The 72,089-nt window shown below is 44.8% G+C and overlaps 1 protein-coding gene across 1 annotated transcript; it reads right to left on the minus strand.

The window, feature by feature from the left end:
- Window positions 1-8,039: 8,039 nt before the first annotated feature.
- Window positions 8,040-38,557, minus strand: LOC143986825 (vomeronasal type-2 receptor 26-like). The gene is made up of 5 exons (XM_077485233.1): window positions 38,428-38,557; window positions 36,714-36,724; window positions 35,934-36,152; window positions 13,612-13,735; window positions 8,040-9,926 (listed from the first exon to the last, which is right to left on the minus strand). Exons 1-5 carry the CDS (start codon window positions 38,555-38,557, stop codon window positions 9,016-9,018), a joined length of 1,395 nt encoding a protein of 464 aa, XP_077341359.1. The 3' UTR covers window positions 8,040-9,015.
- Between the last annotated feature and the right edge of the window lie 33,532 nt (window positions 38,558-72,089).

Below are 72,089 nucleotides of genomic sequence, written 5' to 3' on the forward strand. Positions count from 1 at the left end.
CAATATGGTTAAAAATCATTGAGAAAAATGGCATGGGTAGCCCTCCCTGCCCATTACCAGCCCCTTTGGGTCTTGTATGGACGCACCTGCAGGCATCATCCCGGTACCGTTTTTTTCAGCGGGCGATTGGCTATCCAGCCATAACAACCGAAGCGGCTAAAAGCCCCCCTCCCGTCGCCTCCCACCGCTGTTACCGGTGCTCCCGCTCGATCGGGAGCACCGATTCAAGATCCGGCGCCTCCGGCTGCCGGGGAGGAACTGGAACGAAGCCGTAATCGGCTTTGTTCCAGTATCCTAATCGTAAACACGAAAGCGACGTCATGACATCACTTCCCGTTTACTCGGCTGCCAATGGCGCTGGTTTTAAAAATATATACGGTATTCAGAATCGCCGTTTTCGGCGATCTGAATACATTAAAGTGTAAAGGAGGGATGGGGGGTCTTTTAGACCCCCCATCCCTCCATAAAGAGTACCTGTCACCACCTATTACTGTCACAAGGGATGTTTACATTCCTCGTGACAGCAATAAAAGTGATCAAATTGTATTTATTTTTTAAAAAACTATTTATTCATTTTCAAAAAAATAAAAAAATAAAATAAATACATTTTTTTTTTTAAAGCGCCCGCCGTCCCCGCGAGCTCGCAAAGCAAAGAAAACGCATATGGAAGTCGCGCCGCATATGTAAACGGTGTTCAAATCACACATGTGAGGTATCGCCGCGATCATCAGAGTGAGAGCAATAATACTAGCACTAGACCTCCTCTGCAACGCTAACCTGGTAACCGTAAAAAAAATTAAAGCGTCGCCTATTGAGATTTTTAGGTACCGTACTTTGTCGTCAATCCACGAGTGTGTGCAATTATAAAGTGTGACATGTTTGGTATCTATTTTTCGTTTCTAGTTTAGTTTTTTTTAAATTCATGAAAGTGTCCCTTTTCCCTAAAAGTTGCGTTTAAAACACCTCTGTGCAAATACCGTGTGACATAAAATATTGCAACAATTGCCGTTTTATTCTCTAGAGTCTCTGCTAAAATATATATATAATGTTTGGGGGGTCCAAGTAATTTTCTAGCAAAAAATATGGATTTTAACTTGTAAACACCAAATTCCAAAAATAGGCTTAGTCATGAAAGGGTTAAGAGGAACCCTGTACCCATATTAAAAAAAGGAAATACGTGTGGCCCCCAGGCCCTATATACTCAGAACAGCAGTATACAGGCGGTGCAAACAAGACAGGGACTATGTAGGTTTGTTGTGTTAAGTAGAATCTGTTTGTAATTTTCAACGGGTACATTTTTAAAGTGTAGCTCCAGTCAAAAAATCTATTTTTAAGCTTTTTGGAAAACATAGGGAAGGGTTATCACCCCTGTATAATTTGTTTTGCCGTCCGTCTTTTTTCATCTCACTTCCTGTTGTCTCCTTCTGTTTGCAAGTAGGAGACGTTTGTAAGTTGGATGTTTGAAAGTAGGGGCCTGCCCTATATGCTCTGCAGAAATGGCGGAACAAGGTGTTGGTGTTGCCACAACATTGTAAGCTCTCAAAGTGACTCTTGGTGGGCGCTGGAGCGCCCTGCTGTGAACGATTATATCAAGAATTGTAATTAAATGCCATTGTTGAACAGTGGTAGAAAAATTGGGCCTTTGGTGGTTGTGGTTCTGGTGCCACAACACTATAAGTCCTCACAGTTACTCTCGGTGGGCACAGGAACGGGCCCTGCTGTGAAATATTATGTCAAGAATTGTAATTACATGCCCCTGTTAAACAGGGGCTGAAAAATTGGGCCTTAGGCACTGGTGCTGGTGCCACGACACTGCAACCTCTCCCATATACTCTAGTTGTAGTGCAGGAATGAGCCCGGCTGCAAAGCATTGCATCAAAAATTGTAATTAAACGCCCCTGTTAAACAGGGGCTGAAAAATTGGGCCTTAGGCACTGGTGCTGGTGCCACGACACTACAACCTCTCCCATATACTCTAGTTGTGGTGCAGAAATGAGCCCTGCTACAAAGCATTGCATCAAAAACTGTAATTAAACGCCCCTGTTAAACAAGGGCTGAAAAATATGGCCTTAGGCACTGGTGCTGGTTCCATGATACTACAACCTCTCCCATATACTCTAGTTGTGGTGCACGAATGAGCCCTGCTACAAAGCATTGCATCAAAAATTGTAATTAAACGCTCCTGTTAAACAAGGGCTGAAAAATTGGGCCTTAGGCACTGGTGCTGGTGCCAAGACACTGCAACCTCTCCCATATACTCTAGTTGTGGTGCAGGAATGAGCCCTGATGCAAAGCATTGCATCAAAAATTGTAATTAAACGCCCCTGTTAAACAGGGGCTGAAAAACTGGGCTGGTGGCATCACCCAGAACCAAAAATGTTCTTTCAACATATCAGCGGAGGAGGAAGAGGATAGACAATCAACATAACAGGACAGTCACTCAGCATCAGCATAGGCAGTCTTGAAGGGATGTGATATTTCAAAAAAAATTATTCTCTTACATCAGCTTCAGGTGCTTGGTATCTGTGGGTGATCCAAGACTGATTCATCTTGATGAAGGTCAGTCGATCAACTGAGTCGGTGGACAGGCGCACCCTGTGATCGATAACAAAGCCACCAGCAGCACTGATGATGCGTTCCGAAAGAACGCTGGATGCAGGACAGGCCAGTAGCTCAATTGCATACTCTGCAAGCTCTGGCCAGTGATCCATCCTCAAGACCCAGTAAGCCAGGGGATTTTCGGTGGGGAAGGTGTGGAAGTCTGACCTTGCCCCTAGGTATTCCTGCACCATGTAAATCAGACGCTGGCGATGGTTGCTGGAACCGATCATACCTTGGGACGGCGGACTAAAAAATTGTCTGAACGCATTGGTCAGACGGCCACCTTCTCCACCGCTCCTTCTGACCGATGCCTCAGCAACACGTTGTCCAGGACCAGGAGATTGTTACCCCCCTGTCTCTGGGAACGCGTTGCACAGACCTTTCTGCAAGGCCTCCCACAGATGTCTCATCCTATGCTCCCTCTGCAACGGCAAGATAAGGTCGGCAACCTTACCCTTGTACCTTGGATCAAGGAGAGTGGCCAGCCAGTAATGGTCCCTCTCCTTGATCCGAAGAATACGAGGATCCTTCCGCAGGCTTTGCAGGATCAGGGAGGCCATGCAGCGTAGGTTAGCTGAGGCATTCGGTCTGGAGTCCTCTGGGTCACTAAGAAAAACATGATCCGCAGCTACCTCCTCCCAGCCACGTACAAGTCCACGGGTTTCTTGGGACTGTAAATGATCCCTACAAGACTGCTGCTGATGCTGAGTGCCAGCCTCCACCTCCATGCTGACACAATCATCCTCCTCCTCCTCCTTCTCCTCCTCTTCCTGTGTGATGGGTGGCACAGCAGGAACACTGTCTGGATAAAGGGGGCCTTGAGAGGCAAGGAAGTCCTCCTCTTCCTGACTCTGTTCTGCCTCAAGTGCCCTGTCCATTATTCCATGCAGCATATGCTCCAAGAGGTGGACAAGAGGTACAGTGTCACTGATGCATGCACTGTCACTGCTCACCATCCTTGTGGCCTCCTCAAACGGTGACAGGACAGTGCATGCATCCCTGATCATGCCCCACTGGCGTGGTGAGAAAAAACCAAGCTCCCCTGACCCTGTCCTGGTGCCGTAGTCACACAGGTACTCATTGATGGCCCTCTTCTGCGTGTGCAGCCACTGCAGCATGGCCAATGTTGAGTTCCACCTGGTGGGCTTGTCACATATAAGGCGGTTCTTGGGAAGGTTCAACTCCTTTTGGAGCTCAGCCAGCCGAGCACAGGCATTAAATGATCAGCGGAAATGCACACAGACTTTCCTGGCCTGCTTCAGGACATCCTATAAGCCCGGGTACCTGCCCAAGAACCGCTGCACCACCAGGTTAAGGATGTGAGCCACAGAGGGCACATGGGTCAGTTGTCACTGTCAGTGGGCGGAGAGGAGGTTGGTGCCATTGTCGCAAACCACTATTCCTGGCTTAAGCTGGCTTGGCGTCAACCACCTCTCGGCCTGCCCCTGCAGAGCTGACAAAACATCTGCTCCAGTGTGGCTCCTGTCCCCCAAACAAACCAGCACAAGCACGGCATGGCATCGTTTTGCCTGCGTATTAGCGTAGCCCCTGGAACGCCTACGGAGCACCGCTGGTTCTGAGGACAGAGCACTGGAAGAGGCCATGGAGGAAGAAGAGGAGGGGGTGGAGGAGAGAAGTGTGTCACAACCAATAGTAGCATTTTGGAGGTGTGGTGGCGGAACAACCTCCAACACTACTGCACCCTGTCCTGCATCCTTCCCAGCTGCCAGAAGAGTGACCCAATGGGCCGTGAAAGACAGGTAACATCCCTGTCCATGCCTGCTGGACCATGAGTCAGCGGTGATATGCACCTTACCGCTGACCGCCCTGTCCAGCGAGGCAAGGACATTGCCTTCCACATGCCAGTAGAGAGCCGGAATCGCTTTCAGTGAGAAAAAGTGGCGCTTGAGGACCTGCCACTGAGGAACCGCACATTGTACAAACTCACGGAAGGGGGCTGAGTCTACCAACTGAAAAGGCAGCAGTTGAAGTGCTAGTAATTTAGCCAAGCTAGCATTCAACTGCTGGGCATGTGGATGGCTGGGAGTGAGCTTCTTTCGGCGGTCCAGCAGCTGGGGCAGGGACATTTGCCTGCTATAATTGGACGTGGGTGTACTGCTAGCAGAGTGCCAGGAAGCACTTGGCTGTGACACACCTAATTCTACACCTTCATTCCTCTCAGAGCAGGTTTCAGAGAGGACTGAAGGTCTAGTGGGGTTGGAGATCCCAGCTGATGAGGAGCAAGGAGAGGTCCGCTTTGTTCTTTGGTGTGGGTCTTTGAGGTACAGGTACGCTTGGCAACGAGCTGCATGGCAGGTCAACATATGTCTGGTCAAGCATGTGGTGCCCAAGCAGCTGATGTTTTGGCCACATGAGATACGCTTGAGACATATGTTGCAAATAGCAGCGGTGCGATCTGATGCACTCGTCTCAAAAAACGCCCACACCGAAGAACTTTTAGAATAACGCACAGAGGCAGCGCCCTGCACAGGCGGAGCTCTGCGGTGTGATTCAGTTGGTGTGCTGCCCCTAAGTTGGCCCCCGGAGGGCATCCTGCCTGATAGGACATGTGCCTCCTCCTCCTCCTCTCTCCTATCAGGCACCCACGTGGAGTCAGTGCCCTCATCATCCCCTCCCTCTTCATCGCTGTAGCAAACCTGGCAGTATGCTGCAGCTTGTGGAACATGACTGCCAGATTGCTGTCCTTCTTGAGCATCCCCTCTCTCTGCGCTCACGCTACTGCCTTCCTCTAGCTGAGTATCATCATCAGAGCCTGCAAAACACTTGGCATCCTCCTGGAGCATGTACCCAACACTGTGCTCAAAGAGTTCAGGAGACTCTTCAGGAGGACGTGGTGGGTCTAGGGAAGGAGTCACTGATGATGACATTGAGAGGAGGGAAGACGATGCGCTGGCAGCTGCTTTGCTAGTACCCTGAGCCTGGGTGAGAGAGGATGAGGAGGATGAAGAGGGCTTGGTCATCCACTCTACCAAGTCTTCGGCATGTTGCGGCTCAACATGTCCAGCTGCCGAAAAGAAGGACAAGCGTGTCCCATGGCCACATGCTGATGATGACGATGCACCGCGTCCACGACAAGCACTGTTGTCTCTAGACACAGAGCCTGCTTGCCATCTTTTATCGGCTCGCGCCTGTCTGCCTCTCCTTGCTGGCCTTCCAGACATGGTAATGGCCTGAAGGGAGATGGGAAAACCAGCAATTGGGTAGTGTATATTGTGCTGGAGGCACACACAACACCCACTCCTGCAGATGGCAGATGGCTCAATTAGAGAAGAGCTATGTAGGTGGATATAACGGTGTATTCTGCGGTCAGGGCACACAGCACGCACAATCTCCTACAGTTGACTGCAAGCTCTATTTAAAAAGAGCAAGATAGCTAGCTATATAGGTGGATATAATGGTGTATTCTGCGGTCAGGGCATGCAGACAGCACGTACAATCTCCTACAACTGACTGGAAGCTCTATTTAAAAAGAGCAAGATAGCTTGCAATATAGGTGGATATAATGGTGTATACTGCACTACAGAAGAGCAAGAACGCAAAATCGGCCGATAACGAACGGTGTATACTGTGTTGAAGGTACACAGAACACCCGCTAACTCCTACAGACGCCAACACACTAGACAAGGCCGCCGCGCTGGCGGCCTTATATAGTGTGGGGCGTGTACTACACAGCCTGAGCTATGATTGGCCACAGGCATCCAGAACAGTTTAAAAGGATTGCATAAACTAAAGCCAGATGACTGGGTGGTTATTCAAAGATATACAAGGAACATAGGTGTCTGCAACCTATTGCATTAGGGTGTGCCCAAACACATGGTACCAATCATTGTGTTCATCCAGTAAGGTAAGAGGCCGGTAAATGACATTATCACTTCCTCCACTCATTCTGAATCATCTGTGATTGCCCACAGCAACAGCAGCTGGCGGGAGAGGAGGGAAGCCAGCAGCGTTGTGGGAGGGGGCCCCAGGCAGTATGGGGTGACTGGGGTGCATGCCAGTGGTGTATTAAGGTTTTGTGCTGCCCTAGGCCTGACTAAACTCATGCACCTCCTAATTTAAAGATGACCACTCCTTGATGATAAGACCTGTCCTGTCATATGTAAACCACACCCCTTCATCTTTAGGCTCCACCCCTTTCTTCTTAGAGCTCCACCTCTTTCTCAACAGTGCCCTCAATAGAGCCACAACAGTTCAGATAACAGGGGATAGGAGAAACAAAGCTGGAAATCTGCAGCATAGATAAGCCACGGCATGAGGTTTGCAAGGAGAGACAGTGAGGAGGATCGATATCTTACTCTCACCCCCTTCAAGTCAGATATACAGAATGTACACTCAGATACAGTCAGGTGCGCTGCTGAAGCCACAATCCAATGTGCACCCGGGGTCACAACACAGGAAGAAAAACTGACCAACTGTCTCTCTGCTCTCCCATCTGTGTGGAGGGGAAGGGGGGAGAACTATCACCACACGCTCTATGAGAGAGAGACGCTCTCCGGACACTGCAGCCAGAAACCCCGGCAGTGAATGAGCTGACTCGGGAGTGGGGGGGGGGGCTTTATTCAGACAATGCAATATGTTTCTAAATTAAAGTAATGCAGTGTTTGATTTGTTTTTCTTTAGGAAGCAAAACCTGGGATACTAATCCATGTATTCAAGTGCTCTAATTGTAGGCAATGAAAAAATGTACTTTATAACCTATGCATATATGCGACTTAAACAGTGGTTCAGCCAAGATGAAGTCAATTTGTCTTTTATCTGTCCTTCACTTTATGTGGACTTGTCTGTTTTACCTATACTATGTAAATTCTAAATACTTGTTAGTTGTTGTACAGATGAGTCTACAAGGCCATTCTGACCACAACATATTGGCATATAGCTAATCACTCTGTAAATATTTTTATCTCTCTTTTGTTTTAATGTAAATTACAACAAAAAGTATTTGGGAAAAATAGTCTATCCTTTCAAATGTAGGTAGGGGTTGCCTCCATCCCTAATAAATCTGAATACAAATTGTTTAAAGCCTTTCATGGCAATCAAACATAGAATAAATAAAACCACATATTAAAAAATACACAAATATTTTCCTTTATTGATAACACATCATATTATTCACCACTATGATAGGTGTTTTTTTTTTGTTCAAAAAAGTATGTACATTCACAGAAAAAATTGAGGATCAATGTTACAAAAATATACTTGACAGTGGTACAACCAGTTGTTATCCATTAACTGGGTTCCCACTTCCACAGTGCACTTCAACTGGAACTTATCCAACAGGTTTTGAATATACATCAAAACATGTTCTTCATCAGGGAAGTACCACACTACAACACTACCACACTACAAAGTAATAACATTGCCATCAATGCATGAATATTCAATTGTGTTAAATACATTTCTAAGATGTATCACCTATACCAACTTACATCATGCAAAGCTGCAGCTCCACCTGTGATCTTTATAAGAGTCCACTGGAAAGCCCATCATGTGATAGGGAGAGAGAGAAACCCCAAATGCAACAGTCAGATGGACATCCCTCCAACGAAACATGTTAGGGCGGAGAAAAGCTTTGTATGTGTATTGACTGGTGGAATTCAGTGGTGCATCAGGCAGTGCCTCTTCTCACAGCACAGCCGGCGGTGTTTGAGAAACAGGTGGCAGCGGTCTCTACTCACTTCGGTGGTCCACTGGGGATATACTGGATGCTTTGTTGCCGATTTGAAATGTGAGTGTAATGGCTATTTGATAATAAAACACTTTTTAACCCTACAGTTTCATGCTATGTATAGATTTATTTCCTGTATGCTCCTTGCTGGAGAGATCACATGCACACATCTAAAGATAGCTCACTGACTGAAGAGGTGGATTTATCTTTTGGGATCTCATGAGCCAAATCCCATATCTGTGAAAGCGTGGCAATACCCTTTGGGGAGTGCAGATCCATGTGTGGGGTGGAAGACAGCACGTGGTGTTTTGGTATGGAATTTTAAGGGTGGATATTTTGATCACTATCACACAGAAATGAAGAAAGAAATTTTGCTACAATTGTTTACATTTTTGGACACTTTATTACGTTGTGATCAGTTTCAGCTCATCTTTGGACACTGTTGAGTTTATTGGTGTTAATGCCCACTTTTATAATTATGTATTATTATTTTTGAAGCCACATTATTACACAATTTTGGGTCATACAATATTTTTTTTCTATGGCACATTAATAAGGAGACAATTATTCACTTAGTGCTATATTGAACTAGATTTTGTTTTTTTTGTGTGTGTTTTAAGACAAATCTATAGTCTAAATGTAAACATGCATAATAAATGACCCTAAAAATGCAATAGACAAAATCTTAAAACAATATCATACTATGTATTAATGAATCATTTTTCAATTTATTGTAAAACTTTTCTCTCCATAAAATATGTTTTAGCGTTACGTTCTGGTCTCCATAAGATAATGTAACATTTGGGGAGAAATATACAACCTAAAACCCCGGCACTGGAGCTCAGTATGGTGAATATCTCTACAGCCACCATGTACTTTCCTCTGGTGCTCAGATAGGCCGGGATCATGGCAATCCACACACTGCAGAACACCAGCATGCTGAAGGTGATGTATTTGGCCTCATTAAAACTGTCCGGTAAAGTCCTCACCGTGAAAGCCATAACAAAACTTACAGCTGCCAGAAACCCCATGTAACCAAGAATAGAATAAAACCCAATAACCGACCCTTCATTACACTGAACGATGATCTTGTCCTGATAAGAAGAGGTGTCCAGTTCTTGGAAGGGAGGAGAGACTGACAGCCAGATGATACAAATTATAACTTGAATTGATGAACATGAGATGACTATGGCATTAGAAAGTTTGGTTCCTAGCCAGTGTTGCCACAAACTGCCAGGTTTGGTGACTTTAAATGCTACACAAACTATGATGGTTTTTGCAAGAACACAAGAGATGGAAATCGTGAAGAGGATTCCAAATGAAATTTGGCGTAACAAGCAGGTTATATCATTGGGGCATCCAAGGAATAAGTAAACACAGAGGAAACTCAGCATGATGGAGACCAGAAGGGTGAAGCTCAGGTTCCTGTTGTTGGCTTTCACAATGGCTGTGTCCTGGTGTAAAATAAAGACCAGTAATATCAGTCCAGTCATAGCACAAAGAATGGAGGAGAACAAGGCAAAGACCATTCCTAGAAGGTCATTAGAGTAAGACAGGAAATTCAGCAGTTTTGGGACACACCGATCCTTCTTCTCATTGGGCCATTCATCATATCTGCATTGTTGGCAATTTTCACTGTCTGGAAGATAAAAAAAAGGACACATCAATAATGTTCCATACCATTCAGTGATGTATAGTTGATATTACTCATTTGTCTAGAAGGTTGGTTTCTTTAACAGTTTTGTATGGCTTAGCACTTTTCTAAATAAATAACATCAATGGGTCTTCAGTCCAAATGTGTTTATGTGTATTGAATGTTTGTAAGAACAAGTGTCTGGGAAAAAGTATTTGTCTTGTTGTAGGCTTTTCCTCTGTGTCATCTTGGACTGGGGGAACATACATCAGATGGTACAGGTTGACTGAACCAGGCTTGGGGTCTGCGGTCTAGTGAGCCAGTAGTTTCCAGGGCTTCAAGCCATCGGCTTGAAGAAGGAGTGCATGATGCGCAAATGCGCCATCGACCTCCTTGCGTCAGATCCGGGAAGTGACATCACACCAGTCCTGCTGTGCATTCCATGAGATCCAGAAGCACCGGAAACCACCGACTCACCAGACCACACACCCAGAGCCTGGTTCGGTCAACCTGTACCGTCGCCGTATGTTCCCCCAGTCCAAGATGACGCAGATGTGCAGTGTCACTACCTATGTGCCTGTGATTTTATCTCTTTTGTGAGTAACAGTGCTTTTCAACCTATTAAAGTTTTCCAAAGCTACACTTAGCAGGTGCTTGTGTTATCTTCCAGTGTTTTCTGGGGTCTCTGCCTCCTGCTACTGTCAATCACAGCCAGTGAGCCAATGAGGAGAGAGTGGGCTGAGCCATGCTCTGTGTCTGAGTGGGCAGAAAGTGCATTGCTCGGTTCCCCCAATAGCAAGCTGCATGCTATGGAAGGATTTGGCAAGAGGGAGGGGCCAGGAGTGCCTAGATACTTCCCTGAGGGACATGTGTCAATTGAAATAATATATTTTTTATTCTGTTTGATTCAGAGCATAAATTTTAGTCATTCTTAATGTGAATCATTATAAATGCAAAACTCCAATAAATAACATGTTTGGGCCTACTGTGCAACACTTAAAAGACAAAAGTGTGTTTAAATTGCCAACAAAATGACAACACTCAGCTGCTTCATTCTGTTTGTAAACAAACAGTCGGAGGTTCCATCCATCTATTCCAGACCCCTTATCCCTTCAGGTATGATATGGATTTCCGGGTACAAACAAATGGCAACTGCCCCAGCCTATAGCTGGCTTAACAGCAAGGAGCACATGGAAGGGCGATGCATTTCAAACAAAACAAAAGACAAATTCCCAGCTCACTTACCAGTCAGCCTGCAACAAACCAAAGTGTTCTGTCTAACAGTTCATGTTAAAAACAGGGGTTTAGTTTGCACATATTTGTAAGCTGCAGAGGCTGTGACAAGACCCCAATATTATCTGCAGGAGCATATAAATAATAATGGATAGATTGAAGGCAAGTAAGCCTGGAATGAGCCCAGTCCTCCTTAAAGGCACATGGGTGTACTGGACACCCAGCAAATAGCACAATGGCAGCAAAGTTGTCCAGTGCACTCTCTCACCAAATAACCAATGGTACAAACAAACAGCAACTGCCCCAACCTATAACTGGCCTTAACAGCAAGGAGTACATGGATTGGCGATGCATGTCAAGCAAAAACAATGAAAAATTCCCAGCTCTGCATACCATATTAAGGGAGAACCCCATGCAAAAAATAAGATTTTTTTATTATTATTATTACTATCAAGCAATAGAAATCTTTAAATCACACAAGGTTTAAAACCACAAGCTGATTTACTGTGGACAATTTATAGTTGTATTTACATATCGTATTCATGAACAATTGTATTAAGTTTCCATACAAATGGCAGAAGAATATGAAAATAAAGCACATTATAAATCTTTACATGTTTCGTGAATACCCATTTATTTCCTCAAGATTGGATTCTACTGACATGGCTCCTATAAGCTAAACAAACTAAATTTCAAAATGTGAACATAACAATAATATTGGAACATGCTATACTTGAGAGACATTGAATGCTATTCCAACCCCTGTAATTTGGCCATGAAAGCACTACTTACAATTTAAAGCATAACTCCACTTTTGTTGAGAAAAAAACATTCCCCTCTGGGTGATCTATGTAGATTGCAAAGATTTTAACAAACTTTGTTGCAGATTGCTAACTTTTGTTATTCTGAAGAAACTCCTGTTTGCTCCTCTGTGGCCTTGTTCTAAGTGGGTCTAATGGGAGATGTTTCATAATTATCAATCAGCTGTCCACCTGCAGAGCACTAATGAGAAAATCTGCTGGGCCTGCATCCCTTTAGATGTGTTCCTTTCGGGAGTATCTCACCAAAAATGTTTTTTTTTTGTTGTAGGGATGCCTAAAACCTGACTTGTATCTTAGGCAGACTTCTGAGAAATTTTATGAGCCAATCACACAACCAGGAAATGATGTTTTGGGGGATGTTCAGTACAAATTCTGTGTACAGAACACTTCCAGGCAGATAAAATGACAGAGCTGCAAATTGAAAGGAAAGGTATTTTTAAATAACATTCAACCACAATATGATTTGTGTCACAATTGTATATGCTGTATTATTATTTCTTTATTTGCATTTTCCCCCCACGGAAACAGAGTTTCTCTTTAAGTAGTACAACTTAACATTAATTGCCATTTTTCTTTCTTTCGGAGAGTCAGTAGGAATCATGATTGATGTGGATATACATGACTGGATGACAATGGATGTAGGCCATAGGATTTTATTTATTTATTTTTTAAACTAAAGGACTTGTTAACTGAGCTTGTGTTTTAATTTAAACTTTATATTTTTTTGTGAATGAGTAGGGATACTATGTACCTCTTACTCATTCACATGAGAGGATGGTATATGGATGCCCCTTGTTGTTAAATATTTCCATAAACCCCCTACTTAGAGACTCCCACAACCACTGGGCCAGACTTATGGCAAAGAGTTCCTTGTCCTTCTCAACATGGGAACAAGGTGCTTTGCCAGGAAGGTCAGCCCCTGACATGGTACCCCTCACCTTTTGAGGACATGTGGCCTGGTATGGTTCAGGAAAGGGGGACAGTACATTCACCCCCACCTTTTCTCCTCCCTCCCCAAAAAATTACACCAAATGTGGCATGTCAGGGGGTCACCTTCCCTTAAAGCGGAAGTTCAATTTTTGGGTGGAATTCCGCTTTAACTATTCCCAGCTCATTTCTTTAAGTGCGCGGGGTTTTTTCATCTATACTAGACCCTTATTCTAGATGAGGGACTGAGATAGATGATAAAGGGGGTACCCACATAAAAAAATAAAAATAAATCAGCATGGGGTTTCCCCATAGTTTATACAGGCCCTTTAGATGAACTTCTGAGCAGCAAGCATATGTTTTGAACTGATGTTTGGACTGATTGTCCCTGCTAACAAACAATGCCTAAAAGCTCATGAACAAATGCATGGGGGCTATTTAAGTTGTGAAATTACCTCTGGGATTGTGACCTCATCAACTATCAAAGTTATCTAACAAAAAAATACTAATAATTCTGTCAAACAAAGTTTTTTCATGCTGTAAATAAAAGTAGTCCTCTCTGTACAGACAGCACTTCAACAGTAGACATAGAGACATGATCAACTGCATCAATTGCATTTTGAATGGTGTTTCCCATTTAATATTGAGTGAATATTCATGATAGACATGTGGAAGAAACAACATCTGTGATAGTATTCATGTTCATTTACCATTGACATTGGATACCTCTCCCTCCGAGCACTGGACACAGTCATAGCAGCAGGAGTGGATCCCTGGTCCTGGGACTTTTCTGGTTCCTGGCAAACAGTTTTTTGAACACTGAGACTTTGGGATCTGCAAAAAGGAAATAAGCTACAGAGGTTTAGATGCTGTGCTTAATTTTCTCTATGCTTTGAATCAAAGAATGTTGGGAATCAACAAAGAGTGGTGCAAGCACAATCTTCTAAACCACACCACACTTCTAAACATAAAAAATACATCAAATGTAAACATTTCAAAATCAGCACTCTTATGCCCCGTACACACGAGCGGACTTTTCGACATCCAAACTCCGACGGACTGAGTCCGGCGGACTATCCGATCGTGTGTGGGCTGCAACGGACTTTAGCGAAGCTAAAGTCTGACGGACTTTAGAAATGAAGCATGCTTTAAATTTTCCCGACGGAACTCCGCCGGACCCGGTCCCCTTTGAAAAATCCGCTCGTGTGTGTGCTACTCCGACGGACTAAAACCGACGCTAGGGCAGCTATTGGCTACTGTCTAGGAACTTCCTACGTCGAATCCAGTCGTACGTCATCACGTTCGACTCCGTCGGAGTTTGGTGTGATGGTGTGTGGTCAAGTCCGTTCGGTCGAAAAGTCCGCCAGAACTCCGTCGGAACTCCGGCGGAACTCCGGCGGAACTCCTTTGGAGGTCTGTCAGACTTAATCCCTCTCGTGTGTACGGGGCATTAGATTTTGGATTAAAAACCTCAACAATAAATACCCTTAAGTCCCATCTCCCATTTCCATGGAGTAAGGAAGGAGTACATTACCTGGGCATTACCCTTACAGCCAATACATCCCAATTAATCTCCTCTAATATCACACCTCCGAATTTCCCAATTTGAACTCTCTTGGGGGGGGGGGGGGGGGGTGGTTAGCAGCCTTTAAGATGAACATGCTACCCCAACTTCCATATCTTTTTCAAACTCTCCCGATACCACTCCCAATTAAACAATTAACAACCTTGTCAAGTTCCTCTATAAGTTCATATGGAAGGAGAAGAGAGCACGCTGCACAGGTCCCATTCTTATCAAAACATAGATCCATGGGGGCTGCAGGTATGCCTGGTTTACTAGATTATTACTGTGCTACGCACTTCAAATCAAACATTGGTTCCTTAAAGGATAAACTCCCTCATGGGTGGAAATAGAAGCAAATCTAACTCCATCTAGAGATCTCTGCACGATGCTCCTGAGTGACTTGTGGAAAACCTGGAATCTCACATCGCTCCCTCTTCCCACAGAAGGTGTGGAGGCATCTGTGCAAGTACCATGACTCTTATGATCTACTACCCAAAACTCTTCTCCCCTGAATGATCTAGAGGCCATGATCCCTCTGTTAAAAACCAACTTATCTTATCAAGCACGGAATATATGATGTCCTTCAATTTTATGACAATAACAAGCTTAAAACCAGAGAGTTTTTGATAGGAGAATTTTGCCTACCCCAAACATACACGTTTAAACTCACTCATATACTAAACGTCTTTAAAAAATACCCCCAGAGAGATTATTCACAAACCCAAAAGCATGGAACGTCTATACGTCCACAGGACACAAAGCTAAGGGAACTTTTCTTTTCTACGGCATTTTACAAGTTTTGCAATCCCATGCAGAAATGGGAAAAGGAGTTGGAATGCACATTTACCCAAGAACAATGGAGGGATGCCCTCCAGTCTATTTACAAGTCATCCCACTGAACCAGTCACTGGGAAATGATCCTAAAAATCACTAACAGATGGTATTATACACCCTTTCGGTTGGCAAAATTCTCCTCCTCGTACTCTCCTTTATGCTTGCATAATTCTGGTCAAGTAGGGAAACTACTACACGTCTTCTGGAAGTGCCCGGCATTAACAGGCTTCGGAAACCAAATTTTTAAATGCATTTTCTCATGTACAGGTGTGCTTGTGTCCCCCTGCCCTGAACTAGCCCTTCTCAATAAAGGTATAGATAACTACCCTAAGAACTACAGACAGTTTGTCACACACATACTCTTAGCTGCCCGGTTTCTAATTCTAAGGCGGTGGAAGTCAACATTAGCTCCCATCAGAAGTAATTGATATTGTCCACATGAACAGAATTTATGAGAAACTCTCATTTTCATCCACTAAAGTCCAAGAAGCATGGAACATTTGGCCAAACTACTAAAAATGTTTTATTGATTATGTACTTTACACCTGTAACACATCTGAATACTGTACTTTCTGTACCCACCTCTCTTCTGTTGATCTGTAAATGTTGACCTTGTACTAATTTGTTGTTAAAACCAAATAAAAAACATAATGGTTTTAAAAAAAATGGAGCAAATGAATTGCTGCTGCTAATTACAAAAGGGGTGCAAGCCCCTTTGCTAATTAGTAGACATGTGCAGAGTAAAATATTTCGTTTCGGAATTTCGTTTTCGTCTGAAAACTTAATTTATTTAGTTACTCCCGAAATTCGTTTTTATTTATTTCGTTTTTCGTTCAAAAATTGCATTCGTCCGAAAATCCACATGAATTACGGTCGAATCTGTCTTTGAAGGCTTATGGTGTCTGTCGAATGTATAAAGAAGATTCGACGGAGCTAGTATACAGCATACTTTAGAACCCTATTAAAGTCTATGGGACTCCAACGTTCAAAATCTAAAATGCTAATTTTAAAGGCTAATTTGCAAGTTACTGTCCTAAAAAGTGTTTGGGGACCCGGGTCCTGCCCCAGGGGACATGTATCAATGCAAAAAAAAAGTTTTAAAACGGCCGTTTTTTCGGGAGCAGTGATTTTAATAATGATTAAAGTGAAACAATAAAAGTGTAATATTCCTTTAAATTTCGTGGGGGGGGGGGGGTTGTCTATAGTATGCCTGTGAAGGGGCGCATGTTTCCCGTGCTTAGAACTGTCCCTGCACAAAGTGTCATTTATGCAGGAAAAAAAGTCCTTTAAAATCACTCGCAGCTATTATGAATTGTCGGCTCCCGTAATACAGAGAACACTCATTGAAAGTCATTGATAAAAAAATAAATAAATAAATAAAAAAGCGTGGGGGTCCCCCAAATTCAATTACCAGGTCCTTCAGGTCTGGTATGGATATTAAGGGGAACCCTGCCTCAAATTTAAGAAAAAATTTGACGTGGGGTTCCCCCTAAATATCCTTAACCAGACCCTTCAGGTCTGGTATGGATATTAAGGGGAACCCCGCGTCAAATTTAAAAAAAAATTGACGTGGGGTTCCCCCTAAAAATCCATACCAGACCCTTTATCCGAGCACGCAACCTGGCAGGCCGCAGGAAAAGAGGGGGGGGGGGGGCGAGAGAGCACCCCCCCTCCCTCCTGAACCGTACCAGGCCACATGCCCTCAACATTGGGAGGATGCTTTGGGGGTCTGTGACCCCTCAAAGCACCTTGTCCCCATGTTGATGAGGACAAGGGCCTCATCCCCACAACCCTGGCCGGTGGTTGTGGAGGTCTGCGGGCAGGGGGCTTATCAGAATCTGGAAGCCCCCTTTAACAAGGGGACCCCCAGATCCCGCCCCCCCCTGTTTGAAATGGTAAGGGGGTACAAAAGTACCCCTACCATTTCACAAAGAAAGTGTAAAAAATGGTTAAATAAAACAAACACACTTTTGAAAAATTCCTTTATTAAAAATAAAAAAATAAAAAAAGATTCTAGCGGCGGTAATCCACTCTTGCTATCCAGCGACGGACGGTCATCTCTCCAGCGATGGCTCATCTCATCCAGCGCAGCGATCCATCCTTCTTCTGTCTCCGTGTAGGAGACACTGCAGGCATTCCGGCGGCTGACGTTTCTTATATACGGAGGGCGGGGCCACCCGTCACCTGACCCCGCCCCCCTCTGACGCAAGGGGAAACCCGGGGTTCCTTGTGACGTATGGGTGACCCTGCACCCCTCTGATGTAACACAGGCAGGTTTCCTTCACAGGCATACTATAGACAACCCCCCCCTACGAAATTTAAAGGAATATTATACTTTTATTGTTTCACTTTAATCATTATTAAAATCACTGCTCCCGAAAAAACGGCCGTTTTTAAAACTTTTTTTTGCATTGATACATGTCCCCTGGGGCAGGACCCGGGTCCCCAAACACTTTTTAGGACAGTAACTTGCAGAATCTTTTCTCTCTGTCAAATCTTTTTTCTCTGTCGAATATTTTCTCTATATAATCTTGGACTAATAGAGGTAAGGTTAGGCACATTCGACCACAGGTTCTATAGACACATTCTGGTCAGAGTCATGTCGAATCTCCTATTCTATATCGAACTGTTGTAACAATGAAAACGAAAATAAAGCATTTATTTATGTCGGATCTTTCGTTTTTTCGGATTTTGTGCTTTCGTTATCGTTTGTCAAAACTAAAACGAAAATAGCTGAAATTCGGACGAAAATGCATTCGGACGAAAACGAATGCACATGTCTACTAATTAGGGGCGATCAGTTCTCTGTTCTGCTGTGCGTGTGACAGGTAGGGATGAGCTTGATGTTCGGGTCGAACATCGGGTGTTCGCCTGTTCGGAGAATATCAAACATTATGGGGCATTCGCCGGAATTTCGAGCGCCTGCTGAATGCCCCATAATGAACTGCGAGACCGCAGTGTATTGCTCTATGATGATTGGCCAAAGCATGCACTTGTTGGGTGCCTTTGGCCAATCATGGCTCAGGGGGACTAAGTCCATGCCCCACACTATATAAGGCTTCCTGCACATCAGCCCTGTGTAGTGTTGTTGTCGTGGATGCTTGATTTAGATTAAGCAGGCAGTAGTGCAGTTACTACTTTTCTGGTGGTGTACACAGCAGACAATACAGTGCAACTGTAGTGCAGTTGCTACTACTTTTCTGGTGGTGTACACAGCACACAATACAGTGCAACCATAGTGCAGTTGCTACTACTTTTCTGTTGGTGAACACATTACACAGTACAGTGCAACCGTAGTGCAGTTGCTACTACTTTTCTGGTGGTGCACACATTACACAATACAGTGCAGTGTGGTACAGTTGCTACTACTTTTCTGGTGGTGTACACAGCACACAATACAGTGCAACCATAGTGCAGTTGCTACTACTTTTCTGGCGGTGTACACAGCACACAATACAAAAAAAAAAAAAACCTTATAAAAATGGCTTGAAGATTAAAGTGTCATTCAACCCTGGGGAATTGAGAGCAGACAAGTCAGAAATCCATTTAGCTTCATGCTGGAGTAAAACCCTATCGTAATAACCTCTTTCAGTAGGAGGAATATATTCAATTACGAAAAAATGCATTTTTATGTCGTCAAATTGATGGCACGAACCCAAGTGCCGACTAATGGGCGTTTGCATCTTTTTCTTGGACACTAAGGAGACATGGTCGCGTATCCAATGAAAAAAGGGGCGCTTTGTTTTCCCCACATAGAATGCTTCGCATTCACACATCATCAAGTACACTATGCCAATGGATTGGCATAAGGCCAAATACTTAGGGGAAAATATACGTCCATTGGGAAGAACCACACTTCTTGATGTATAAATGTACCTACAATAATCAAATTTTGGCAAGGTCTAGTGCCCTTGATTTTAGTAGTATAAGAAGATGGAGGAGTGTAGTGACTGTGTACAATCTTATCTTTGATCGAATGTGACCTTCTGTAGGTAATTTTAGGACGATCTTTTAGATGTTTGGAAACCAAAGGATCCCCCATCAAGAGGTACCAATGTCTCTGCATGAGATCTCAAATTTGTTTGTGTTTTCCGCAAAAAGTGGTGATCATTCTTAATTCACTTCCCGACTCTTGAAGTTTTCGGCCATGAATCAGGATAGATCGATCCTCCTTTTTGGCTCTGGCATAAGCTTTCTTCAAGCATTTATGACTATACCCGCGTGCTTGTAGGTGGGTCCGTAGAGCCTGAGCTTCCTGTTCAAAATGTCTAATTTCACTACAATTCCTCCAATATATTCATAGAGCACCAATTAGTACCAGCCCTTAAAAAGGCAGAAATAAAAACAATTACTTTATCAGACCATGCCCCAGTGAAAATCCGATTGGAGATAAAGGGAGATTCTGGACCTGGGATAAATTGGAAGTTGAAGGACTCATTGATCCAGGATCAAGAATCAATTAGCAGGATTGAACAGGAATTGGCAACTTTCTTTAGGCTAAATGATAGGCCAGGAATCTCCAGCCGAATACTATGGGGAACTCATAAAGCAGTAATAAGGGGGACCTTGATAGGGTTTGGAGCAGGGAAAAAAAAGGAAAGGGAAAGAAGGAAAACTCAGCTATATAAGGAAATATATCAGCTAGAGCAAAGAATAAGGCCTAAAGGGATATGGGAAAGACAAGAGCTGATAGTAAAAAAGAGAGAACTAGAAGAATGTTTAGAACAAGAGAGGAAATCAGCGTTCTATATCATAAATAAGGAAACATATCAGTGGGGAAATAGATCAGGTAAATCGATGGCAAGAAGGGCGAAGGACGAGAAAGAAGAAATGGAGGCATTATAAGCTCCCATATCGGAAGTGGAGAGAGCAATTAATAACACCGCCCTAGGAGGAAGCCCCAGACCCCGATGGATACCCCATCTTGTATTACAAGAAGTTCTGTAAGCAGCTAGTGCCCAAACTATGTGACTATTTTAATGCAGTAGGAGAAGGGGAGAAATTCCGCGAAGAGACACTTTTGGCACATATCACGCTGATCTTGAAAGAGGGGAAGGATCCTGCGGCAGTAGAAAGCCACAGGCCAATCTCATTATTAAACTCGGATATAAAACTTTTTGCAAAAATAATAGCAGAGAGATTGAAGCCATATCTGCCAAAATGGATCCATAGCGACCAGGTGGGGTTTATTCAGGGGAGGGAAGTGAGAGATAACTCATTGAAATCCACAATTAGGGATGAGCTTCGTGTTCGCCTCGAACATTGCCTGTTCAGCGAACAGTGAACAATTTGGGGTGTTTGTGGCAAATTCGAAAAGCCGGAACACCCTGTACAAGTCTATGGGAGAAATCTAAAGTGCTAATTTTAAAGGCTAATATGCAAGTTACTGTCCTAAAAAGTGTTTGGGGACCTGGGTCCTGCTCCAGGGGACATGTATCAATGCAAAAAAAAGTTTTAAAAACAGCAGTTTTTTCAGGAGCAGTGATTTTAATAATGATTAAAGTGAAACAATAAAAGTGTAATATTCCTTAAAATTTCGTACCTGGGGGGTGTTTATAGTATGCCTGTGAATGGGGCGCATGTTTCCCGTGATTAGAACTGTCCCTGCACAAAGTGTCATTTCTTCAGGAAAAAAAGTCTTTTAAAATCACTTGCGGCTATAATGAATTGTCGGCTCCCGTAATACAGAGAACACTCAATTGATAAAAAAAAAAGCGTTGGGTTCCCCTAAATTCAATTACCAGGCCCTTCAGGTCTGGTATGGATATTAAGGGGAACCCCGCGTCAAATTAAAAAAAAATTGACTTGGGGCTCCCCCTAAAAATCCATACCAGACTCTTTATCCGAGCATGCAACCTGGCAGGCCACAGGAAAAGAGGGGGGACGAGAGAGCGCCCCCCTCCTGAACCATACTAGGCCACATGCCCTCAACATTGGGAGGATGCTTTGGGGGTCTGTGACCCTTAAAGCACCATGTTCCGATGTTGATGGGGACAAGGGCCTCATCCCCGCAACCCGGGCCGGTGGTTGTGGGGGTCTGCGGGCGGGGGGCTTATCAGAATCTGGAAGCCCCCTTTAACAAGAGGACCCCCATATCCCACCCCCTGTTTGAAATGGTAAGGGGGTACAAAAGTACCCCTACCATTTCACAAAGAAAGTGTAAAAAATGGTTAAATTAGACAAACACACTTTTGAAAAATTCCTTTATTAAAAATAAAAAAAATTAAAAAAAAGATTCCAGCGGTGGTAATCCACTCTTGCTACAGATGATCATCTCTCCGGGGTCCAGCGATGGCTGATCTGATCCAGCGACGAGTGATTTTCAGTCCAGCGCAGTCCATCCATGCATCCATCTTCTGTCTCCATTGAGGAGACACTGCAGGGATCCCAACGCCTGACGTTTCTTATGTTAGGAGGGCGGGGCCACCCGTCACCTGACCCCTCTGACGCTGGTGAGGGAAGCCAGGGGTTCCCCAATGACATATGGGTGACCCCACCTTACTCTGATATAACGCAGGTTTCAGTTACAGAGCGCCCCCCTCCTGAACCATACCAGGCCACATGCCCTCAACATTGGGAGGGTGCTTTGGGGTAGTGGCCCACCTCAAAGCCCCTTGTCCCCATCTTGATGGGGAGAAGGGCCTCATCCCCATAACCCTTGCCCGGTGGTTGTGGGGGTCTGTGGGCGAGGGGCTTATCTGGAAATCTGGAATCCCCGTTTAACAAGGGGACCCCCAGATCCTGCCCCCCCGTGTGAATTGTGAATTTACATGTACCCCTACCATTTCACAAAAAAGTGTCAAAAGGGTTAAAAAACACAAGAGACAGTTTTTGACAAGTCCTTTATTAATTTCTTCTTCTTTCCGCTTCTTCTTCCATCTTCTTTCCTCAGGGTCTTCCTTCCATGTTCTTCTTCTTCCTCCATCTTTTTCTTCTCCATCTTCTTCTTCATCTTCTTCTTCCTCCGCTCTTCTCATCCCGGTGACCCCACCCCCCCTCTGACACACGGGGACTTCCCTATGGCTTTCCCAGTGTTGTCAGAGGGGGGCACGGATACCCGTTTATGTAAACAGGGTGATCCTGCCTCTGTCACCCCCCTAGTCAGTCCCCTCCCCCCTTCAGTTATAACGCACACTACACAATTAACCCCTTAATTGCCCCCTAATGTTAACCCCTACCATCTTTGTAATATTTCTAAACTTCATCCTATTCTTTCCCTTTCAGATGCTGAAAGGTTGGTTCATGCTTTTGTCTCCTCCAGACCGGATTACTGTATCACACTTCTCATTGGGATTCCAAGAAAGAGTCTGCAGAGGCTTCAGTACATCCAAAACTCTGCAGTTAGGATCCTGATGAGAGTGAGGAAACATGAGCATATTACCCCCATTCTTCAATCACTTCATTGGCTCCCTGTTTCTGCTAGGATTGAGTATAAGGTTTCTCTCCTTACACACCAATGCATACATGGACATGCCCCACCTTATCTCAAGGAACTTTTTAAATTAAAAAATATATCTCGTTCCCTCCACTCAACTCATCTAAATCTTTTTCAAATTCCAAGAACTAGATTGAAGACAATGGGAAATAGGGCTTTTGTGTTGCTGCTCCACATTTGTGGAATGCCCTACCTGACAGTCTGAGGGCCCCTCAATCTACTGATTGTTTAAAAAAAGGACTTAAGGCTTTTCTTTTTAGCAAAGTTTTTTGTTCAAGTTAGATGTTTGCTTTTGTTGTATTGTTTTTGTAATGTGTAGCACTGTGGGATCTTTTGATGAAAAGGGCATTATAAATAAAATGTATTATTATTATTATTCATGCCAGTGACATTTTTACAGTAATCAATGCATTTTTATAGCACTGATCACTGTATTAATGCCAATGATCCCAAAAATGTGTCAAAATTTTGATTGAATTTTAATTCTGATGTGTCCACTACAATGTCACAGTCATGATAAAAATCGCAGATCGCCGCCATTAAAAAATGCCATATCCCTTATTTTGTAGACGCAAACCAATCAATATACGCTTTTCTGAAATTGTTTACCAAAATATGTCAAAAAATACATATCGTCCTAAACTGAAGAAAAAAAACATTTTTTTTATATATTTTTGGGGGATATTTATTATAGCAAAAAAAAATGAGTTTTTTTTTCAAAATTGTCACTTTTTTTGTTTATAGTGCAAAAAATAAAAAACGCAAAGTTGATCAAATACCACCAAAAGAAAGTTCTAATTGTGGAGAAAAAAAAGGACATCAATTTTGTTTGGGTGCAATGTCGCACGACCGCGTAATTGTCAGTTAAAGCAAATTGCCAAAAGTGCTTTGGTCAGGAAGGGGGTAAGCAGTTAAAGGAAGTCAAAGCAATCCAGAAGAACCTGAAAACATGCTTCATTAGACTTGCTTCTTAAGCCGCGTACACACGGGCGGACTGTCTGCCCAACTTAGTCCGCCGAAACACATTTCAGCGGACAGTCCGCTCGTGTGTGGGCTTCAGTGGACTTTTTCAGCGGACAGTCTGGCGGACTAAGTCTTTCGGAATTTCCGTAAGATTGTCCGTCCAAACTTGGTTTCAGCGGACAGTCCGCCCGTGTGTGTGCCAGTCCGCCGTACTTTCAAAATGAGCGGACTTTTCCCGCCCGCCATTCAAAAGTTGGACGGACTGTCTGTCGGATTGTCTGACGAACTTAGTTGGGCAGACAATCCGCCCGTGTGTACGCGGCCTTAGTCTGTATCCCCTGTGCATGAGGCATATAGGCTGTTAGCTATGTGTATGTTTGCTGCCCCTATTGCAGCACTCATGTTATGTTATATTGTTGATGGGATGAATTTCTAATCTGTTATGAAACTCAATATCCACTGTGCACATCTAGGGATGAGCTGAGCAATTTTGTCAAAACTGCTAATACCATAAAATTGATTTAATTATAGCTGAAGCTGAAATTGACAATTTTGTTTATTGACCGTTTCAGTGAAATTAAATTTAAAAAAAGGGCTGTTTTTAATAAGCTAATGATTACACTCTTTGCTTTACTCAAGGAGAGGTCCTGGATAGTCATAAGTAGCTTATGTATCCCTCAGGAGCAATTGAAAACCTAGAGTACCCTTAAATGCACCAAAAAACACTTTAGATTTTCGTACTGGCTGCAATGTACTTGGTTAGAGTGATTCACTAAAATCTCTAATTTTCACCAACATTTTTGAGGAAATACCCAGTAGTGATGGACAAACTTCCGACGGGACGTTTCGCGAACGCGGCCGATAGTTCGCGAACCGGAACGTTCGCGGTAGGCCCCATTGACTTTAATGGGAGGCGAACTTCGCAAACCTACAGGTCAAATTTGCAGCCACAAAATAATTAATAGCTGTGCAAACATAGTCCCACCACATGGCCAATGACATAACACATGTATGAGGTGAATTTGGGATCGACAACTACAAGCATTCTTTTATATATGGGAAATTGTTGTGACAATTCAGGACTGTGGAGCGCATGAAGACAATAGAGGAGAGGGAAGGTCAGGGTAGGCAAAGAAGAGGGTGCAGGAGATGATCACCAGCAGCGTGACATACAGCAATGACACCTGCACCGTGATAGAGTCATCTGACAACAGCACCGTGATAGAGAGCACTGACATCAGCAGCGTGACATAAAGCACTAACACCAGCACCATGATATACAGCACTGACAGCAGCACCGTGATAGAGAGCACTGACATCAGCAGCGTGACATACAGCTATGACACCTGCACCGTGATAGAGTCATCTGACAACAACACCGTGATAGAGAGCACTGACATCAGCAGCGTGACATACAGCAATGACACCTGCACCGTGATAGAGTCATCTGACAACAGCACCGTGATAGAGAGCACTGACATCAGCAGCGTGACATAAAGCAATAACACCAGCACCGTGATATATAGCACTGACAGCAGCACTGTGATAGAGAGTACTGACATCAGCACTGTGATATACAGCACTGACACCTGCACCGTAAGCAGCCCCAGGAGGAAGTCAGCATAGCACAGATATGGTGGGAGCCCCTCATAATGAGCATAGCACAGGGATGGTGGGAACCTCTCATAATGAGCATAGCACAGGGATGGTGGGAGCCCCTCATAATAAGCAGCCCCAGGAGGATGTCAGCATAGCACAGGGATGGTGGGAGCCCCTCATAATAAGCAGCCCCAGTAGAAATATGACACCGCTCAACCTCTTCAAATAGGAGGGTATGGGCATATAGCACGGTGTGCTTTTTTTGGACAAGGAAGTGAGCCAAATGAAGAAAGAAGGTCTCTGTGCTCGATTAAAAAAATTGTTTATAGACATATACATGGTCTACTGGTCACATGTGTTGAATTCCTCCGAGATCCATGCCTCATTCATTTTTAGAAATGTGAGGTAGTTAACACTGTCGTGAGCTAGGCGAGTACGCTTATCGGTCACGATCCCCCCTGCTGCGCTGAACGTCCTTTCGGACAGGACACTGGATGAGGGGCAAGCCAACAGTTCGATTGCAAATTGGGCAAGCTCTGGCCAGAGGTCAAGCCTGCCCACCCAGTGGTCCAGGGGTTCATCACTCCTCAGAGCGTCCACATCGGCCATTAACCCGATGTAGTCGGACACCTGACGGTCTAGGCGTTCCCTGATGCTGGATCCGGATGACACCTGTCGATGGGTCGGCTGAAAGAATGACCTCATATCCAAAGTCACCAACACATCTTCAAACCGGCCTCTTCTTGCAGGCGCTGTTGGAAAGGTACCCGCAACTCCTTCTCTGGGAGTGGGAATTGCTCCTCTGGCAGCGCACGCAAAGGCATAATGCAGCATTTCTCGAAGCAAGGCCTGGAAGTGCTCCATTCTGCCAGCCCTCTGTGAAGGCTGTAACATTTCCGCCATTTTGTGTTTGTACCGGGGGTCTAAGTACGTTGCCACCCAGTACTGGTCCTTGACCCTTATGCTTTTTATACGGGGGTCCCTATTAAAACACTGGAGCATGAAGGCCCCCATTTGCACTAAAGTGGAAGCGGTGTGGTGGCCTGGCTCCTGCTCATCGTCCAGGATAATGTCGTCCTCTTCATTCTCCTCTCCCCATCCACGCACAACAGGGATCCCAGAAAGGTTTAAAGCATGCTCTTCTTGATCCTCCTCATCCGCCCCGGCACCATCCTCCTCTGACTCCTCTTCAGACTCCTGTTGTTGACTTGTCTCAGATAGAGTAGCCCCCCTGGGAATTCATCCAGCATTGCGACTTCCTCATCTTCCCGCTCCTGCTCCTCCACAGCTTGATCAATGACACAACGCAATGCATCCTCCATAAAGAAGGCATAAGGTACCATGTCACTGATGGCGCCATGGCTGCGACTGACCAGTTTGTTGATCTCCTCAAATGGGCGCAGAAGTCTGCATGCGTCGCGCCTGAGCAGCCACTGGCACGGTGAAAAAAAACCTAGCTCCCCAGAACCTGTTCTGCCGAAGAGTTCATACAGGTAGACGTTAACTGCACGTTTCTGCTGGAGCAACCTATCAAGCATATAGAAGGTTGAGTTCCATCGTGTCAGGCAATCGCGTCTGACCGGCAGATTGTGTCACCGCTGAATGTCAGCAAGGCGAGCCATGGCCGTGTAAGATCTTCTGAAATGGGCCGAGATTTTCCTTGCCTGCCGCAAGATGTCCTGGACCCCAGGGTATTTGACAAGGAATCGCTGCACGACCAAGTTTAAGACGTGTGCCATGCATGGCACGTGCGTGATTTTGCCCTGTTTCAATGCGCTAAGCAGATTGGCACCGTTGTCACACACCAACTGTCAAATTGAGCGGTGTTAGCCACTGATCTGCCTGTGAACGCAAAGCTGAAAGGAGTGCCGGGCCAGTGTGGCTTTTGGCTTCCAGGCACAACAGACGCAGCACAACATGGCAATGCCTCACCTGGCATGTCGAATAGGTTCTGGGGAGCTTGGGCGGCACAGCGGAAGAGACGCTAGCAGCGGAAAAGGAGGAGTCAGCCGAGGAGGAGAGGGAGGAGGATGGAGTAGGAGGAGGAGGAGGAGAAGAAGAGCCAGGCCTGCATGCAATCCGTGGCGGTAAAACCAAATCTACACGGGTGCCACGGGTTACATGCTTGACGGCCGTCAGAAGGTTCACCCAGTGGGCAGTAAAAGTGATATACCTTCCCTGCCCGTGTTTGCTAGACCACATGTCTGTGGTCAGATGTATCTTGGCACCGACACTGTGTGCCAGAGATACATTCACTTGCCGCTGAACATGGCCCTATAGCTCTGGGATGCCCTTCTATGAGAAATACTTCCTTCCTGGGACCTTCCATTGTGATGTTCCAATGGCCACCATTTTGCGAAAGGCCTCCGAGTCCACCAGTTTATATGGCAGTAGTTGGCGGGCTATAAGTTCTGACAAGCCAGCCGTCAACCGTTGGGCAAGAGGGTTATCCGGCGTCATCATTTTTTTACGCTCGAACATTAGGCCCACGGAAGCCTGCCTTTTTGCAGAAAAACGTGAGCTTGGCGTGATGGAAGGTGGAGTGGAGGACAATTGTGAGGAGAGAGAAGGAGAAGTAGAAGACGAGGCTGGACGGTGAGAGCCTGCAGTGTGGCTTTGTGTGTTCTGTTGCTCCCACTCGGCTCGGTGATGGCTGCTCATGTGCCTTCTTAAGGCGGTCGTCCCTAGGTGAGTGTTGGGCTTACCGCGACTAATGCGTTGACTGCAAAGATTGCAGATGGCAACACTATTGTCAGCAGCGGACACGTTAAAAAAAGCCCACACTGCAGAGCCATGTGCCGGTGTCCTGGGAGCGCCAGATGTGACTGTACATGGTCGATGACTCGCTCCTGATACATTTTGTCAGGAAATGTTCCATCCGCTGATAATATCTGTCTTTTGGCGTGCAGTACTGAGGTCCACCAGCAGGTGTCTCCTGTCAGTTTTGAGCTGTCAGGAGAGCTTTTCCCTGCTGATGCTATATCATCTTTGGGCCGCAGTACTGGCGTCCACCAGCGGATGGATCCTGGCAGTATGGAGCAGGCAGCACCTCCTGCAATCAGGTGTCACTTGAGGCCAATCACAGGCCTATAAATAGCTGGCAAGCAGTCATATGTTTGCCTCGGTATTGTTCCTTGTGCCCTGACCTGCTGCTTGCGATCCTGATTCTGAACCTGTTCCTGTGCCCTGAACCTGAACCTGTGACCCGTGGTTCTGATCCTGTTTCCCTGTCCTGGTCCCTACCCTGTCCCACCTGTTACCATTATCCCTGTCCTGCAGTCTGATCCGTCCATCCTCTCCCTGTCCTGTGTTCCTTACCCCATTTGCTGATCTCCCCGTGTATGACCTTGGCCTGGCTTGTGACTCTGATTCTGGACTGCCCTTGTTTATTTACTGATCCTCTGTGTATGACCCTGGCCTGCCTATCGTTTACGATCCTAGCATTTGCCATTTATTGTACATATCTGTCTGTTGTTGTTTGGGGGTCTTTGTTGGTTGGTTTATTGCACTGTGTGGTTGTATTTATATTATTCACTTTCCTTAATAAATCATATTTCACTTATACACGTTTGGGTTTCCTCTGTTGCAGTCCACACAGTTCTGGTCTTATCTGATACATGACAGAATACCGAGGCCATCCCTGACCAGAAGTGGCTACACAGAGGAACCATCTTGGTTCAGGTTGCTTACTGAAATGAATCTAGAAGTGATTCGTTATTATGCTTTGCTGGCGTCTGAGAGTGGAGACTATCTCCGCCAGACACTGAAAGGGTGGACCAGTGATCAGCTGTTGGAAACCATTCGTTTCGCTCACTCCTGGGTTGATCAGGGCTGTATGTTGTTTGGGGATGTTCAGCCGTTAATTCAATTCTGCACAGAGCTGGCCCTGCCCTGCATCCCAGGGGGCCATGATGATTTTTCTCCCCCTTTCAGTATTAATCTAGTCACATCACTGGTATGGCTTCTGGAAGAGGATTCCCCTTACTTTTTTGAGCATTACACAGCCTGTTCCCAACAGATGATAATAGAATGTGTTGATTCCGTACAATCCCTTGTTAGACAGGCAGTATGTAACCCACAGTTTGTACAACCACTACTTTTAGCATGGTCTGGTATTTTGCAATCAGCCACAGCCAGCCCACAACAAACCATCTCTGCTACCAAACACCTGCCTGCCCAAGAGTCTCTTCCTCCATCACCTATGGCAACCTCAGTTTCAGCCCAATATACTCTACACCCCACCAAATATCAATACCCTGTTTCTTCCTGCTGCACATATCCTGCCTTTAATCCAACTGCATCTTTACTGTGGCCCACTATCCCTCAAGAACTTCCCCCAGCCACTGTTACCTCTTCCCTGCCATATTCCAACCCTTCTCTCCAGTCTGCTTCATCCCCTACCTATAGATCTGCAGCTACCTACAGGCCTTCAGTAGCTAAATCTAAAAAGAGATGGAAGTTCTTTCCTACCCATTTGATCCTGCCAGTAACGCAACCTGCCTCCACATCAACCAACCTGCTCCAGTCTGCCTGCATGCCAGCTGAACCTGATCACCCACCTGATTCTGCCAATCATCTGCCTCCTATCCAGCCTGACGACTTGCAGCCTGATGTCCCGGCCTTCCAGCCTGACGACTTGCAGCCTGATGTCCCGGCCTTCCAGCCTGATGTCCCGGCCTTCCAGCCTGACGACTTCCAGCCTGATGTCCCGGCCTTCCAGCCTGACGACTTCCAGCCTGATGTCCCGGCCTTCCAGCCTGACGACTTCCAGCCTGATGTCCCGGCCTTCCAGCCTGACGACTTCCAGCCTGATGTCCCGGCCTTCCAGCCTGACGACTTCCAGCCTGATGTCCCGGCCTTCCAGCCTGACGACTTCCAGCCTGATGTCCCGGCCTTCCAGCCTGACGACTTCCAGCCTGATGTCCCGGCCTTCCAGCCTGACGACTTCCAGCCTGATGTCCCGGCCTTCCAGCCTGACGACTTCCAGCCTGATGTCCCGGCCTTGCAGCCTGACGTCTTCCAGTTTGATGTCCCGGCCTTGCAGTCTGATGCCTTGCAGTCTGATGCCTTGCAGTCTGATGTCTTGCAGTCTGATGTCCCGGCCTTGCAGTCTGATGTCCCGGCCTTCCAGTCTGATGCCTTCCAGTCTGATGTCCCGGCTTTCCAGTCTGATGCCCCGGCTTTCCAGTCTGATATCCCGGCCTTCCAGTCTGATGCCTTCCAGTCTGATGCCCCGGCTTTCCAGTCTGATGTCTTGCAGTCTGATGTCCCGGCCTTCCAGTCTGATGCCTTGCAGTCTGATGTCCCGGCCTTCCAGTCTGATGTCCCGGCCTTCCAGTCTGATGTCCCGGCCTTCCAGTCTGATGCCCCGGCTTTCCAGTCTGATGTCTTGCAGTCTGATGTCCCGGCCTTCCAGTCTGATGTCTTCCAGTCTGATGTCCCGGCCTTCCAGTCTGATGTCCCGGCCTTCCAGTCTGATGCCTTCCAGTCTGATGTCCCGGCCTTCCAGTCTGATGTCCCGGCCTTCCAGTCTGATGCCTTCCAGTCTGATGTCCCGGCCTTCCAGTCTGATGCCTTCCAGTCTGATGTCCCGGCCTTCCAGTCTGATGCCTTCCAGTCTGATGTCCCGGCCTTCCAGTCTGATGCCTTCCAGTCTGATGTCCCGGCCTTCCAGTCTGATGCCTTCCAGTCTGATGCCTTCCAGTCTGATGTCCCGGCCTTCCAGTCTGATGCCTTCCAGTCTGATGTCCCGGCCTTCCAGTCTGATGCCTTCCAGTCTGATTTCCCGGCCTTCCAGTCTGATGCCTTCCAGTCTGATGTCCCAGCCTTCCAGTCTGATGCCATCCAGTCTGATGTCCCGGCCTTCCAGTCTGATGCCTTCCAGTCTGAGGCCTTCCAGCCTGCCGTCCCAGTGCCTGCCTTGCAGCCTCCTGGTCTGATGTGCCTGCCTCCCGGCCTGAGGTGTTCCTGTCCGCTGTCCAGCCTGAAGTGCCGGTGCCCGTTGTCCAGCCTGAAGTGCCGGTGCCCGTTGTCCAGCCTGAAGTGCCGGTGCCTGCTGTCCAGCCTGCGGTGCCCATTGCACCAGCTTGAAATGCCTGTGCCCTCTGCCCAGCTTGATGTACCCGCTGCCTTGCTTGATGTGCCTGTGCCGGCTGCCCAGCCTGATGTGCCTGCTGCTAAACCTGTTATGACTCCGCCTGTTGCCCAGCTTGATGCCATGGACTTGTCCCAGCAGCAGCTAGTTGGAGCGTCCGGAGGCCGCTCCTTTGAGGGGGGGTACTGTCAGGAAATGTTCCATCTGCTGATAATATCTGTCTTTTGGCGTGCAGTACTGAGGTCCACCAGCAGGTGTCTCCTGTCAGTTTTGAGCTGTCAGGAGAGCTTTTCCCTGCTGATGCTATATCATCTTTGGGCCGCAGTACCGGCCTCCACCAGCGGATGGATCCTGGCAGTATGGAGCAGGCAGCACCTCCTGCAATCAGGTGTCACTTGAGGCCAATCACAGGCCTATAAATAGCTGGCAAGCAGTCATATGTTTGCCTCGGTATTGTTCCTTGTGCCCTGACCTGCTGCTTGCGATCCTGATTCTGAACCTCTTCCTGTGCCCTGAACCTGTGACCCATGGTTCTGATCCTGTTTCCCTGTCCTGGTCTCTACCCTGTCCCACCTGTTACCATTATCCCTGTCCTGCAGTCTGATCCGTCCATCCTCTCCCTGTCCTGTGTTCCTTACCCCATTTGCTGATCTCCCCGTGTATGACCTTGGCCTGGCTTGTGACTCTGATTCTGGACTGCCCTTGTTTATTTACTGATCCTCTGTGTATGACCCTGGCCTGCCTATCGTTTACGATCCTAGCATTTGCCATTTATTGTACATATCTGTCTGTTGTTGTTTGGGGGTCTTTGTTGATTGGTTTATTGCACTGTGTGGTTGTATTTATATTATTCACTTTCCTTAATAAATCATATTTCACTTATACACGTTTGGGTTTCCTCTGTTGCAGTCCACACAGTTCTGGTCTTATCTGATACATGACACATTTGCAGTCTGCTTTGTCCCTCCTGTGCAATGTAAGTTATACCTGCTTCTCCTCCCTATCTGCTGGTCCATATCTCCCTCTGAACTCCCCTCTTCCTCTTTTGTGGGCACCCACGTGACATCACTAGACACGTCATCGTCGACGTCACCTTCTCCACCGCTATAAGTAGAGATCTCGGAGTAGGCAGCAACACCGGGGACCAACCTCCTCCTTGGGCTGATCTGGGTACTGTCGTCAGACTGCTGAGTAGTGGTTGTTGCTACCTCCTCTTCCTGATCCAGTACCAAGAGTGGCTGTGCATCAGAAATGTCTTGATATGGATCGGAAAATAATTCCTGTGACTCAAGCAGAAGGTATGTGGTGGTGTTGTTGGTGGTAGTGTCTTTGGGGGTGCACATAGCAGAGAGTGAAGAAGAGGGTGCAGATCGAGAGGATGAGGAGGGTGCAGAAGAGTAAGGCTGAGTGAGCCACTCAACCAAGTCTGGTGCGTCCTTTAAAGTAATTGAACGCACCTTCTGCAACTTCCCACTTTGGCTCAAACCTGTTGCTCCTGCTCTACCCCTACCACCCCTGCGGAAGGGCCTGCCTCTTCCTCTGCCTGTCATTTTTTAAATGACCCTGTGACAAAACTCTCAGTCCCTATACCAATGAAGGACTGCTGCAGTATAGGGCAGCGGTCAGCAGTAGTGCACCTCAACCCTATGTATTGTGGACCTATACCAGTCCTTATAGAATGGCAGACTGTACCTCACTCAACCCTATGTACTGTAGCACCCAAGACAGACCAAGTTACCAGTCCTTATAAGGACCTTTGTGGAACAAGTAAGTTGTGTGTGAGTGATTAGCAGACTGTACGTCATTCCCTATACCAGTGGTGGCGAACCCTGGCACCCCAGATGTTTTGAAACTACATTTCCCATGATGCTCCACTACACTGCAGAATGCTTAAGCATTATGGGAAATGTAGTTCCAAAACATCTGGGGTGCCAAGGTTCGCCATCACTGCCCTATACCGATGAAGGACTGCTGCAGTATAGGGCAGCGGTCAGCAGTAGTGCACCTCAACCCTATGTATTGTGGACCTATAACAGTCCTTATAGTATAGCAGACTGTACCTCACTGTACTCACTGTACTATAGCACCCTACACCAGGTTATTACCTTACCAGTCCTTATAAGGTCCTTTGTGGAACAAGTAGGTTGTGAATGATTAGCAGACTGCAGCAGAAGGGCAGCAGTCAAGTATAATATTCTCTCTATATTTGGAAGAAAGAATATTATACGTGTGCAAGCCTATTACCATACCACTGATACCAGTCCTGAAAAGAACCTTTGTGGACCTAATATAGTAACAGCTACTGATTAAACTGACCCTCACTTCCTCACACACTGCTTCCTGCCTGTCCCTATATAAACTGACAAAACAGAGGCTACTGGAACAATAACTGGAATAGCACTTTTGTGGACCTGATAGTAACAGCTAATGACTAAACTAACTGTCCCTACAGCAGACACACCGTCCTGTCCCTTTCTCTAAACTAACAAAAGACACTCAGGCTGCTGCAACAATCAGTAGCACAGCAAACCTATATACACTTAACACCTATACCAGTCCTGAAAAGAACTTTTGTGTACCAAATAGCTAGCGATTTGGGTCACTCCCTGCTCCACACAGCAACCTCTCCCTATAGTGACAGAAGAAAGAATGTAAAATGGCCACCGGATCGGGTGTATTTATAAGTTAGGGGGAATGTCCAAGTGTCCATGTGCTGTAATGTCTCAATTGGCTGTCCTGTACCCCATGATGGATGTGTCATCATAGGTCAAAGTTCTTTTACACAGTAAACACGGAAGTCCGCCGGGCGAATGCCGCCAATAGTCTGCCGAACGGGCGGACCGCGAACAGCCAAAATTCGCCGCGAAACGACTGCTGGGTGAACCGTTCGGCCATCACTACTCATGTTATCTTATATTGTTGATGAGATGAATTTCTAATCTGCTGAAACTCAATATCCACTGTGCACATCTAGCAATTTTGTCAAAACTGCTAATACCATAAAATTGATTTAATTATAGCTGAAGCTGAAATTGTCAATTTCGCTTATTGACTGTTTCAGTGAAATTTAATTAAAAAAAAGGGTTGTTTTTAATAAGCTAATGATTACTCTCTTTGCTTTACTCAAGGACAGGTCCTGGATAGTCATAAGTAGATTATGTATCCTGCAGGAGAAATTTAAAACCTAGAGTACCCTTAAATACACCAAAAAACACTTTAGATTTTCGTACTGGCTGCAATGTACTTGGTTAAAGTGATTCACTAAAATCTCTAATTTTCACCAACATATTTGAGGAAATACCAAGTCCATTCTGATCTCATCCTCATATAAGATCCTCATCAAGCTTTCCTGCAGGTCTCTCACTTTTCTGGGTCTCACTTCTGCATAACATTCATCACTCACCAACCCTAGAAACATTCAAACATACCCTCAAAACTCATCTCTTCAGACAGGTCTACAAGCAATTACTCAATTCAGTCTCTAATCCTTCATTGCTTGCTCATCGGGCAAGACACGAATTGTCATTCCATATACAAATACTCACCTCCCTTATCTCTCTATCTGTAATACCTTATCCCTTAAGTTTTTAAGGGCAGGGTCCACTCTTCCAATGTTGTATCACTACACTTTTTTAAACAACTGTACATGTTTTCATATACATGACATGGTCATGGATACACATACCTCTGTATCCCCTTTCCATTAACTTATTCTCCATGTTCCTGCGCACCATATCTTCTGCCAAGAAGAGCCTGCTTCGCTTCTTCCAACTTGCTGTCAGGAATGTAATCCTGAGACACTGGAAATCAACTTCTTCTACAATTGCAGAGTAGAATATTGAGCTAACCCATCTACATGTGCATTGAACATCACAACCGGTACCCTACTTATGTGACCATGTTGACCACATGGATCATTTTCTTAGGTTCCCTATGATTCAAAACCATTCCCCTAAAAGCGCCTGAGAGACACATGAATACCTAATGATTTGCCCCTCTAAATGGTCCCCCAACAACCTTCCTACCCAACCTGTTTTAATTTGTACCCTCTCCCGACTCTAACCCCTATATTCGACTCTATTCTGATCTTCTTACAGTTACCCAGATAGGATTTGTTTACGCCGAAGGTTGAACATTGCATGTATTAACAGATGATGTCTATATGTATCAAAATGTTTTTTGTCTTTGTAAGATGAGAAAACCTTTACTCTTTTTAAAAAAGAAAAAATATATATATGTACTCATTTTTTATAGACCATTTTTTAACATTTTACTTTGCTGCTCTAAATGAAATGGTGAAAGATGTATAAACAATAAAATATTAAAGACAAAAATAAATGAGAGCATTGTCACCAGAACGGAAGTTGAGGGGAAACCTTTCAATATGGAAACCTTTTCTGGTGTAAAGTGATTGTCCTCACATAGATAATTATACTCCCTCCCACTACAGGATGAAAAGGGAAATTTCCCCAAGGGGAAAGGGAAAAATTAAATATTTTTAGATACACTTTATATTTTATGGAATTTAGAGAACATATCTAACCTTGTTAATTCCAGTTTTCCATACAATGTTCTCTACCCTGATGGAGAAATTCTGTTGAGATCCGTTTGCTACGAAGGTATTGCCAACTCGTCTAACAAGTAAAGAGCCATTTTTTAAAGACTTCCAATTCACAATGTCGAATGGGGTGACAATTTCCCCATTTTCCTCAAAAAGCAGGTCACCCTTCAAGCTTTTCAGATTTTTGACCCAATAATTAAGCTGGTAAAATGGTGAATGAAAAAAAAAAAAACAAATTATACAGTATCTAGGCTGCTTCCACAGAGAGTGATTTGAGACCAGCTATTGTGAAAAAACAAGAGATTACAGTGAAACACATCCATAGGAGCCCTATCGTATCTAATATCTTAATATAGATTTCTTAAACTCCATTAAAGTAGATAAAACCCAATCATTAAATCTCATAGGAGCTTTAACATGTTCATGTAATTGAAAAAAAACAATTTTCAATCAATTCAAATCTGCCTTTTTCATTAAAACAACCCCCGATGAGCCTGCCACGAAGGTCTTTATTCAGGAACTTCTTGTTATGGGGTGAGAACACTGTTTCTGTCTCCCGGGTGTTTACAAGGGTCCATCTCAACACACATTAGGCAGGTGTGGTCCACTGTTGTCACTCCCCACCCCTCGGGAGATGCCATACAACCATCGGTGGACTGCATATACAGTAAACAGGATCAAGAATTAAAAATGTTGATGGCAAGGAAATAATACATGGCAATTGTTTTTGATACAAAAATATTTTATCCAGTTTGGCCTTACATTTACATTAACTAAAAGAAAGAAACAGAACACATTTAAATACTCTAAAAGTCTAAATTTGGACTAGGTTCATGATTTACATAAAAGTTCAATATTGTTCAAAATGAATAGTAATTATAACGGTACAATTTTAACCACTTAAGGACCACCGCATGTAGATATACGTCGGCAGAATGGCATGTACGGACACAAGCACGTACCCGTACGTGCTTGCCTTCCAGCGGGTGGGGGTCTGATCGGACCCCCTCCCGCTGGCTGCGGTGGTCCGTTTCACTTCAGGAGCGATTCGGGATGAGGGAATGGCCGTTGGTATGTGTCAATCGCGTGACTTCTTCAGGGGATGAAGAAGTCATGTGATTGACGCAACGCATAGGGAGTGGCCGTGACGCCGTACCAGAAGTGAAGTAGGACTGGCGGAAGACACCAGGACACCATTTTACTTTGTGTGCTGTTCTATTGTTTAAGATGTGAGAGTCCGATTTATATTTTTACTGATTAAACCTTATGTTTTAAATTAAATACTACACTATCAGAGCCTTTTCCCTCTCCCCATATTATTATTTTTTTGAGCGGCATATACCCGTGGAAATCGCCACCGCAGTTACAAGACAGTCGGCACAGGGATACATGGCCCCCTTGTGGTCTAGTGTGGAGGTTATAAAAACGGAGGTTAAAAAAATGCATTGTTAGCGGGATCAGCCCACATACCTGCTAGCACCTGCGTTTTGCCCCTCCGCCCAGCCCAGCCCACCCAAGTGCAATATCGATCGATCACTGTCACTTACAAAACACTAAACACATAACTGCAGCATTCGCAGAGTCAGGCCTGATCCCTGTGATCGCTAACAGTTTTTTTTGGTAGCGTTTTATATTTAAATCCTGAAGGCGGTGCTTGGTTTTCGGGGTCCCGTACACGCCTAGGCTCCCAAAAAGTCCCCCACATGTGGTATCCCCATACTCAGGAGAAGCAGCAGAATTTATTGTGGGGTGTAATTTCACTTATGCCCATAGCATGTGTGAGCAATATATCATTTAGTGACAATTTTGTGCAAAAAAAAAGTTTGTAATATTCCCTCAACTTGTGGCAAAATATAAAATATTTCATGGACTCAACATACCTCTCAGTAAATAGCTTGGGGTGTCTACTTTCCAAAATGGGGTCATTTGGGGGGGTTTTGTGCTATTTTGGCATTTTATGGCCTTCGAAACTGTGATAGGTAGTGAGGAGTGAAATCAAAAATTTGCACCCTTAGAAATCCTGAAGGCAGTGATTGGTTTTCGGGGTGCCGTACGCGGCTAGGCTCCCAAAAAGTCCCACATATGTGGTATCCCCGTACTCAGGAGAAGCAGCAGAATATATTTTGGGGTGCAATTCCTCATATACCTATGGCATGTGTGAGCAATATATCATTTAGTGACAACTTTTTGTAAACTTTTTTTTTTTGTGTCATTATTCAATCACTTGGGACAAAAAAAAATATTCAATGGGCTCAAAATTTCCTTGGGGTGTCTACTTTCCAAAATGGGGTCATTTGGGGGGGGGGGTGTACTGCCCTGCCATTTTAGCACCTCAAGAAATGAGAGAGGCAGTCATAAATTAAAAGCTGTGTAAATTCCAGAAAATGTACTCTAGTTTTTTAGACGCTATAACTTTTGTGCAAACCAATAAATATACCCTTTTGAAAAAATTTCCTCAACGTTAAAGTCCACACACCTGATGGAGCGGTCTTGCGTGACTCTGAAATGTTTTTGTCCTTTGCTGTGATCTGAACATTAGATAAAGCATTGGATCCTCTTATGGAGTTCCCTTGGGTGCTGATGACATATCCTTTGCTCTGATTCATTCTGATCTCCAGTTGGTTGCCATTTCAGCACCCACTTACTCTACAGCCAGTTACGGGAACACAAGCTTTGGGAATATTGTTCAGGACACATTTTGCTCAGAATGAAGTAATTTCTTCACGATGGAAGGAATTTCATCAAAAACAATGTAAACAAGTAAATGTTCTGGCTCCAACAAGGTATCTGTAATGGCAAAACTCCGGCTGGTCTCAATATTTCCTCAAAGTAAAAGTTGATATATGATTCCAAAATGTCAGCTTGTTGGTCCAATCATATCCCCAGTCACAATAAGCAGATCATGGTGATATCAGAGGATATTTAGAACTAGATTTATATTGTTTACCCCGCACTTGAACCAGCTGTTTTCTCCCACCCATTTGTTTCCCCACTGACTGGCCTGTTTCACACAGGATAGTTGCACAGGGCAGGCCAAGACTGGGGGGGTTGCTCCACTCTACAGCTCTGTAGACTGGGTTCACACTTTTGTGAATTGGGTGCGTGCTTTCCCGCATCCAAATTGCATGTCAGGAGCCTGTGACCGGCACTCAATGGAGCCAGTTCACACAGATGGCGGCTGCGGAGTGAATTGCACAGGAGTCGTGTGCGTCCTCTGGTCCATTTCAGGTCCGAATTCAGCCAGAAATTACCAAAAATGGTGAACAGGGGCGCACTGGTTGTGAGCGGCTCTGCACTGAGATGTGAATCCAGCCTGAAAGAGTAGAGATAACTGTCTCAGTATTATGTAGCTTAGTTGTAAAGTAGGTATACGGGCAATTGTGGGTGAAAAATGCAAAAATAGGGGTTGATTCGCTAAAGGTAAGTGGAATGTGCACTTTGAAAAGTGCAGTTGCCCTTTGCAATTGGAATTGCTTCAAAGATTAGTAAATAAGGTAAGGCTTCAATTTGATTTGAAAAGAGTACCCAATCATGTGCAAGGAAAGTTTAAAAAAAAAAAAAAATTTTGCTTACACATGATTGGATGATGGGAGTCAGCAGAACTCCTGCTTATTTACTAAGCCATGGAGCAACTGCAAAGTGCACAGTCTGTTTGCCTTCAGTAAATCAACCCCATAGTGCCAATACAGTAATAATGAGGACTCAAGTAAATTGCTAAAGTCCGCAACATGATTTTGGTAACTGTGCACTACACCTAGTGTCAGGGTTGGCTTAGCCCTTCCTTCTCTGGGATGGCTGCTCAGCTCTCGGCTAATTGCCAGCTCTCTCCACAGTTACCAGCTGTTCCTAAAGATGCTCATCTGACCTGCCTACTTAAAGCCTTCCAGCTCACTTCACCTCTGCCTTTGCCTTAGTCACATCATAAGAAACCATATCCTGCGGTTTGTTTAAAGACTGGCTTGCTGACATCCCTTCTGGCTCCTTATCCTGCTTGCTGTTGCTCTACTTGGATCCCTGACTTCTAGCCTGGCTGACTACCTGATCTGCTTTCTGGGCTCTGGCTATGCTTGACAATGCTTTTTCTATTTACCTTTTTATTTTTTATTAATAAAAAAGTGTGATTTAATTGTACTTCTGTCTCAGTCTGATTCATGGTTTCTGACAGTAGGTGAAGGCCATGAATTCAGAAGATACAGTCAATCCACTTGTTGGTAATATTTTTTCCAGATTGGATGAGCAAGATCACCGCATGGATCAGTTTGTCATGGTGTTACAAATGCTCCTGAATCGCACGACTCACCTGGAATCCCCCACGGTGGCTGCTCCGGTACAACCTGAGTTGCAGGCCGTCCCTGCTGTTGCGCCAGTCTCTGTGCAGGCACCCGCCTCGAGTATTACCTCTATAAGAGGTATGTCTGGTTCTGCTCTGCTTCCCTAGCAGTTTGGGGGTGATCCAGTTCAATGCAGAGAGTTTCTCAATCAGGTTGAGATATACTTCGAGATGCTGCCCCAGGTGTTTCCCACGGACATAAGCAAAGTAGGTTTTGTGATATCTTTGCTTTCTGAGAGAGCTTTGGCCTGGGCTAACCCTCTATGGGAGACACAAAAACTTGTTGTCTTGAGTTACCCTCAGTTTGTTTGCCTCCTTTAAAAGGGTATTTGACGTTCCGGCACGCTCCACTTCTGCTGCCAAGTGCCTCATGTCCATCAAACAGAGTACGAGAACTGTTGCCGACTACGCCATTGAATTCCGTACTCTGGCAGCAGAGGTTGTTTGGAACAATGAGGCCCTCGTGGCTGCTTTTTCTCATGGTCTCTTGGATTCCATCAAGGATGAGATAGCAGCCCGAGATATACCCACTGAGCTGGAGAGCTTGATCTCGTTTGCCATCCTCATTGACTCCAGACTCAGAGAAAGACTTTCTCTTAAGGAGCGCTTGCGGAAGCCTCCTGTACGTTTGCCTCCAAACTTTGTAGTCCCACCCATGCCTCCCTCACCTCTCATGCCTCCTGGTACGAAGTCGGTCAGTGAAGATGAACCCATGCACCTGGGCTTCACACGTCTCTCTGCGGATGAGAGAGCATTTAACAGGAGGGAGAGATTGTGCCTTAATTGTGGCCAGGCAGGTCACCTTTTGAAGTCTTGTCCTATCCGTCCAGGGAACGCCCGAACCTTGAGGTCCTGTCATGGACAGACCTTAGGTGGCGTTGTTTCATCTCCAGTTATCCAGAAGGATAAGCCCCTGGTTTTGGTCACCCTTTCTTGGGCTGAGTCGTCCATTGAGATACAGGCTCTAATCGACTCTGGGGCTGCAGGCCTGTTCATTGTTGCTGCATTTGTTTTGCAGCCCTCGATTCCGCTGCAGCTGCGTGACACTCAACTTGCCATTCAGGTTCTTGAAGGGAGACCTTTACAGCCTGCCCATGTGACTCATGAGACGGTTCCGTTGTCCATAACCGTAGGGGCTCTTCACCATGAGATAATCCAATTCCAAGTTATTTCCTCACCCAGGTTTCCGCTGGTTATTGGTTATCCTTGGTTACGGAGGCACAACCCCTATTTTTATTGGCTCTGTGCTGAGGTTCTCTCCTGGCCACCACAATGCAGTAAGACATGCTTCGTGAAGGTATCCAAAGTCCTGTGCACCTCTTCTCTCCCCTCCCTGCCGGAGGAGTACCGCGATTTTAGCGATGTCTTTGATAAAGGTCAAGCCGGTAGTTTGCCTCCACACCGGTCCTATGATTCCGCAATTGACATTCAAACTGGTGCCATACCTCCTCGTGGCCGGGTTTACCCTTTGTTGGTCTTGGAGGATAAGGCCATGGAGAAGTATGTTGCTGAAGCACTTTCTCAAGGTTTCATCCACAAATCCTCATGTCCTGCTGGTGCTGGTTTCTTCTTTGTGAAAAAGAAGAGCGGTGAACTGAGACCTTGTATAGATTATAGGGGACTCAATTGTGTCACGATTAAGAATGCCTCCCCGATTCCATTGATTACAGAGTTATTTGACCGCCTAAAGGGAGCAACGTTTTTCAAGAAGCTTGACTTGAGAGGACGACGAGTGGAAAACTGCGTTTAATACCAGAACAGGCCATTATGAATACCTGGTAATGCTTTTGGCCTTTGTAACGCCAGTTTTCCAGGAATTTATTAACGATGTCCTCCGAGATTTGTTGCAGTTGTGTGTGGTGGTTTATCTCGATGATATCCTCATATTTTCCAAGTCCCTGGAGAGCCACCACACAGATGACTTTCGTGTGCTTCAGAGTCTAAGAGAACAATCTCTATTGTAAACTGGAGAAGTGCGAGTTCCATTCCCGGGCTACATTATTTCCACTGCTGGTTTTTCGATGGACCCAGAGAAACTTTTGGCAGTCCTACAGTGGCCTTGACCCGTGGGTTTACGTCCTCTGCAGCATTTCCTGGGCTTTACCAACTACTATCAGAAGTTTATTCATAACTTCTCATCTCTGATCAAACCCCTGACTGATATGACCATAAAGGACAGTAACCCACAGAGTTGGCCTCCCGAGTCCATTAAGGCCTCTCAAGAGACTCTCAAGGCTGCCTTTGTTTCTGCTCCTTTGTTGGCACATCCTGATCCTGTGTTGCCTTTTGTCCTAGAAGTTGATGCTTCTGAGACTGGAGTTGGCGCCCTTCTGTCTCAAAGTCCTAACTCTGAGAGTGCTATGTATCCGTGTGGCTACTTTTCCAAGAAATTGTCACCTGCTGAGTGCAATTATGAGATTGGTGACAGTGAGCTGTTGGCGATCATTTTAGCTCTGAAAGAATGGAGACATCTCCTTGAAGGTACCACTGTGCCTGTTCTTATTCTTACTGACCATAAGAATCTTACATTCTTGTCTGAGGCTAAGCGACTCTCTCCCAGAAGGGAGCAATGGGCTCTTTTCTTGTCGAGCTTTAATTACATTGTCTCATTCTTACCCGGTACTAAAAATGTAAGGGCTGATGCCTTGTCACGACAATTTTCCTCCACTTCCAAGTGGGAGTCGGTTCCGGTTCCTATGATTCCTCCTGATCTTATCTTGCCTACGGTTCGCACCAGTCTTACTTCTCCTTTGGGTGACAAAATTCTTGCTGCTCAGGTCCATGCTCCTCCTGATAAACCTTGTGACCGCTGCTTTGTCCTAGTGAGTCTCCATACTGCTGTGCTCCAGACTTACCATTCTCCCAAGGCAGCTGGCCATCCTGGGAAGAATCAACTCATTTGGGCCATTTCCCAACAATTCTGGTGGCCTAGTCTATGGGCTGATGTTACTGCCTTTGTAGCTGCCTGTCCTGTGTGTGCTCAGAGTAAGACTCCATGACACCTTCCAGTGGGCCTCCTCCACCCCACCCCCAATGGAGAGAGGCCCTGGACTCACCTGTCTATGGATTTCATTGTGGAGTTGCCCAACTCCCAAGGCAACACTGTTATCCTTATGGTGGTTGACAGGTTCTCAAAGATGTGTCATTGTATTCCACTTAAGAAGTTGCCTACCTCTAAGGAACTGGCTTCCATTTTTGCTCTGGAGATCTTTCGCTTACATGGGCTACCCAAGGTGATTGTCTGACAGGGGCAGTCAGTTTGTCTCCCGGTTCTGGTGAGCCTTTTGTGCACAGTTGGGAATCCAGTTTGTGTTCTCTTCTGCGTATCACCTGCAGTCTAATGGGGCTGCAGAACAAGAAAAATCAGTCCTTGGAGCAATTCCTACGTTGCTATATTTCTGACCATCAAAACAACTGGTTAGACCTATTACCTTGGGCAGAGTTTGCTCACAACAGTACCTTCAATTCTGCCTCCCGATTGTCTCCATTTATGGGGAATTATGGTTTCCAACTTTCCATGTTGCCTGACTTTTTTTTTTCCGCAGAGTATTCCTGTGTTAGAGGAGCATCTCCGTGGTCTTCGTTCCACTTGGGTACAAGTCCAGGAGGCTTTGCGTCATGCTAATGATAGGTACAGACTCCATGCTGACCGCAGACGCCTGCCTGCACCTTCCTACCAGGTCGGGGACAGGGTCTGGCTGTCATCTCGCAACCTCCAGCTTCGTGTTCCCTCACTGAAGTTTGCACCTTGGTTTATTGGGCCTTTCCATATCCTTCACAGGATTAACCCAGTGGCTTAAGCGTTGGACCTTCCTCCTACTATGCGCATCTCAAATGTGTTTCATGTCTCCATATTGAAACCGTTGGTCTGTAACCATTTTACCACCCCGGTGCCACATCCTTACCCTATTCAGGTTGAGAACCATGAGGAGTATGAGGTACAATCCATTGTTGACTCCCGTAGGTTCCGTGGATGCAAACAGTACCTGGTGCATTGGAAGGAGTATGGTCCGGAGGAACGATCCTGGGTTTCATCCCCTTACATACATGCCCCTGTCCTCCTCCGTGAGTTCCATAGACAGAGAGAGGGGTCATTGAGGAGGGGGTACTGTCAGGGCTGGCTTAGCCCTTCCTTCTCTGGGCTGGCTGCTCAGCTGTCGGCTAATTGCCAGCTCTCATCTCTCTCCACAGTTACCAGCTGTTCCTGATGATGCTCGCCTGACCTGCCTACTTAATGCTTTCCAGCTCACTTCATCTCTGCCTTCGCCTTGGTCACATCACAAGAAACCATCTCCTGCGGTTTGTTTAAAGACTGGCTTGCTGACAGCCCTTCTGTCTCCTTATCCTGCTCGCTGTTACTCTCCTTGGATCCCTGACTTTTGGCCTGGCTGACTACCCGATCTGGTTTCTGGACTCTGGATATGCTTGACTACGCTTTTTCTTTTTACCTTTTATTTTTATTAACAAACAAGTGTGATTTAATTGTACTTCTGTCTCAGTCTGATTCATGGTTTCTGACACCTAGGAGCTGTACCGACTGATGTCAAAGCGAGTGTTGGCTATGCAGAATAATTCTCTTATTTCTGAGGTATGTGACTGAACAAGGCAAGCGAATCTCTTTTATTCTAAGAGAGCTCTACTGTGCTACAAATTGGCAAATTCTGGGGAGATTTTGGAATTGCGAAATTGATAAATTTTACTCATTACTACTTAAAGTGGGCCTGGACTTTAAAATGTAGATGTGAATGTAGTCCACTTTCCAAGTGCCCCCCCCCCCCCCCCCCCCACAGACACACACACACACACACACTCACCATTTCTGAAAAGTAGCATGAAAGTTTAAGAAAAAAATCAGTAGGGTGGGTGGGGGCTACATAGTATACTTACATTTCCCTTTAATTTAGGCACCCGGACAAGGGACACTTCATCTACCTTCCATCAAGATATGGGAAATGTAGAGTACTCCAAATGCCACTGAGAAAACTTTCCCAGCACTGTGTTGTAGCATCTCCTCAGAAGATGCTGAGTGTTCACCATTTCTTAGGATCTCATTAATAGAGAAATGACATCACCCTTGCACAACTGAGGCTGAAAGAAATGTGAGATTTTTTTCCAAGTTTGTGGTTTTGCCTCAGTCTTCATGTAAGAGGATAAGGGTACTTTATATGTCCAACAAATCATCTTTTTATTAAAGTAATTGCTTACCTGGTGTGGGTAGTAGGTATGTGCCTGAGTCGTCTTATCTTGAGACTTTTTGACTGGAGACAGATACATGTTGTGTAGAGCACGAGCCAAAGAATAAACTGCTTCATATACTCGATCAGTTAAACCCGGGCTTTGAAAACTAGTGAAATCACTGATACGTTCAGTCCCAGAGCAGTTGTGAATTATAGTACGTTTATATACACCCATATATATTCTATTACGGGGTTCATTTGTTGTACAATGTAAATTTAACAGCCATATATGTCCTAGTAACCTGTCCTCAGGATTAAAACTATCATAGAAATGCTTCATATCAGGAACAGGAAGAGAAAAAAATTCTACAGCCAGACTACCATCAAGAACCTTTCTGTAATGCTGCACAAGAAATGTTTTTGAAGCAAATATTGGTCCAAAAATGAAAGTCTTATCATGGAGCACATCGCTTAGCTTTGCTAAATGATCAGCCAGGAATGAAGAAAAGGTCCCACAAAGGATTATAACCTGAGCAGATGACCTTCTAATTATCTCGATGTTGTTTTTTAAAATTTCATCTACAGCACTTAGTACAGCATACCTTATCTTTATCATGTAGGCAATACAAATGCCCTTTATAGACAGATATTGGATCAGAAGCTGGGTTTCTTCATCACCGCTGTCATCATCAGAAGATAGAACTCCAACCCATGTCCAGCCAAAGATTTTGAGAAGACTTGATAGATTCAAATAAATGGCCTTGTTACTCTGAACAGTCCGGAAAAATGATGGGTAGTTATTCTTATTACTTAGTACATAGCTGGTCGCACCATAGCTGATCTACAAAAGAGTTATTGGATTTCTTAATACAATTGCAACCATATGAAAAATAAAAGTTTTAGAAACAGGGAAATGTGGCATTGTGCTTAACTTTGCCTCTGAGGATTTTTTTAATCTACCTGATTTTTTTTATGATTCCAGTTTGTTTCCTTTAAATTTTAAAGTGAATAAATAATTGATTTGTCCTTTAATGGTGGATATTATTTTGTCTCGCCATTTTATTTATATATAACTATAAAATGTAATATAAAGGATCCTCAAGGGGGTGAGTTATTACATCTTATTTAATATTTACATTTGTGCTTATATTTTTACATATGTCTGGCAAAATGTGTGGAATGTTAGCCATTTTTGCTGATCCAACACCAGAAAAAACAACATACCAAGTTGAGGCCACAACCAAACACTACATTGAAATGGAGTCAAAAAGGCTTCTGAAAAACCATCCCTAACATGGAATTTTGTTTTGGGGGGTGGGGGGAGGGTGAGCAGTAGAACAGAAAATGTATTACAAATTGATGAAAAAATTAATTCAGCTTATTATCAGAAACTATTAGGGGAAGAAATGCATTAATCAGCCTAGAAGCTGTGCATGGGGGGCGCTGGAACTTTCCGACATGACACTGTTTCTGTAGCAGCAGAAAACAGTGAAGGTTCTAGAGTAGCCATCACAATCTCCTAACCTCAATATCAAAGAGCTACTTTGGGGAGATCTTAGCCCTTGTACACACGGTCAGAGAATCCGTCGGAATGTGTCCTATCGCACCGTGTCATCGGATAATCCGACTGTGTGTGGTATGCATCGGACTGATTCCGTCCGAATATCCGTCGGACCTAATATTCCAACATGTTGGAAATATTTCCAGACCAACTGGGCCGGTCGGACATACTCCGATCATGTGTAGAGAATGTTGATCGGACCAAGTGCCACGCATGCTCACATTCAAATTCCGACACGGAAGCGCTCGTTCAGGTAAAACTACTGCTCGTAAGCGATATAGCACATTCGTCACGCTGCAATGTTAACAATTCATCAAGCGCATTCTCTTGTTCTTTACAATTCTGCAAGAACGAACTTCTTTTGATGCTCATAGTCACACACACCTCCCGAATGGATTTCATTACTCTTTTTTTAACCATTTCAGCAATACAATTTTAGTTTGTGTCACATCTACACAATTTTAGATTAGGCTTTTTCTTTTTTGGATGTTTTTTTGGGGGGATTCCCTAAAAATCTCCTTTAACCACTTGCCGACTGCCGCATGACGATATACGTCGGCAGAATGGCACGGGCAGGCATATGGGCGTATATATAAGTCCCTGCCTGCCCGCGGGTGGGGGGCCCGATCGGGCCCCCCCCGGTGCCTGCGGCGGTCGGCATTCCTTCGAGAGCGATCCGGGATGAGGGGGCGGCCATTCATTCATGGCCACCCCCTCGCGATCGCTCTCGACGAATGGAAATCCCCCGTGACATCACTTCCTCTCCTGTAATGTAAACACAGGAGAGGAAGTGATGTATTCTCTCCTCTGTGTCGGTATTTTTCGTTCCGGCACCGAGGAGAGAGGTTCGGTGAGTTGCACCAACACACCACACATACAGTAGAACATGCCAGGCACACTCACACCCCCCCTTTACCCCCCGATCACCCCCCCAATTACCCCTTCCCCCCAGTCACAGTTGCTTTTTTTTTTTTTTTTTTTTGCATTGGTGTCATTTGTGACTGTAATAACTGTTAGGGCAGTTAGGGTTAGCCCCCTTTAGTTCTAAGGTACCCCCCTAACCCCCCCAATAAAAGTTTAACCCCGTGATCACCCCCCGTCGCCAGTGTCACTAAGGCTGGGTTCACATTGCAGCGGTTTGAGAACGGATGTGATTCGCACCGCACTGCAGTGCAAATCACATCCGATCTCTGTGCGATTCGAGTTCAGCCATACAGATAGTATGGCTGAATTCGTGTCGCACCCGCCGCACCCGCCGCAAACTCGCACGGGACCCTTTTTTTGGTCCGCAGCAGAATCGGATCGCATGGGTGTTCACACCATGCGATCCGAGTTTGCAGATCGCACTGCGATATGCGAACTGATCTGGGGGTGTCATTAACATTTCACTGACACTCCCAGCAGTTCGCATAGGGCAGTGTGAACTGCCGCCGGGAGGCATGCGATGCGGGAACCCGCCGCGGATTCGTGGCGTTCCCGCATCGCTCCAGTGTGAACCCAGCCTAATAAGCGATCATTTTTCTGATCGCTGTATTAGTGTCACAGGTGACGCTAGTTAGGCAGGTAGGTATTTAGGTTCGCCGCAACTTTTTATAGCGCCAGGGACCCCCATATACTACCGCATAAAGCCCCCTGATTGCCCCCTAGTTAACCCTTTCACCAGTGATCACCATATAACTGTTACAGGTGACGCTGGTTGGTTAGTTATTTTTTTATAGTTTCAGGGCACCCGCCATTTATTACCTAGTCTCACTAGTGTACCCCTAAATTTAGGGGTGTCTACTTTCCAAAATTGGGTCATTTGGGGGGGGGTTTGTGCCATCTTGGCATTTTATGGCCTTCAAAACTGTAACGCCCTTAGAAAGCCTGAAGGCGGTGCTTGGTTTTCGGGGCCCCGTACGCGGCTAGGCTCCCAAAATGTCCCACATATGTGGTATCCCCGTACTCAGGAGAAGCAGCAGAATTTATTTTGGGGTGTCATTTCACATATGCCCATGGCATGCGTGAGCAATATATCATTTAGTGACAACTTTGTGAAAAAAATAAAAAATAAAATAAAGTTTGTAATTTTCCCGCAACTTGTGGCAAAATATAAAATATTCCATGGAGTCAACATGCCTCTCAGCAAATAGCTTGGGGTGTCTACTTTCTAAAATGGGGTCATTTGTGGGGGTTTTGTGCCATCTTGGCATTTTATGGCCTTCAAAACTGTAATAGGTAGTGAGGAGTGAAGTCAAATATTTACGCCCTTAGAAAACCTGAAGGCGGTTCTTGGCTTTCGGGGCCCCGTACGCGGCTAGGCTCCCAAAAAATCCCACACATGTGGTATCTCCGTACTCAGGAGAAGCAGCAAAATTTATTTTGGGGTGTCATTTCACATATGCCCATGGCATGTGTGAGCAATATATCATTTAGTGACAACTTTGTGAAAAAAAAAAAAAAAAAATTAAAGTTTTGTAATTTTCCCGCAACTTGTGGCAAAATATAAAATATTCCATGGACTCAACATGCCTCTCAGCAAATAGCTTGGGGTGTCTACTTTCTAAAATGGGGTCATTTGTGGGGGTTTTGTGCCATCTTGGCATTTTATGGCCTTCAAAACTGTAATAGGTAGTGAGAAGTGAAGTCAAATATTTACGCCCTTAGAAAACCTGAAGGCGGTTCTTGGCTTTCGGGGCCCCGTACGCGGCTAGGCTCCCAAAAAATCCCACACGTGTGGTATCCCCGTACTCAGGAGAAGCAGCAGAATTTATTTTGGGGTGTCATTTCACATATGCCCATAGCATGTGTGAGCAATATATCATTTAGTGACAACTTTGTGTAAAAAAAAAAATAAAAATATTTTTTTGTCATTATTCAATCGCTTGAGGCAAAAAAATAAAATATTCGATGGGCTCAACATGCCACTTATCAATTTCTTTAGGGGGTCTACTTTCCAAAATGGGGTCATTTGGGGGGGTTTTGTACTGCCCTGCCATTTTAGCACCTCAAGAAATGAGATAGGCAGTCGTAAACTAAAAGCTGCGTAAATTCCAGAAAACGTACCTTAGTTTGTAGATGTGACAACTTTTGCGCAAACCAATAAATATACAGATATTGACTTTTTTTTTTACCAAAGACATGTGGCTGAATACATTTTGGCCTAAATGTATGACTAAAATTGAATTTATTGGATTTTTCTAATAACAAAAAGTAGAAAATATCATTTTTTTTCAAAATTTGCGGTCTTTTTCCATTTATATCGCAAAAAATAAAAATCGCAGAGGCAATCAAATACCATCAAAAGAAAGCTCTATTTGTGGGAAGAAAAGGACGCAAATTTTGTTTGGGTACAACATTGTATGACCGCGCAATTACCAGTTAAAGCAGCGCAGTGCCAAATTGTAAAAAGACCTCTGGTCATTTACCAGCAAAATGGTCCAGTCTGAAAGTGGTTAAAGACAGTTTGCTAATTTCTCCATTTATTTTTAATTTTTTTGTGTGTAAACTTACAACAACAACAACATTATTCTATTTTTTATATTTTGTTTTTCTTTTTTAATCTACAGGAGGTTGTTTAGTGTTGGCACCCCTTGTTATTTATTTCACTTTGTTTTTTTACAATGTACCTGCCTGCTCACAAATAAACTGTCCTTTTGGAAAGAAAACACATATGCAAGTATTTCTTCAAAACAAAAAATACCTTTATTTCGGTGTCAGTAACAGATAAAGAGGGAGGCAGCAATGTCGAAACTGGGGATATTCGTGAAGCCTTGGGCCCCCAGGGCACACATCAGCTATTTAAACGCAAAAATTGGTGGCCTGAGGAGTACATGTCTGAGGGAGAGAAGTCTGGTCCTGAAGTCCAAGAAACCGGGAACAGCAGCAGATGACATCTATGTTCCCAGGCTGTGGTACTACAACAGGCTGCATCTTCTGTCAGACCAGACTGAACCCAGGTTATCACACTCTGGTCTTCCTTCCACGCTTCCTTCCAGGCTGTGGCTGTGGTGCTGGAGGTGTGGCAGAAGGAGGAGGAGGAGCAGGGGCATGGGCCAAACGACACAAGTGTGTTTCTGGTGTCATTTGGCCCAACAGACCCGTGTTGAGGGTGTGGAGAATAACCTCCTCACACAAGATCTGTTGCCCCTGCTCCATTTTATCAAGCTTGCACGCAACCATGGCGGCAAAGGCCTCTTGGTAGGTGGGTTTGGCTTGGAGTGCCGCAGAAGCCTCACCAATCAGCCTCAGGGCCGACTCCTCAACATTCCCCCCCTTTCTTGCCCTTCTGCGTGGAAGGCGGAGGGGAGGGACCTGGCATTCTGTGAGGCTCCTTTGGCTGCCCACCGCCTGGCTGCCGCTTACCCCCGCCTCCTCCTGGCTGCCACTTTCCACAGCCACCTCCTGGCTGCTGCATTCAACACCCTCCTGATCCTGGCTGAGTTCTTCCTGTGTATGAAAAAGGGACATAGTTTTAGTTTTTGGTTCATCAAACACACACAATTTTCACATCAACACTGTTGCAAATTGTTAACCAATCGAAAAGACTATCATTCTGAGCCCAGCATTTTTCTTTCCTGTCCCAAAGGTTTTGGCCACTACTGTCTATTGATATGTGAAACACTTTATAAGCAATTAGGGAGCAGAAATCAAGTTAACATCATTCATTTTTATTCCAAAAATATGTACAACAATACTATACCTGGCTCAAGCTGGGCTCCTCCAATTCTTCCTGAGTGGAAGGCCCAGGCTTCGGAAGACTCAGCGGGTGTGGAATGTAGCATAGGACGCATGGAAGGAAGAGTGGAGAGGGATTCGCTGGGGACATAAACCTCATCTGCTGAAGCTCCAGATTTCAGGGACTTTAGCACCTTCTTCCTCTCCTTCAGATATGTACTCCTGAGGTTCCCAATTTTCTTTTTGATATATTTGTCATCTGCCCTGGGGACCACCGGCTTCACAAACTCAACCAGTTCCAACAGTGCTGCCTGCCTCTTTTGTCTGTTACTATACAGAGGGTGTGTTGATTGCCACAGGATGGGCATGTCTCGGTATTTATCGATGAACAGAGGGAGGAAGCTATAGTCATTAAACCCGTCCATAATGTCTGCAAGACACAACACAAGACAAACCCTAATGTCAGGCTAAACTCCACTAATGCAGGCCTCAATCTAGAATCAGTGTAGCCTAGTGATGTACCAAGTTCAAAATTTTACCTTCACATGCGTTTTATATACAGTGCTCATGCGTCAAACTCCGCCCGCCCCTGACGTTCTTTCCAGACTATTCCCCGCCCCTTCGCTTCTGGCGCAGTGGGGAGAGAACATGGCGGAGAGAACACAGGTGCGCACTAATAATTACACTAACGAGGAGGAGGGTGAGGAAAGCCCGGAGCCTGAAACGTCCCAATCCAGGAAGACAAGATTTAAGGCCTCAAATATGTCTTTTGGAGAGATGTTGGAGATGGTGGACATATTGAACAGGACCGACTATGATGGGAAGTATGGACCTTACCCAAACTAAAATACCAGAAAGGCCAAGATCATGACTAAAGTTGTGAAGAGTCTTCAGAAGAATTTTGGGGTACACCGATTCATGGATCAACTGAGAAAACGCTGGTCAGACCTGAAACTGAGGGAGCACGAGCAGTACATAAGGATCAAGCGTGTTCTTGACAAAAGTAAGTAGTTGTGTGTTCATATGATTATTATTCCTTGCACACTGCTCCATGTGCTTTGAGTTCATGTTGTGCATTTTAAAATGGCCACTTTCAAGTTCATGGTTTCATTCGTTCGTAGGAAACATCGTTCTGCAGGTAAGTTTCATAGTTTCATAGTTTCATAGTTAGTAAGGTTGAATAAAGACACCAGTCCATCCAGTTCAACCTGAGTGTCTATAATTGTCCCTATCCCTGTACATTACACACTCACATCGGTCCCAACCCTCAAGGAGCCCACAATCCAAGGTCCCCATTCATATACTAGGGCCAATTTTGGACAGAAGCCAATTAACCTACCTGCATTTCTTTGGTTTGTGGGAGGAAACCGGAGTACCCGGAGGAAACCTACGCAGGCACAGGGAGAACATGCAAACTCCAGGCAGGTAGTGTCGTGGTTGAGATTTGAACCAGCGACCCTTACTGCTAGGTGAGAGTGCTAACCACTACACCACTGTGCACCACTACACCACTGTATTCCAGCTAAACACAGTGTCCCCAATAATGTTATGACCTTGAAGCTCAGCCAAAATAAACAATTGAACAACACTTTCAAGCAATGTTTCATATTGTTAAATCTGCCCTCTGTGTGCTAATTCTTAATTTTTTTCCAATCTCATAGGGGAGAGAAGACTCGGCAAGTATGAGGACACCAGGGACCCCACCCCTCACAAAGAAGGACAACTTCCAAAAGCACAAACAGAGGAGCAGGAGGAGGAGGAGGAGGAAGGAGAGATCGTGGAGGTTTGGCAAATTGTCCCCACAACAGGTGAGTGTCGGAGAACACAGCTTCCGGTAAGCTCATCAATGTACAGTATGTCACCATATTTATATTACATGGTGTTTATTTTTTGCTTTGTTTTGTAGGTGATGTGGAAGAAGATTCCCGTTTTACCAGTGAAAGTGCCCAGATCGGGGAGATAATGGGGTGCAATCAGGATTGAGAACATATCCTGCAAAACATCAATGATGTAACTCAAAAATTGAAGAACATCATTGATGTTTTGGGGAGAGTGTGAAACACCCAAAACTAGATAGGGTCTTTTTTTAGAAATTTAAAAAACAAAATGTTGTACCGTATATACTCGAGTATAAGCCGAGATTTTCAGCCCCTTTTTTTAGGCTGAAAGTGCCCCCCTCGGCTTATTCTCGAGTCACCGCCGTCTGCCTACCCGATCAGCGTGTCGTGCAGACAGACGGCGGCCATTCCACTATTCAAAAGCCATGCCTCCCTGTCTGAGAGGTGCGGCATGGCACACAGAGGCTGCAGATTGGCACAGGTAGGCAGGGATGGACGGGACACAGTGATGGACGGGACACAGTGATGGACGGGACACAGCGATGGACGGGACACATCGATGGACGGGACACAGCGATGGACACAGGGATGGACGGGACACAGGGATGGACACAGGGATGGACGGGACACAGGGATGGACACAGGGAGGGACGGGACAGAGGGATGGACACAGGGATGGACGGGACACAGGGATGGACACAGGGATGGACACAGGGATGTCTCATCCTCGGCTTATACACGAGGCAAAAAGTTTTCCCAGTTTTTTTGTGGTAAATTAGGGGCCTCGGCTTATATTCGGATCGACCTATACTCGAGTATATACGGTATTTCTCAAAATTCTACATTTGGAAGATGCACAGAGTGTGTAAACATGCGCTATCTCCCTTCATGGGGGATCAATGTACGTGTTTTGTGTAAAGTGTCTGAGATGAAGAGGTTGCAGCCCCAAAGCATGTACATTGATCCCCCATGATGGGAGATAGCACATGTTGACACACTGTGCGCATCTTCCAAATTTGGATTTTTCAGGGGTGACACCCCATGTGATGAAGGCAATATCAGCCCAGTTTGTACATACTCATGTCTGATATTGTCTTCACTTTTCAAAGTTAAACTTTGTAAGTTCCTGTGTTCTGTATTTTACAGTTAGATACATGCCTGTTTACCCAAAAACACCAAGTAACCCAAATTTTTATTAAACTCTGTTTTTTGAAACACACAATTTCTTGGTTGGTTGTATAAACCTTTTCAAAACGCACACGTGAATGTGCTTGGATTAAAAAGTTAAATTATCAACAATGTGTGGCTTCCTTTTTCATGGCAACAAAAATGTATTTGGAGTACAATTTGAGTTTGTGCTGAGAAGGAGTGTGATTTACTAAAGGCAACTCCACTTTGCACTCCAAGTGCAGTTTCAGGTGTACTTTTGCAGTGTACTTGGAGGACATAGTGGATGTGCCTTTAATAAAAAAACACCCACAGTGATGTGTAAAGTTTTACAATCATGCCATTTTCCTGCCATGGTGCTGAAAATTAGCACGATTTTGGTCAGTAATGCACTACATACATTAGTTACCAAAAAAGAAGGTGTGTGTGTAGCAGACCCACAACATAATAACATTATCTTAAGAAGAGACTGTCCCCTCATCTGGGTCTGAACTTGGGTTTGCACTGTTGGTGAAAAAAGGCACAACTTGAAAAAAACTAATTATACCTAGGAGACACCTAAAACCAGCAGTAAATGAAGGAGTTTCAGATCAAAATTTATTTTTAAAATGCCGCTCTGTCTGTCTGGCATATCAATGGCCCCCCTACCCACAAAGTAGTCCATGTATTGTGTTCTAACCTCACGGGCGCTTTGGGGGGGGGCAAGCCTGGATGAGCATGTTGAAGTCCCGTGAGGTTATCTGCATTTTCCATCAAGTCTGCTTCTTGTTGGCCAACTGAGACCACATAGTTCACAGAAACTTTTTTCAAATAATTGTGAAGAACACAGCACGCCAGCACTATGTGATTCAGTTTGTATTCCGCCATGTGAATAGGCATAAGAAAAAGGGGGAACCGGCTGGCCAGTATACCAAAAGTGTTCTTCACCACTCTTCGGGCTCTGGACAGGCGGAAATTAAAAATACTCTGCTCTGGGGTGAGGGTCCTCATGGGGAAAGGCCGCATCAGATGGTTCGCCAGGGCAAAAGCCTCATCTGCGACGAAGACGAACGGGAGTCCTTCCTGATTCTCCTCTGGGGGTGGCAAGCCCAGACTGCCACTCTGGAGAGGCCAGTAGAACTCCGCCCGTGCGAAGACTCCACCATCCGACATCCGTCCATTTTGCCCCATGTCCACATACAAAAACTCATATGTCGCAGACACCACCGCCAACATCACGATACGACCCAGAGTTGGGGGGTGGGACGATGTGGACGTGCTTCCCATCTATTTCTCCTCCACAATTGGGAAAGTCCCAACAACTGGCAAAGTGGGAGGCCACAGTCTGCCATTCCTGTGGCGTTGAAGGACACTGTGGAGTGAAACAAGAACAAAAATTTGTAATTTGACCAATCAACATTACAAGCAGATTACACACAAACATTTTGTGACAAAATTAGTCAAACATTTTGGGAACTGAGTATTTAAAGCCTAAAGTCTAATGTCCTCTTATGAGAGTCATCACCCCCCATCCCCCCCATATGATGGGCCCTTGATAAAAATTGAGGGGGGGGTGTTTAGGACAGGTAACCCTCTCCACTTGATTGAGAGCTGAATGGCTAAATAATGTGTGCTACTTTGGGACGCCCCTCCTTAGTTACACTATTGGCAGCCCACGGGACAGGTAAGAAGTGTCATAATAACAAAAATAAACCAAAATGGAAGCACTTTTTGACATTCTGCTATTACATATCCAGATAATTAATAGGTTAAAACAAAAAAAAATCATTTGAAAGTATTGAGGCAGGCCCTTGCACTACATGCTTAGGTGAATTCATCCATAAATGTGAGCATCAAAAAGGTAGGTATAGTGTGTATTGGGTTTGGTAAAGTCATCAGATAGAGGATTGCTATCAGCTGAGCTAGCAGTTGGGGGGTTCCTAATGAGTTTGGCACAACCCCCCCAAAAAAAGAAAAAAAATCACTCTGCATGAATTGAAGCACACACATCACATTTGTAGAGATTTTAGGGGGTGTTTAGGGGAAAGCAATACTATGGAGCTGCCAAAAGACATTGTTAAGTGACTAGACTATAGTTTTATGGGCCAAGAAGAGCATGGTGGGAAAGTTAGTGAGGAAAATATGCCTGAGGACAAAAGGGCAGAGTATATGAATTAGAGCATATTGCAATGATGGTAATTAGGGAATGAGGAAAGAAATACAAGACATTAGCAATCATGAAATACATAGAATGTGATGTTAAAGGATAAAACTTACCTTCATATAGTCCTTCTGCAGGACCTGAATGATGGCAGAACAGGTCTCTGGAATAATGATCCCCAGAGCCTGGGGGGAGATGCCTGTAGAGAACTTGAGGTCCTGAAGGCTTCTCCCAGTCGCCAAGTAGCGCAACATGGCAATGAGCCTCTGCTCCGGAGTGATGGCTTGCCGCATGCAGGTATCCTGTCTGGTGATATAAGGGGTCAGCAAAGCCAGCAGACGGTGAAAAACGGGGTCCGTCATCCGGAGATAATTCCTGAAATCATCAGGATTATTCTCCTGGATCTCATGGAGCAAAGGCATGTGCGAGAACTGGTCATGCTGGCACAACCAATTCTTGGTCCACAAACGCCTCCCCTCCCTGTTCATGGACCGGGCTTGTGTCAAAGTAACAACCCCAACACGAAGCCCCTGCACAGCATAAACTCTACGACGAGTACGTAGAGGAAACATGGTTTGAAAACGGTCGGCTCGGACACCAGAAAGCACCGATAAACAGTAAGGCCTGAAAGAACGACCTGAATAGCAGAAGCAAGCAGACAATAAGAAATGCCTTTCAAAGCGTACTATACCAAGATATAGTCCACAATGATCAACAAATACTTACTGACTCCACGCACTGATTATCAGATACGCAAAGACAAGCACAAACTGAAGAGCGGTAGCGATCTGAATCACTAATCTGAAAAGCGCGAATCGTCTCTCATCAAACTTCTACTAACACGCGATAGACACAAGATCAGCAGAAGGAGCCCAAAGGGTGCCAGACGTTGAGCTGAACTTCTCTTTTCTAGCAACCGCTAAATCAAACAACTTGGCCCGACCGTGTGTATGCAACAGTTTCGGACACAATCTGTCGGACACAATCCGACGGACAAAATCCGACGGATTTGGTTGGCAGAATGTCCGACCGTGTGTACAGGGGCTTAGACATTCGGTCCATGCTATAAAACTTTACAGGATATGAAGGCTTTTTGCCAAGAAGAATGGACCGCTTTACCACATTAGCTTGTTATGACCAGATGCAATCTGCTAGCTCAATTCCTTAGAAAATGACGACTATACAAAAAGACTTAAAAGGTGTGCTAAATTTTAAATAAAAATAGATTTTATCCAGTTACAATATGCTTGCTATCTACCTCAAAACTATTGGCCTATTCAAAAGAGTATAAAAATTGGACTGAAAATCTGTACATGTTTTCTTTTTGGGAAATAATAACCCAGCTTTTTTTGTAAGAAGCAATTTGCTTGCTCTGTGGCTCCTATAAAGAGATTAGAAATGGGCCAAACACCTCCTCCCCCCCCCCCCCCCCCCCGCTTGGTTTGCAGCAGAACTCCAGAACAGGGGAAAAGATCTGACCTGAACGGCAAACTCTATTAAAGTCTATGGGACTGAACTTGAAAAATCAAAAGTCCCAATTTTGAAGGCTTATATGCAAGTAATTGGCCATAAAAGGGGTCTGGGGGTCTGGGTACTGGCCTAGGGGAACATGCATCAATGCAGTTTTTTTTTTTTTCTAAAAACAATCCTTTTCTTCAGGAGCAGGGATTTTAATGATGCTTAAAGGACAACAATAAAAATGAAAAAAAACTTTAAATATAGTGCCTGGGGGGTCCACTTACTATTATTATTATTATACAGGTTTTATATAGCGCCAACAGTATGCTCAGCGCTTTACAACATGAGGGCAGACATTACAGTTACAGTTACAATTTGGTACAAGAGGAATCAGAGGGCCCTGCTCGTTAGAGCTTACAATCTAAAAAGGAAGGGGCAATTGATACAAAAGGTAATAGCTGTGGGGGGATAAGCTGATGGAGGAAGTAAAACAGTGTTAGTTAGAAGCAGGATAGGCTTCTTTGAAAAGAAGGGTTTTCAGGGATCGTCTAAAGATGGATAGATTAGGGGACAGTCGGACAGATTGGGGTAGGGAGTTCCAAAGGATGGGAGAAGCTCTGGAGAAATCCTGGAGGTGAGCATGGGAGGAGGTGACAAGGGAGCTAGAGAGCAGGAGGTCTTCGGATGACCGAATAGAGCAGCTTGGTTGGTATTTTGGGACTAGGTTAGTGATGTAACTAGGGGCAGAGTTATGGATGGCTTTGTAAATTATTGTTAGTACTTTGAATTTTATTCGTTGAGTGAGTGGAAGCCAGTGGAGGGATTGGCAGAGAGGGGTGGAGGACACTGAATAGTTGGTAAGGTGGATGAGTCTGGCAGCGGCATTCATTATGGACTGAAGGGGGTATAGTCTATGTAAAGGTTTTTCAATGAGGAGGCAGTTGCAGTAGTCGAGGCGTGAGATGACCAGGGAGTGAATTAGAAGCTTGGTGGTGTCATTAATTAAAAAGGGACGTATTCTGGAAATGTTGCGGCATGATTTGGACAGGGCTTGTATGTGGGCCTGAAAGGACAGTTCAGAGGCTAAGAGAAGTCAGGCAAAGGGGCACGTGGGTGAGGAAATATTAAGAGCTCGGTTTTAGATAGATTAAGTTTGAGGAAGTGGTGTGACATCCAGGCCGATATGTCTGTTAGTAGATCAGTGATGCATGAGGAGATTGATGGGGTGAGCTGAGGGGCAGAGAGATAGATTTGGGTGTCATCAGCATATAAATGGTAGTGAAAGTCATAGGAGGCTATGTCTATAAAGGGTCCACTCCCCTTTCGGTCTGGTATGGATTTTAAGGGGATCACAATAAAAATTGAGGTTCAAGAGGGGAGGCGCTTGCTTGTCTCCCCTCTTTCTTGACCTGCCAGGCTGCTTGCTCGAATAAGGGTTTTGGGGTGGAGCCCATGTCGTTTTTTTTTTATTTTGGTGTGGGATTCCCCTTAAAACCATACCAAACCTGAAGAGACCCCATAGACAGCAATTTTTTTTTTTACAATTTTTTTACCTGCAATTCTTTTATTTAATTTAGCTGTCAGCGGAGAAGCTCATTGACAGCTAATGACTCATTGGTTGTTAAGAATGCCGTGACCGGCTTCTTGGCCCTGCTCCTTAACAACCAGCTTTTATCGTGCCCTGATTGGGCAAAGCTTTGTGCAGCGTATTGCAGGGCGTTTGGTGGGGAGAAAACCAGCTTAACATCCTGAAAATGTTGGTGTTCCCCAAATGGAGCTAACAGCCAATGTTCGGCAAAAAAAAAGTGGTCAGGCCAAACTGTTCACCCAACTCTAATGCCGCGTGCACACGGTCGGAATTCCAGCCAGAAAAAGACCATTGAGAGCTTTTCACCGGAAAATGCAACCGTGTGTATGCTCCATCGCAATTTAGCTGTCCGAATTTCCGCTAGCCAAAAATTTATAGCATGTTCTCAATTTTCCCGACGGAAAAACTTTCTATCGGTAATTCCGATCGTGTGTATGCAATTCCGACATGACAAAAAATCACGCATGCTCGGTCTGGTAAAACTAGCGTTCGTAATGGAGATGGCAGATTCGTCACACTGCAAATTTTTAAAGTGTTCAATGCCGTGCATTCTCTTCTTTATATAATGCTAGAAGAATGAAGTTGCTTTGCTGCTCATATTCACACAGAGTTATCACAAACTTATTTCTTTATTATTTCTAGGTATCTCCTGAATAATCTTTATTTTAAGTTAAGCCAGATCTACATAATATATATGGTTTTTTTTGTAAAGTCCTTTTTTTTCATTAATAGAAATTTTTGGATTATTGTATTATTTTCTTGTGCTTTCCTTTTTATTTTTTTATGTCACATTTCCACAGCACCATTATTATGTTGTATTTGTTGTTGGTGTCCCTTGTTAATTTTGACATTGTATTTTTGAAATGTACCTGCCTACTCACCCAAAAATTTTATATTTGCTATTTGAAGAAAAACACATAGGCAAGTATTTCCTTGAAAAAAAAACACTATTTATTTTACATGATAAAAACAAAATAAAGATGAAGGCAACGCTGGAGAAAGTGCTTGAATTTGCAAAGCCTTTGGCCCCTGAGGCACACATGAACTTTGTGGCTCAAAAACTTGGTAGCTTGAGAAGTCCATATAGAAAGGAGGTCAGTCTGGTCCAGGAATCCCAGAGAACAGGAGCAGCAGCAGATGACATATGTACCCAGGCTGTGGTACTACAACAGGCTGTGTGTTCTTCAGACCAGACTGAAAGCAGGCAATCACTTTCTTGTCTTCCGTACAGCCTTCCTTGCAGCCTTCCCTGGAGGCTGTGGCTCTGGAGGTGGACCTGTGGCAGGAGGAGGAGGAGGAGGATGCGGGAGCGCACACAGGTGGTTGTCATCAGTTATTTCGCCACTCAACCCCTTGTGGATGGTTGTAAAAATATTTTTTTTTCACATTTGCGCCATTGGTCCTCCTCCATTTGCTGTAAATTTGAGGCTATGTAAATGCCATAGGCCTCTACAGCATCGAGGGGGGATTTCAGGGTGTCATTAGCCTCCTTGATGAGTGCAAGTGATGCCTCCTCTGTTTTAGTCCCCTTCCTGGGCCTTTTGTAAGGAAGGACAAGGGGAGGCACCTGAGACTGGGTGTTACTGGGCCCTGCCTCCTCCTGGCTGTCACCTTCCCTCGCCTCCTCCTGTGTGCCACTTGCCAGAGCCTCGTCCTGGCTGAGGTCTTCCTGTGTATGAAAAAGGGACATAGTTTTAGTTTTTTGTTCATCAAACACACACAATTTTTAGCTCATGACTGTTGCAAATTTAATGTTACTAAATAGAAAGGACTATCATTCTGAGCCCAGCATTTTTCATTCTTACCCCAATCATTTTTGGCCACTACTGTCTATTGATATGTGAAACACTTTTTGTTAAATCATTAATTTCTTTTTCATTAATAACATATAATTAACAATCATCATTTTCACATAAAAAATATGTATAAAAATCCTATACCTAGCTCCAACTGGGCTCCTCAATTTCCTCCTGGATGGAAGGCCCAGGTTGGTCCACAGAAGCCTCAGCTGGGGTTGAGGGAAGGCTGGATGGAAGGCTGGAGGGAAGGGGTGCTGGAAGAGTCAAAAGCGATTCCCTGGCCTCAATCTGGTCATCAAGAAAGCACATCCTGTTATAGTACCACAGACTAGGTACATACACCTTATCTGCTGCTGCTCCTGACCTCAGGGATTGCTGGACCTTCAGATACTCCTTCCTATAGGTGCTTCTCAAGCTACCAATTTTTGTTTCCAGAGACCTCATGTCTGCATTGGGGGCCTGGGTCTTTACAAATTCAAGCAGCTTCTCCAGCGTTGCCTTCCTAGCTGCTTTGTTATGATATAAGGCGTTTTTCACCTCCCATAGATTTCTCATATCTCTGTATTTATCCAGGAATTCGCCCAGGAATTCTTGATCTTTAAATGAATACATATTCTCTGCAAGACCAAGCAAAAGACCAAAAAACTCATCTCAGGATAATCTTAAAACCCAATATAGGCCTCAATCTAGATCCAGTATAGTCCGCTCATGTCACCAAAGTTAAAATCTTACCTTCGGTCTAACATTCGTTGCTTTCGTTCCTCCTTCCTCTGCACACAGAACGTAGTTACAACACACACGTGTTTACGCTTTATATACACTGTGCATGCGTGAGACTCCGCCCGCATCATCTGCCCCTGATGTTCTTTCTAGAATATTCCCCGCACACAGAACGTAGTTACGACACACAGGTGTTTAAGCTTGAAATACACTGCACATGCGTGAAACTCCGCCCGCTTCACCCGTCCCTGACGTTCTTTCTAGAATATGCCCCGCACACAGAACGTAGTTATGACACACATGTGTTTAAGCTTGATATATACTGTGCATGCGTGAAACTCCACCTGCGTCGCCTGCCCCTGACATTCTTTCTAGAATATTCCCCGCCCCATCTCTTTCGTTGCAGTGGGAGAGGAACATGGCGGAGACACACCAGGTGCATAATAAGAATAGCAGTAACATGGAGGAGGAGGAAAGCCCGGAAGTAGGAACGTCACGATCCCGGAGGAGATTTAAGGCCACAAATATGTCCTTTGCTGACATGTTGGAGATGGTCGACATCTTGAGGAGGAACGACTATGACGGGAATTATGGTCCATACCCAAACCCAAATCTGAGAAAGGCCAAGATCATGACTAAAGAAGTGAAGAATCTGCACGGGAATTTTTAGGGTACGACGATCCAAGGATCAATTGAGGAAACGCTGGTCAGACCTCAAATTAAGGGAGCAGGATCAGTATAGAAAGATCAAAAAAGTTCTTCGAAAAAGTAAGTATATGTCGTGTGTTCTTATTATTATTAATATTGCATGCTGCACCATGTGTATTTCTTTATAGTGTTGTACATTTAAAAATGGCTACTTTCATGTTCATATGCACAGTAAGCGGTCGTAGTAAACATTGTTCATTTCCTAACTAAATACGCTGTTTTCCCAGATCCCTGATTAAATACATGTGTTCATGTTATTTTTGAATTTAATAAAAGATGTTTAGGACATTGTTGTCTAGATGTGTTTGAACCTAGAAGGAACAGCAAACTAGATTCAGTGTAATGTATGGAGATGACAGTCAGCACCTGTCTACACATCTGGACTCAGGTGCACTAGTGTGGGACACCAGAACAAAATTTTTAGGGTGTCAAACACAGGTAGTCCATTGCATACTTGGGGGCCCATAAAAGGTAAGTATTCCAGCTTTAGTAGGGCATAAATGATGTCTTCAGCTTGTAATTCTGACCAAACAGACAATTGTACCCCACTTCCAAGCAATGTTTATCATTCATATTTGTTGCCTCAAATATCTGCGTGCTAAGTATAGCTTTTGTTTCATTCTCATAAGGGAGCAAATAATCGGGAGATATCAGGTCACCAGGGACCCCTCACCTCCTGAACAAGGGGAACAGAGGTCACAAGCTGAGGATGTGGAGGAAGGAAAGGTGCTCGAGACTGAGACCACAAAAGGTGAGTGTCTGACACCCCAGCTTCAGGTAATAAGAGATGTATGCTTGCATATTTCTAATACATGGTGTGTTTTTTGGATTTTTAGGTGATGTACAGGTTGTGGAAGAGCAATCATCAGCTAATTTCACCAGTGACAGCGCCCAAAGGATAATCCAGGACATCATGTGGTGCAGTCAGGATTTACACATTATAAAACAGAAAACCATGGCTATTGAAGTAAAACTTAACAACATGATTGATGTCCTAGGAAGAATTGAATTTTACTAAAAATTGGCACTATTTTGTGTCCAAATTTTTTACTTTTTAAAAAAGCCTAATTTTGAAGATGCACACAGTATGTCAATATGTGCTATCTGCCATCAGGGGATAGCAATGTACATGTTTTGGGCCTGCAACCCCTTCCTCAAAACTCAAGTAGGTGAGAGGAAGGGGTTGCACCCCAAAAACACGTCCATTTGTCTCCCATGATGGGAGATAGCACATGTTGACATTAGGCATGGGATCAGAATGCAAATCCCCACTTTGACTCCCAATTTGTGTGCATCTTCAAAACTAGGCTTTTACATGGGTGACTTCATTCCATCTGTTGAAGGCAAGATCCACACATTTTGGACAATATAATGTGTGATCTTGCCTTTTAAGTTTTTCCATGTTGAACTTTTTAAGTTCCATAGTCGTGTATGTTCTGTTTTGAAATATGGCTGTTTACGTAACCTTAAACCTCAAAAATATGTAGCTAACTTAAAATGTTATATTTTTATACCCAAAAAATGTTTTAAATCACACATGTGAATGTGTACGGAGTAAAAGAATTTTGACTCAACAATGTGTGGCTTCTTCTTTCAATGATCAATAAAAAAAATTGTGTTTAAATTGGTGTTTACACTGTCAATGGGTTTAGATAATAATGTACAAACCACTTGGTACTGCAAGTGCACTAGGAGACAGAAAAAAGAAACACAAGCAGGAATTCAAAAATCCAGATTTTTCCAGCTTTAAATGTAAAATTTATTCAAAAATGTGCTGGCAAAGCAATGGCCCCCCTCCCCGAAAAATATTCCAAATAATTTTGGCGCACTTCATGGGCACTTTGGGGGGGCAAGCCAGGACGGGCCGCTTTCAAGGATGTCATTAATGGCGGAAGTCCAGCGTCAGGCCCAACTGTCACCACATAATTTGGGTTGTTTCTTTTCATAAAGTTATGCAGGATGCAACGAGATAAAATTATGGTATTCAGTTTGTATTCCGCCATATTAATGGCCATTTGAAACAGGCAGAATCGGCTGGCCATAATCCCAAACGCGTTCTCTACAACTCTTCTGGCTCTGGCCATCCGGAAATTAAAAACCCTCTTCTCAGGGTTGAGGGTCCTCTGGGGGAATGGCCTCATGATATGGTTTCCCAGACCGAAAGCCTCATCTGCTACAAACACAAATGGCAGTCCTTCGAAGTTCTCCTCCGGGGGTGGCAATCCCAAGCCACCACTCTCGAGACGTCGGTAAAACTTGGTCCGGGTAAATACTCCTTCATCCGACATCCGGCCATTCCTCCCCACGTCCACATATAGAAACTCATATGTCGCCGACACCATCGCCATCAACACGATACTAGGAAACCCCTTATAGTTAAAATAGTATGACCCCGAATGGGGTGGTGGGACGATGCGGACGTGCTTCCCATCGATTGCCCCTCCGCAGTTAGGAAAATCCCACCGCTGGGCAAACTGGGAGGCCACAGTCTGCCATTCCTGTGGCGTTGAAGGAAACTGTGGAGTCAAACAAAAAATATAATTAGTAATTTTGCACAAAAACATTACAAGCAGATTATACACAAACATTGTTGGCCAACATCAGTATAAAATTTCTTGGAAAGAGTATTTAAAGGTTAAAATATAAGGTCCACTTATCAGATTCATCACCCCTCTGATGGCCCCTTGTAAATATTTTGGGGGGAGGTATGTTTTGGGCAGGTAACCACCCTCTCCACTACGTAATGGAGTAATAAGAAAGTATAATGTGTGTTAATTTGGCAAGCCCCTTCTTAATTACACTATTGGCAGCCCACCGGACAGGTAATAAGAAGTGGCATCAAAAAAATGTATAAATGGAAGCACATTTGTAGATTCTGCAATTTCCTATCAAGATAATAATAGGAGAATAAAAATGTAAACAGTAGCATTTGAAAGTATTGAGGCAAGCCCTTGCACTACATGCTTTGGAGAAATGCATCCATAAATCTGACCACAAAAGAGGTAGGTATAGTGTGTATTGGGTTTGGCAAAGTCAGCAGATAGAGGATTGCTATCAGCTGACTTATTAGCGGTTGGGGGAGGGGGTTCCAAATGATTTTGGGCCCCCCAAAAAAGCCTCTGGCACTCTGCATGAATTTAAAGAGGAAGTAAACCCTGATTGGTGTACTTCCTCTTTGATTCCCTGCAAAGGTAAAGCATAATGGACTACTATGCATCGCATAGTAGTCCATTATGTGTCACTTACCTGACACAGGAGCTAGCGAAGTCACCGCTGTCCCCTGTAGTTCCGAGCGTCCGTCTTCTTGGTAGGTCTCCGTGGGTCTCGCTGCTCTGGCACTGTGATTCGCCGGAGCAGCAATGACGTCACTCCCGCACATGCGCACGGGAGCCGACACTCGCGGAATATCGCCGCGATCTGCGGCTTACCCAGTGCGCCTGCGCGCTGCTGTCTACGACGCATGCGTATTCAGGTAAATATCTCCTAAACCATATAGGTTTAGGAGATATTTCTTGGACCTACAGGTAAGCCTTAATCTAGGCTTACCTGTAGGTCAAAGTGGTTTGTAAGGGTTTACAACCACTTTAAGGACAACAATAACATTTGTAAACATTTTAGGGGGTCTTTAGGGTAAAGCATTACAATGGAGATGACAAAATACATTGTTAAGTGACTAGACTATAGGAGTATATGGGCCTCGGATAGCATGCTGGGGGGGGGGGGGGGGGTTAGTGAAGGCAAATATGCATGAAGGAGAAAAAAGGAGCATACAAAATCCCAACATGCATGAGGACAAAGAGGAAATTCCCAACTTATTACAATTATGTTAATTATAGAATTATGAAAGAAATCCAATACATTACCAAACATTAAATACATAGAATGTGATGTTAAAGGAGAAAACTTACCCTCATATATTCCTTCTGCAGGACCTGAATGATGGCAGAACAGGTCTCTGGGATAATGATTCCCAGAACCTGGGGGGAGATGCCTGTCGAGAACTTGAGGTCCTGAAGGCTTCTCCCAGTCGCCAAGTACTGCAACGTGGCAACTAGCCTCTGCTCCGGAGTGATGGCTTGCCGCATGCAGGTATCCTGCCTGGTGATATAAAGGGACAGCAAAGCCAGCAGATGGTGAAAAATGGGGTCCGTCATCCGGAGATAATTCCTGAAATCATCAGGATTATTCTCACGGATCTCACGCAGCAAAGGCATATGAGAGAACTGGTCACGCTGGCGCAACCAATTCTTGGTCCACGAACTCCTCCTTGTCCTGTTCATGGACCGGGCTTGTGTCAAAGTAAGAACCCCAACACCACGCCCCCACACAGCACGAACTCTACGACAAGTACGTACACATAACATGGCTTCAAAACAGTCAGCTGGTCAGAAAGGACAACAGAAAGCACTGATAAACAGCAAGGCCTGAAAGAACGAAACGCAAATCAGCAATGAGCGGACAATAAGCCCTGAAAATCAAAGCATACTATACCAAGATATAGTCCACAATGAGCAACAAATGTTTACTGACTACAAGCACTGATAAGCAGACATGCACCGACAAGCACAAACTGTAGAGCAGTAACGAACTGAAGCACAAATCTGAAAAGCATGAATCGTCTCTCACAAAACTTCTACTAACACGCGATAAACATGAGATCAGCAGAAGGAGCCCAAAGGGTGCTGCACGTGGTGCTGAACTTCCCTTTTATAGTCCCGTAGTACGTGGTGTACGTCACCGTGTTCTTGGCGGTCGGAATTTGGTGTGACCTTGTGTACGCAAGACATCTTGAGCGGAATTCCATCGGAAAAACCATCAGAGCTTCTTCTGACGAGAATTCCGATTGTGTGTACATGGCATAATAGAGATCTGGCCAAATCTATTCAGCTTGCTCTCTCCTTCAGGAATTGCAGCCTATCTAATAAAGGCTTAGTAGCATGGTAGAAATGTGTTAAGTAGTTGTACACCCTTCCATATACCCAGTGAACTGAATAGCCTCAGGTGATACATAGATATGAAACAAACCCTCCTACATAAGTTGCACCTGTTTATCTGCAGCAGGGGATGGGATGAACGCCCCTCGGTTCAGTTTTCTCCAGAACTCTCGAACATCAGAAAAGTTCAGACCCAAACAATGAACCCTATTAAAGTCTGAAAGCCTGATGAAGGAGTGTACAATTCCTCCGAAACGCGTAGGGTGAGTGTTGGGGCTCACTTTACTGTGTATGGGTGCTCAATTCTGCATTATAGACATTGTTTTCTTATTTTTAATTGTTTTGTATTACTCCGTGTAGATTTTTTTCATGATTATGTATATACAGATTTTGTATAACTAAAAATACAGTTTTGTACTTTATCATACGGTTGTACGTGCCTCCAAAGTCCACCAATAGGGATTTCCTTCTTTTGTAATAATTGGTCTGTGGGTGTTGTTGGTGCCTTCACCTCGTAACCTTCTAGAGATAGTCTTCATGAAAGCAAGAATTTGCATTACTGTAAAAAATAGAAATTTTATGCCCCTGCCACACATTTGTGGAAAAATTGGTCTTTAGGTGTTGTTGGTGCCTTTGCCCCATTACCTTTTATGCCGCATTCACAATCTGACCGTGTGTGGATTCCGGCTGACTTTTTGGCTGACTTTTTGTTCCCAAAAGTTCGGCTGACTTAGAAAGAAGTTTTGATCCACACACACTCCGACGATCGGCGAATGGTTCCTTCGGATCTCAAAAATCGAGGAAATGGAGGAGCTAGTCCACATTTCTCAGGAGAGGATCTCAAAGTTTTCCGCAACGTGGGCGTGTTGGACTCACTTTAAATCTACACAGCGCTTTCATTCTTACCCCACCTGAGTGCAAAGCGCCATTAAGATGGCTGTAACTGTGGAATGACTCCATGCTGAAGTACTTGCTTGAGGTTGTGCCAAAGACCATTGATTCGAACACCATTTGAACTATGACTTTCCCGCACCGTCCCCCTCCCGTCCTTCCCCTGCCCATACCCACTCCTGGTTTCCCCCCCCTCCCCCCCCCCCCCTTTTTTTTTTTTTTTTTTTTTTTTTTTTCTTTTTCTTCTTCTTTTCTCTCTCTTCCCTCTCTTTTTTCTTCTTTTCTTTCTCTTTTCTCTCACTTGCACTATACTCTACTTATTCTCTTTCCACCCCCCCCTCTATCAGGAGCACCTTTTTTCGAAGAATACCTCCCAGAAATAGAGGACCTTTTGAGTACATTGCCGCTTTCTATTGATTCTGTGTTATGCACTATGTTTTCTGGTGCAATTTGACTCTGTTCAATACCTGTCCTATGTAACTAAGTTCTGGAGTCTTGCAGACATTTCCATGTGTTACATTCTGTGGCTGTGTACCGTGTTAATTTTAATTTTCAATAAAAATCTTTATTATGGAAAAAAAAAAAAAAAAAAAAAAAAAAGAAAGAAGTTTTGACTCAAAATTGTCCGCCGGACTCGGCAGTCCTGCAGACAATCCGCCTGTCTGTGTGCTAGTCCGCCGGACTTTTGAAATTAACGGACCCACACATGGAGAAAAGTCTGTTAATTTTGAACGCAGCTCCAGGTAGACGAAACTAGCAAAGGATGTCAATCTCGCCACCTCCATCGGCGAGATTGACACCTTGCTGGCCCCGTCACATGGTATGGATTTAAAGGGGAAGCCCTACGCTGAAAAAACTTTGTTTGGTTCCCCCCCACAGTCCATAGCAGACCCTTATCCGAGCACGCAAACCAGCTGGTCAGGAAAGGGGGTGTGGACGAGCGAGCGACCCCCCCTTCTGAGCCGTACCAGGCCGCGTGCCTTCAACATGGGGGGGTGCTTTGGGGAAGGGAGCCCTGTGGCCCCCCCACCCCAAAGCACCTTTTCCCATGTTGATGAGGACAAGGGCCTCTTCCCGACAACTCTGGCCATTGGTTGTCGGGGTCTGCGGGCGGGGGGCTTATCAGAAAAATTGGTCCTTGAGTGTTAATGTGCCCATGAAACCTATACCAAAAAAATTACTTCAAGATAAAATCAACACCCACAAAGCTAGGGAGCCTAGACAGTCTTGCAAAGATCCTTATAATACTTATTCAGCAATAGGGATGAGCCGAACACCCCCCGGTTCGGTTCGCACCAGAACTTTCGAACGGACCCCACGTTCGTTACGAACGTTAGAACCCCATTGAAGTCTATGGGACTCGAACGTTCGAAATGGAAAGTGCTAATTTTAACGGCTAATATGCAAGATACTGTCCTAAAAAGGGTTTGGGGACCTGACTCCTGCCTCAGGGGACATGGGTCAATGCAAAAAAAAGTTTTAAAAACGTCCGTTTTGGCGGGAGCACTGATTTTAATGACGATTAAAGTGAAAAAAAAAAGTGAAATATTCCTTTAAATATGGTGCCTGGGGGGTGTCTGTAGTATGCCTGTGAAGTGCCACGTGTTTCCCGTGTTTAGAACAGTCCCTGCACAAAATGACATTAAACGGAAATAACACCATTTAAAACTGCTTGCGGTTTTAATGTTATATCTGGTTCCTGCAATATGGTTGAAAATCATTGAGAAAAATGGCATGGGTAGTCCTCCCTGCCCATTACCAGCCTATTTGGGTCTTGTACGCATATTAAGGGGAACCCTGTACCCATATTAAAAAAAGGAAATGTGTGTGGCCCCCAGGCCCTATATACTCAGAACAGCAGTATACAGGCGGTGCAAACAAGACAGGGACTGTGTAGGTTTGTTGTGTTAAGTTGAATCTGTTTGTAATTTTCAACTGGTATAATTTGTTTTGTCGTCCATCTTTTTTCATCTCACTTGCTGCTGTCTGATGTTTGTAAGTTGGATGTTTGAAAGTAGGGGCCTGCCCTATATGCTCTGCAGAAATGGCGGAACAAGGTGTTGGTTTTGCCACAACATTGTAAGCCCTCAAAGTGACTCTTGGTGGGCGCTGGAGCGCCCTGCTGTGAACGATTATATCAAGAAATGTAATTACATGCCATTGTTGAACAGTGGTAGAAAAATTGACCTTTGGTGGTTGTGGTGCTGGTGCCACAACACTATAAGTCCTCACCGTTACTCTGGGTGGGCACAGGAAGGGGCCCTCCTGTGAAATATTATATCAAGAATTGTAATTACATGTCCCTGTTAAACAGGGGCAGAAAAATTTGGCCTTAGGCACTGCTGCTGGTGCCACCACACTGCAACCTCTTCCATATACTCTAGTTTTTTGCTGGAATTAGCCCTGCTGCAAAGCATTGCATCAAAAATTGTACTTAAACGCCCCTGTTAAACAGGGGCAGAAAAATTGGGCCTTAGGCTGAGGTGAATATCGCGATGTATACTGCGGTCAGGGCACGCAGACAATAACCAGAAAACAGCAGAGATAAATGGGTATATACAGATGTATACTGTGCTGTGCTGGAGGCACACACAACTTCCAATAACTCCTGCAGATGGCAATTGGGCTCAAATAGAGAACAGCTATGTAGGTGGATTATAGCGGTATGTACTGGGTACAGAGCACGCAGACAGCACGCACTATCTCCTGACACTACTAACTGCAAGCTCTATTATTAAAGATGGACCACTAGCTATATAGGTGAGGTGAATATCACGGTGTATACTGCGGTCAGGGCACGCAGACAATAACCAGAAAACAGCAGAGATAAAGGGGTATATACAGATGTATACTGTGCTGTGCTGGAGGCACACACAACTTCCAATTACTCCTGCAGATGGCAATTGGGCTCAAATAGAGAACAGCTATGTAGGTGGATTATAGCGGTATGTACTGGGTACAGAGCACGCAGACAGCACGCACTATCTCCTAACACTACTGACTGCAAGCTCTATTATTAAAGATAGATCACTAGCTATATAGGTGAGGTGAATATAGTGGTGTATACTGTGGTCAGGGCACAGACAATAACCACTACACAAGAGCAAGATAGGAAATCAGCCAAAAACGATCGGTGTGTAACTGTGTTGAAGGTACACAGAACACCCACTG

The sequence above is a fragment of the Lithobates pipiens genome, unplaced genomic scaffold, assembly GCF_037356315.1.
Source record: "Lithobates pipiens isolate NorthernLeopardFrog02 unplaced genomic scaffold, aLitPip1_a1.2 Scaffold_18, whole genome shotgun sequence".
Classification (NCBI taxonomy): Eukaryota; Metazoa; Chordata; class Amphibia; order Anura; family Ranidae; genus Lithobates; species Lithobates pipiens.

Excerpts from the sequence above, each read along its gene's own strand:
- LOC143986825 (XM_077485233.1), bottom strand. The coding sequence starts at position 38,557 with ATGAATCAGAGCAAAGGATATGTCATCAGCACCCAAGGGAACTCCATA. Across the intron at positions 13,736-35,933 it reads GGAAAACTGGAATTAACAAG|ATCCCAAAGTCTCAGTGTTC; the intron begins GTTAGATATGTT and ends TCCTTTTTGCAG. Across the intron at positions 9,927-13,611 it reads AGAGGTATCCAATGTCAATG|ACAGTGAAAATTGCCAACAA; the intron begins GTAAATGAACAT and ends TTTATCTTCCAG.